We start from the raw sequence: 72,089 nt of genomic DNA, 5'->3' as shown, positions 1-72,089 counted from the left end.
CACTACACCTACGAACAACTGTGTTTAAGCGATTATCTTTTAATGAAGTACAACCATGTTCCTGATTTGGGTCTCTTCCTCATTTATCACTAAGGTCCGGTGTCCCATTTCCAAAGATTCTAAGTAAGTAAAATCAACCAAGTGTCCTTGCATTAACATACAAACAAGCATTAAGAACCAGGAAGCATTCATAAATGAAACCCCAATATATGGTTGTTTTCGTGTCCGTCCACTATGATATATGCCAAATAGCTATTTGTATTACGTCGGAGCACCGTCGTGACATCTTCAGTAACTAGAATATAGATTGGATCCTAATCTATACTTTAAAGCATGCTAATGACAATCATTCATGGATGGAAATACTTCATTAATCAACAAAAGTTACTTAGAGTCGCCGTTTAATGGCTGACTAGGCCTGCAAAAGGAATTACTCACTCATTGACATGAGCGAATAGCTTGTTCTTCCCAAAATCATTCCTCCGACAATAAGCATAAAAACAACGAATAAAACTGATGGTGGCAGAAAACGAGGCGCCCTTACATTAAGACTACTACTCTATTTATATCCTCTAAAAATAAACCCTAAACACAAGGGTAAAGAGTGCTAAAAGTAAATACAAAAAGGACAAATGAACAATCTTCCTACACTTGGCGCAAGATGGAAGCTGTCTTGCTTTCCACGTTTTTCTCTCTTTCTCTCTCTTATAGCTTGCTCGACCCGCGCGTTTATCCATTTCCTTCCGAATGACCCGTTAATGATGTTGTTTATGATGTTCTGTTCTACTGAAATCCTGTTCATGAGGATTCCTTCTTGAACTGTTATTTCTACATGTTTCTTCCATTTTTGGTTGAAAACTATAACTTTGAAGCTATTTTCCATGAATGTTCAGCCTCTAAAACTTGCTCATTTCACTCGTATCAGTAAGGGAAGTCGTTAGGACAAACCCTTTGTTATTTAACATTTGCATTGAGTTTTTTTTCCAGATAATACAGGTTAAAAATACACATATGAATAGAGAGAACAATGTATTGATTTGAGTCATTGAAGAATGAAAAATCAAGTTTTGAAGTGTCCTGTTCATGACAAACAAGAAGAGAAAATTTTGAAGATTATTAAGTTGCAAAACAAAGGACCGTAGGAAAAAGCCCTATCGCGATCGTGACAAAGAGTTTCATGGGAGGCACTATTTTAGAGATGTAGCCATCATGAACGTGACCATATGTCACGAATGTGACAACCAATTTTCGAACAAAAACCCTAATTTTCCAAGTTGGGTTATGACTACACCTATTCCTATTCCTAGTCAACTTTCATCTATCATAACTCTTCCCTATAAACCTTTTACCTTCCCAATACACCTTTTACTCTTCCCAAACATCACAACCTTTCACTTAACCAATAAAAAACCCTTACATTATGACCATTCATTACACCTCTACCCACACCTAACCACCCTAAATCCTTCTATATAAGGAACACATCTTTTCACCATTCACCACACCAAACAAACCATTCTACCAAAAAACCCTTCATACTCCATTATCATCTTCTCCAAGTTTTCTTCACTAACTCCATATCCTTCCAAGCAACCATGCGAAGAGTTAAAAAGACTACTGATAGAAGACATGGTGATTCATCACGTACAAATTTGGCCGAAAGGTATGATGCTTTGTTTCCTATCTACTCTGCTGATGAAGGTAAACATTATCTTCACTTTAAAGAAGTAGATATTCAGAGTATGTATTTTATAGATGATGGGTTGTTGGAGTTTTTGGAAATGAAAGATACAGTCCATGGGTTTCTTAAAACCCTACGATGGGAGAAGTTTGCCAAACTTCATTTTCCTCAGATTGGTGCTTGGGCTGTTGAGTTCTTCTTTACTCTACAATATGAGGATGAGAAGAAGAGTCATCTTTTGTTTAGGAATCGAGGGGATGAGTATAAGATTGGGTATAATGAGATGAATGCTTGGTTTGGTTTTCCAAAGCCTGGTTTTGTTCAGAAACCTACTGATTTTAATGTTGTTTCAGTTTTGAATAAATTGACTAGCTTGAATACTTTTAGGCCTAAGAACTCTCCAAATAAACTGATTAAGGATGAAGCAATATTTTTTTTCACAAGTATCTCACCTACTCACTTTTTGGACAGGTTGAGGGTTCGAAAGTACAGGCTAAGGATTTGTTTGTGATTGACTGTGTTTTGAGGAAGAAGTTTATGGTTTCTACTGATATTTTCTTCGATGCGCTATATAAGGCATCACGATCTAGAACTCTGAAAATTGGGATGGGTAACACTATCACTACTATTGTATTGGCTGTAAAGAATGATTTGCAGGCTCCTATTCCACAGAATGCTCATCTTCCATTCCTTGATCTTGCCTTTTTGAAGAAAGTCGGGTTGGCTAAAGACCCTTGTTTGTTTATTTCTCACAAAGCATGGGCTACCAAAGCATTGGTTTCCTATAGTTCTGCAGTAAGTAGTTCAGGCAAAGGTAAGAATGTTGTGGAAGAAGATGACGAGGAAGAGGAGGAGACAAAAGAAGAAGAAGAGGAAGCAGCTGATGAGGATGAGAACGAGAATGTCCACTCGGATGTTTCGGGTCGGAGACAAGTCTTGACACGGTTGGACCGTGTTGAAGAAGATAATGAAAAATTCATGACTAAGGTCGACAAGATCAACCAAGATGTTGAGACATTGAAGAAGGATCATGCTTCAACTCGTCGGAAATTGTTTTACTTTTTTGACGTAAAAATATTGAGTTCATACCATCTCCACCGACTTCACCACATGCAGAATAAGTTCCATCTTTCCAATTTTCTTTTATTTTCTTTACTTTTTAGTTTTTCGTTTTCTAGTTTTTAGTTTTTAGCATGTTTACTTTTCTATTTTCCCCGCTCAATGAGGACATTGTCCAATTTAAGTGTAGGGGAGTCGTCTATCGAGTCTATGTATGAAAAAAAGAGAAAAATTATTATCAATGAAAAAGAAAAAAAATTAGAAAAATCAAGAAAGATGTATCTCTTTACTGACTTGAATCAGGGAAAGCGATCGAAAAAATAAATCAAAAAAGTCGATCCCAGTACCCTTCCTCTTTGTCATTTTACGTTATTCTTGTATATGTTTATCTTTATTTTAAAATTGAACATTTATATGCAATTTTTAAACTTATGATTTCTTAAAACATGTTTTACAAAACTGTTTTTGACTTGATTCTTCTCAAAAATATTTCAAAAATACAGATGAGGAACTAAGGAAACTACAACCATAATATATATAAGGTCATTAAGTCAATAAAGGATGAGGGTATATGCATTTGAGAGAAAGAACGAGTTGAGAGAAATATCCAATGTGATATAAAAAAGGTGAGCATAAGATGCAACCACTTAAGTGAGCCAAAAGAATATATATATATATATATATGCGCAGATTGCAACTCAAAAAACGAGTAAAAAACAAAAGCAAATGCAAAAAAGATAAGAAAAGAGCGGAAAAAGGTGAGTATGGTACGGAGCATAAAATGCAACCATATGAGCGAAAATAGAAGTTAGGATACCTAAAAATGCCTTGATGCTTTTTTTTTAATCATAAGTGTGTGCTTTAAAAACGTCCTGAAAGCTTCATCTTGTTACCAAAAGTGCAAACGAGATAGTTGATAATCATCTTCTTTTTACATACTTTAGATTTTGCATATAAATTGTCTTCAAGAAATTTTTTAGAAAATTTTCAATTTTTTAGATAAAGATGGATTTATATAATCCTAATTTAAAACGATTGAAGAAGAAGCAAACGTCTTTGCTTGAGGACAAGCAAAAGATTAAGTGTAGGGGAATTGATAAGTCCTAAATTTACGTATTTACGCATGCATATTCATGTTTATATTAATGCATTTATCTTAGTTTAGGATAGGTTTTGTAAAGATTTCACTTGTTTGTTCATGATTTGTACGGAGATAGGTCTGAAACAGATAAAAACTCAATATGAAGGAATATTAGCAAGAAACGAGCCAAAGACAGAAGAAATGAGCCAGAATTAGGGCAAAATCATCTGTCATGTTCGTGACCCACCTGTCCCGAACATGACATGCCCAAAATCAACCATTGAAAGAAAAACATCTGCCGCGATCGTGACCCATGTCGCGATCGTGACAGACAATCTTGCCAACTTTACATGGCAAACCAAAGTCACGAACGTGACACTCCTGTCTCGTTCGTGATCGAAGTCTTTACTGTAAAAAGATATGATTCTTCAGTACAAAGGCATCTCTTTCAATCTGAATCATCATTCTTCTTCACCACTAGCTATGAGTCTGCATAACAACACTTGAAGAGTTATCAACTTGAAGAGACCCAATCCTTCATCCTCTATAAAAAGGATGCTCATTTCTCCATACAAAAAACACAAAACAATATATATATATATATATATATATATATATATATATATATAGGGGTGAGATCCAGCGTGACAAAGGCTTAAGTTGTGACAAGGAGCTTATTGTGTGACATAACAAAACTACGTAGTTTTGATGATAATTAAAAATGGCAAGGTAGCAAATTGGTAAATAAAATGAAAGAGATGATAGAGAAAATTGTTTTATTTCTTTTCTTTAAAATACATTTTCCCGACATCTCTAATATCGTTTTTCGAAAATTTTTATACTATTAGACTCGTCTAAATTAGACGGTCACTTTAAGATCCCTGAAGCTCAAGTAAAAAAAATTCCGGTGAACGGAATCCGGATGAGCGTTTTCCGGCGAGAAAAAAAGTACCCAGAAAATTCTCAAAAAATTCCAGACAATGGAAAACATTATTCTAAGAAACTTTAATTCTTGGGTCGAAATAGGATTTCTTACGGTTTAGTCCCAATAAAACGTTTTCCTTAATTTTATCCATTTTACATGCTTCAACAATTTGTTGGGACTATACCGTAAGAAATCCCGCTTCGACCCAAGAATTAAAGTTTCTTAGAATAATGTTTTATATTTTTTGGAATGTTTTGAGAATTTTCTGGGCACTTTGTTTCTCGCCAGAAAACGCCCACCCGGATTCCGTTCACCGGAATTTTTTTTACTTGAGCTTCAGGGATCTTAAAATGACCGTCTAATTTAGACGAGTCTAATAGTATAAAAATTTTCGAAAAACAAGGTTAGAAATATCGGGAAAATGTATTTTAAAGAAAAGTAATAAAACATTTTTCTGTTGGAACAATACAAGTATTATGTTGGAACAAATGGTACACTGATTTGGAACAAATGGTACACTGATTTGGAACAATGTAAGTAGGATAAAAAATGTGCCAAGAAAATTATCAAAAAATTCGAAAACATGTAAAACATCATTTTAAGAAACTTTAATTCTTGGCTCAAAGCGAAATTTCTTACAGTTTTGACCCAATAAATTGTTGAAGCATGTAAAATGGATAAAATTAAGAAACAAGTTTTAGTGGGATTAAACCGTAAGAAATCCCGCTTCGACCCAAGAATTAAAGTTTCTTAGAATAATGTTTTACATTTTTTGGAATTTTTTTAGAATTTTCTGGGTACTTTGTTTCTTGCCAGAAAACGCTCACTCGGATTCCGTTCACCGGAATTTTTTTTACTTGAGCTTCAGGGATCTTAAAATGACTTTCTAATTTAGAGAAGTCTAATAGTATAAAATTTTTTGAAAAACGAGGTTAGAAATGTTAGAAAAATGTATTTTAAAGAAAATAAATAAAACAATTTTCTGTTGGAACAATATAAGTATTATGTTGGAACAAATGGTACATTGATTTGGAACAACGTAAGTAGGACAAAAAAACGTGTCCAGAAAATTACTAAAAAATTCCAAAACATGTAAAACATTATTTTAAGAAACTTTAATTCTTGGCTCAAAGCGAGATTCCTTACAGTTTTTACCCAACAAATTGTTGAAGCATGTAAAATGGATAAAATTAAGGAAACAATTTTATTGGGACTAAACCGTAATAAATCTCGCTTCGACCCAAGAATTAAAGTTTCTTAGAATAATGTTTTACATTTTCTGAAATTTTTGAGAATTTTCTGGACACTTTTTTTCTTGCCGAAAAACGTCCACCCGGATTCCGTTCACCGTAATTTTTTTTACTTGAGTTCATGGATTTTAAAATGACCGTTTAATTAAGACGAGTCCAACGGTATAAAATTTTTTGAAAAACGAGGTTGGAAAAGTTGGGAAAATGCATTTTAAAGAAAAAAAATAAAACAATTTTCTCTTTCCTTTTATTTACAAATTTGCCACCTCCTTTTGGTTAATTACAAAATTGGTCATTGTCACACAATAAGGCTTGTCGCACCATAAGCAATGTGTCACACCTGATCTCTCCTATATATATATATATATATATATATATATATATATATATATATATATATATATATATTATTGAGAGAAAAAGATAATATTCAGACACATATAGAGATACTCACAAGAGATATACTTCTATTCCAGCATTGAAGGAAGCAAGATCGAGGGATACACTTCCTCGAGATACAAGATACAAGATACAAAAGAAGAAGACGCCCATAGGCTTGATATCCTTACAGAGACAGTAAAAGGATCCACAACCCATATACTCTCATCTGTTACAGTCTTTATTCTCTGTATTCATTACTTTTGACATATGATTAACTCTGTCAAACACTTGTTTACTTCTATATTCATCATCTGATTCTGTTATTGATTTTATGAATATTCTAAGGAAATCCATTTAAGCAAGACATTTGAATAATTATCATTTTATGAAGTTAGAAGAGATTCAATTCATAAAAGGATAATTGTATCGTATAATCTACTTGTTTCGTTTTAATTCTTAAGTCTAATTCACTACGATAGGTCGAGGAATTAGGATTATCTCTAAAAACATCTAAGTTATTTAATCCTGGATCGAGAGATTGAATTAAATATTCTTATCTAATACAACTGCAGTACGGTTGAAAACTATTTACATGTTTATATTTACAAAAAGCTATTTGTATCTCGAGCTATGCATGGAATAGAAACTTAGAAATCTAACTTAAGTAGGACTGGTTTCTTCAGCCCTTTTATTATTATTATCTTTTAAACAAAACTATTTTACAAACTTAATTATTTATTTTCTATAACCAATAGAAAACGAATTTATAAATTAATCCGTTATAGTAGTTAACCAGTGTTCTTTGTGGGAATGATATCTTATTATTACTACAAGCGGAACCGTACACTTGCGGAATTCGCCTAGCAGGAAGCACTATGCCATTTTCCCTTTCACATGACACAAGATACATGACAGACATTTGTTTTCGTGTCGTCTGAATATTTTTCGTGACAGTTGTAAACACCGAGTCGGAGGACCTGTGACGAAAACCTGAAACAAGACGGTCGAAGCGATTGATTCCGGAAGTTTTGAAAAATATATAAAGAATAATAAGCTGAGGAAAATTAACGGCACGGCGCGGGCACGCAACGGCATCCCGCACGCGGACGACGATGGTCGAACGCCCGCTTAACGGCTCGAGACGTGCGCACGGCGTCCGTCGGACGCACCGCAAGTGGCACGCTCTCGACGCCCGAGCAATGCCTGGGACCGCTGGCGGTGCGCGCCCTCGTGGGCCGTTGAGCACACGCGCCTGGCAGCGCGAGGCGCGTGTTCGGCGGCCGCGACGTGCGAGCGTCTAGCTGCGCGGAACGCGCGCTCGGCGGCCACGGAGTGTACGCGTCCGACGGCACGGGGCACGCCCCGAGGGTCGCCGGGCGAGCACCCAACCACGTCGGGCGAACGCCCAACGCGTCGGGCGGACGCCCGACGAGGGTCGGGCGCGGGCGCCCAACCTCGCGTTGGGCGATCGCCCAACATTGTTGGGCGGCCGCCCAACAAGGTTGGGCGGTAGCCCAACACTAGGTTGGGCGGCCGCCCAACCACAATGGGCGACGCCCAATTTTTTTGGGCGTCGCCCATTGTTCCGGGATCCGTTTCCCTATAAGGGCACGGATCCCAAGGTGAAGAGGAGGCCTTTTTGGGGGGGAAAAACTTTCTCACTCTAAACATTTTTAGAGAGAGAGAGAGTGGATTTTTTTTGAGAAAAATATTTTTTTTCTCAAAAATTCCAAATTTCCTAAGTTCAATTTTTACAAAATTTTTATTAAAATCGGGAGCTCGCGGTTCGTGGAATCAATCGGCTTCGACTGTCAGATACCGAATCAAAGGTATTATCCGAGGACTAGACTCTTTATTTTATTTAATTTATTTCTCTCCTTCTATTTATTTTTATGCTATAGTTTTTATTCCTTTAGTCATTTATTTATTTTGTCACGTTTTATTTAGTTAGCGTATTTATTTAATTTTCGTTTCGCGTTAAATAAAATTCGGTTTTGTTTTAAAATAAAAACCTCGTTTTGGATATCCCAATACGAACCGTGATCCGATAAAAAGGTAGTTCGGGTATCGAAAATGTTGTAATTATAAGTTTTTTTAATTTAAAAGAGGTTTCCAAATAACGTTTTAAAATAAAAACATCGTTTTAGGAACTTCCGTTTTCGACTATGATCCATCTTTGGTAGTTCGGAAGTCCAAAACGATTGAATTAGATTTAATTTAAAGCTTTTGAACAAATCTGGAAAATATGGGAGTGCTGTTGTAATTCACCAATTCTGTCAGTAAAGGCTGTTTACCAACGGATTTTCCGTCGGTAAATCTGCCAAAATGTAAAAAATGCCATTTCAGTCCCTTTTTCTTAACTTTTAGACTTTTAATCCTTAGTATATATATATATAATTATGTAATATATTCTTTTCAAATTGTTTTAAAACTTTAACATATATAATTATTTTAGGAGATTGGTATTCCATTTTTATTCTAATTTTTTGTATATGTACATATTACTTTCTTTTTATTATTATTCATTTAAATTACATTAAATTCTATTTTAAATGTTATTTATTTGGGCATTTTGGGAGATAATTAGTAGATATTGGGGGATGAACATATAGTCTTTTTGACATTAGGATTATATTAGTTATGTATATATATAGTTTTGGGGTATATTTGGGTTATCTTAATTATTGTTAAATAAAATTGTTTTGAGTGATAAATGCTATTTTCTTATTTATGAATTTCATTCACTATTTTCTTATGTTTAAAGTATAAATATATTATTTTCATTATTCTTTCTTATATATGTATTAGATAGTATATTTTCTTTTACTCTTATTTTATGTCTTTTGGGCTAAAATGTGTAAATATATATCTATATTATTTTCTTTATTTCTTTTGGTCATTTATAAGTCCATGTTTCAAATGGGCTTCACTTGGAAAAATTAATTTTTGGGCCTAAATGTGTTTATTGATGTAATTATAATAGTTAGAGAGTCCATTAAATAAGTGGGGAAAATAAGTCACAAAAAGAGAATTTTCAATTAAATTATTTAAGCTAATGAGCTTTCTTAGATCTCTAATGTAGATAAATAGAGTCAATTTGGTTGATATTTCAAATCGTCTTCAAAACACCACGTTTTAAAACCTTAGTCCGTTCCAACGACGGATTAAGCGAACATTGTAATCAAAATCGCTTTCTTTGTTAATAATGGAGATTTTGAATCGCTTTCTTAATGAATTTGTACAAAATAAAATTGACTTGTATGTTTAACCACGTTTTCTTATTAAAAGGCTTTTACTTTAACGTTTTCAATTACTCGAGTCGTTCCAACAGCGATTCGGGTAAGCTTCATCAAACGGGGTTTTAAAACGCACCCTAATCGTTCCAACGGCGATTAAGGTGCGAACCATGTAAATAAATCCGTTTTGGGGAAATAAGTTAATGTAGAATAAGCACACGACATAATATTTAACACGGTTGTAAATAAACCACTTCTTTCTTCCCCCTCTCTGTGTATGTATAAACATAAATGGGTGATTCTTTACTGGTGTGGCTTTTCAATATCATATGCTCAAAACGGTTTCTAAAAAGAGAAAGAAAAGGGTTTCAAATGAATTTTAAACTTAAAGGAGTATACGATTAGTCCGTTATCGCCTAACATGCTGAGTAGGAGGCCGGTGGTTCATAACCGGGCGATGTCGGGGTGCCTAGTAGCCTTTCTCCGGAAAGGAGCTAGCCTTCTCGGCTCGTACCTAAGTTTCCCGAACCCACACCGGTCTCCCGCAAGGGATCGGTGTTCATTTTCCCATTCGTGGGTGGCGACTCTTCCATATCTCCGAGCTCCGGTCCTGCCGAGCAGCTTGATTCCACGATTGGTTGCTTTCGGCGCCAATCACCGCTTACGTCGCCATGAGGTTGTCCACCCCCCGATCCGCCCGGGAGATTAGGCCGCGGCACCTCGTCTAACAAGTGCCGACTCTGCTGGGGAAGCGAGAAATTTGATTCCGGAAGGCATGCACTAAGCCCTTAATGGGGACGGATCGTTTTACTTCTTTTCGTATGCATTCACGAGCATTATTGCAAACCCTTTGGGTAATTTCCACGAAACCTCTAGCGAGAGTCCATTCGTCGCTCGAAAGAGGATAGCGTAAGTTCCCCCTTACAGTAAGGCGCCAGAGGGTCCCCATCCATTCGTTAGGGGTGAATCTGTGCGGTCCCGCGGTCAGCCGTGTCAGCATATAGTAGCCTTAGAAGTTTCCATAGGATTACCCGTTACTATTTTTGATGTGATAAATGAATCAGTTCGTGTTTTCAAACCGCCATGATACGTGTCTAATCCTAAATTATGTAAAGAAAATGAGACGATGCGTTAATATATACTCATGAATCGACATACTAATTACCCTAAAACATCGAAACGATTTGAACTAAAGACGACTTAGTCATCTCATATGAATGAACATGTGCGACCCGCCTTGTCCCTTTCGGTGTCCCGACGAAGGCACGTGTTCAGGAAATACGTTATGACGTAAGCACGTATTAGTATGAATCAGTTCGGTATTAAGGATAGTTATATTTCGATACAAAAGACTATATTAACGGTAGCCGTTATTCACATTCTTTAAATAAATTGGGATAAAACGAGATCACGACGAAACGAAAACGAAGAACATTTCTGTTTCGAACGACCTTGCTGTAACGTGAAAAGTTTCGCACAAGTAGCCCGTCCCTTCCGAATAAAAGACGAGCTTTTACGTTATGCCTTGTGTCATTCTTAAGAGAAATGGACGTGTCCGCAAAAGGTGACTAAGAAAAGAAAAGCGAAAAATAAACTAAACGACCAAAATCATTCCGAATCTACGATATATGTCAATCCCGAGAGTAGTTAAAGAAAATAAACCAATACCGTTGAATACGTGCCTCGAACGAGTGTATACCCCGTTTAAAATCTCGAAGCCGAATTAAGCCAAACTATATAATTGCGCTATATGGACGAGACTGCGGGTTTTGACTAACGACTCGATCATTTCGACCGTTACCAAAACTGCAAGAAATATGGCCCGATATACGTGTTTGCTTAAATCGTGCCTAAAGGAAGGAAAACGGTGATATCCTCACTTCGAATAAACACGCGATTCAACGAAACGTTGATTTTCTATAACCACACTGAGATGATATATCCCGTGGAGTGGGAGGAACAAAGAGTTGTAATTAGCCGAAAGATTATCGTGCGCTCAAAATAAGACTCGCCGTCTTTTCACATAGCAAAATGAGCAAACGGATCCTCGACGCTAAGAACAAACGCGTTACGCGATGAGTCTGTTCCCTAAAATAAAATCCAAAAGTGATTCCATCACTAAATAAACACGTGGTTACGTCTCTCGATAGATCCAAAAGGTCCCGTTGTAATCCAAAAATCGAGACATGAACCCACGCGAACAAAAGGGAACGAGTCATTGACAATAACGAACGATTGGACTAGAAGAATAACTCGAATCACGTCTAAAAACTGAGATGCGCTCAAAGGGAGTCAAAACCCGAATTAATGCGTCTCACGAAAGGACGAAAGACGAGTTATTCCGAAAGGACAATCCAACTTGGTCGATTTCTTAGTCACTGAACGTTGATACGTCAAAACGAACTGTATTGTCTGATGAATGATTTATTTTTCCGCAATAATCGACGGCATCACGCGTCCCCTGGACCGCAATGTGAGCCCCAAACCAAAATCCTAGGAAAGAGACCTGGACCAACGAGTGTGTGGAGGAATAAGGGTGGAAGAGAGATGTTGTGATACGTGTAATTAGAACTAACGTTTGTTCTTCTTATCTTATAATCGTAAATAAATAAACGCACACACCACGAATCATGCATATGAAATCATGCATACATACTAATGGATACCGTTCGCGCAGACGTCATCATTAAGCGGTTGTGGTTTCGCGAGAGTAATCGGCTTGTCAGACAGTTTGATCAGCTGCGAGTAGACAGTTCCGAATCAGTAGTTGTGGCTCCTGAATCATCTTCATCCGAGTATACTCAGTCTTCCGTCAGTATGTCTGCAACCGACGAGAAGGTGGCTGAATTAGAGAATTCTGTGAACAATATCAACGACCAGCTGGCCGCAATCTTGGCCCAGCTAGCTGAGTTAGCACTGAAGGACAACAAGAGTGGTAGTAAGCGTGCTGAGAATGAGGTGAACGATGGCCCTCGCTTTGGGAATGAGGAGGATTATCAGGATTATGTCCGAAAACAGTTAGAGAAGGAGAAAGCTAAGGAAGAGGAGTGGAGGCAACACATCACACAGGAAGTGCAGGACTTGCGCGGAGGAAGCTCCGGAAGTCAGGATTTCTATAACTTGAAGAATTGCTTGACGGCAACAGCTTTGCCTCTGAAATTTTGTCTCCCCGACATGAAAAAGTTCGATGGAACTGGAGATCCCACCACTCACATGAATCAGTACGTTGCGGTAATGAAGCACACGATCCTGACCGAGGATCAAGTCTTGGGGCTGTTTAACACTTACCTGGAGGGGGCTGCCCTCACATGGTTCCATACGTTACCAATGGTGACAAAGAAGGATTGGAAGGAGTTGGCGAAGTCATTCATCGCTCAGTATAGCTTTAACACCATGCTGGAAGTCACTTTGAAAGAGTTAGAGAGCACTAAGCAGCAGACTGGGGAATCCCTTTCAGACTTCGTGAAGAGATGGAGGGCTAAGGCCGCGGTCATGAAACAGAAGCCGCTTGAGCAAGATCAGATCCGAATGGTGATTGGAAATACGTTGCCGTATATTAAGAATGAGTTGAGATATATGTCGTTCATAGATTTCAATTAGATGTATAGTTGTGCCTTGACTGTCGAAGGCGATGGGGAGCCGAAGAAAGCTTATACCAAGTGGACGAAGTCTGGATATAGTGCCGGAGGGCCTAGCGCGAGTACGGAATCTGCGGCAGTGAAAGTGGTTGATCTTAATGCTATTGAAAAGAGGCGGTTCGCCAAGTTCGATCAGACCTATGCTAAAGTTTTCGAGCGTCTGCAGAAAAAGGGATTGTTGAAAGCCCTTACCCCGTATAACAAAGCTCAACCTACTCCGCAGATTCAGGCTAGAGGGTACTGTGAGTTCCACAGCAGTTATGGACATACGATTGAGAATTGCGAGAGGCTGAAGCACGAAATCCAAGATTTGATTGAGGAGAAGAAGATAGCTGATCCTTCGTCAGCAAACCCTTCCGTTAGGCGCAATCCATTGCCTAATCATAGGGTGAGCGTGATTGGAGTTGGTTTGACGGAAACTGTAGTGATGGAATCTTTTGAGGAAGATGTAGAGGAGTTGTTGGACTCCGTCGAAAGAAGCAATGTGGGAAATGGTTTGTATGTGTCCTTCTTGGGTGAGGAACAAGAGGAAGAACCAATGGAAGAGGGATCAGATGGTGGAGCACCATATGACGAGGATAGTGCCGAAGAGACCGGTGAAGGGGCATCTCGGACTATCGTGCCAAATTTGGGTTTGTTCAGTGGAGGAAGGGATCCCGAAGTGCACTTGCGTGAGTATATGCACGACATGTTTATTGAATCCTTCGGGGTAGATGAAATTGCTCAGTGGTTCCACCATTCGCTGGGAGGTGAGCCTTTGCAATGGTTCCATTCATTGCCCGACTCTTGCAAGCACGATTGGGATCGGTTGTCGGATTTGTTTCTTGAAAAGTATCAGGGAGCTGAGGATAGAACCGCGGAGCACTTTGCAATGCAGATTGGACCCATCAAGCGTCCATTGCCAAGGGTGAGCAAGTATAACGGCAATAAGGACCCTATGGAGCACCTTCACTTCTATGTGTCGGCTATGACAGCCTTGGGTTTCAAAGAGGAAGAGATCACTAGCTTGTTTTGTAATTCATTGATGGGTGAACCGCTGATGTGGTACATGTCGCTGCCGATGTATGTTAAGATCGATTGGGCAGATATGACAAAGAGATTTATCAAGGAGTATACAGTATGGATGCTAGCAGAGCAAACCCCTGATTCCCCGTCTTACCAAACACCCGATGCGGTGTTAGCGATGCCTAAGTATGGTGGATACCGGGATCCTGTGGAGCATGCAAGGATATTCCGCGATCATATGTATAACGCTGGATTTCCACAGTGTGAGTTGCATGAACATTTTTCGGAAACCTTGATGGGTGAAGCCTTATTATGGCATCAGGGTCTGTCAGAGGAAGAGATGTGTCATTGGATACCACTCCGAAATGCCTTTGTGGCGAGATATGAAATGTACATTCCATGGACGGGATCCCTGGATGATCTGGACAGGATTAGGCAATTCCCCGAGGAACATTTTGTGGATTATGCTAGAAGGTGGAGGCACCATTATGAGCAGTGTAATGAGACAATGATCGATAAGGTGTAGCTTATGTGCATACAACGAGGCGCTATTCCGTTGGCCGCAAGGAGGATGAGCCGGGTGTCCCTCCGTGACTATGATGAGTTGATAGGTTGGGCCTTGTATGGATCAGCGGATCCCTTTTTCCTGAATCCGAGTGTTCCTCACGTCATGGATTTGATGGTCGTGGACATTTGGGCAAGTTCCTCGGACGAGGAGGATGCCAATCGGAAGATCCCTATCAACATTTGGGACGAGTCGGATGATGAGCCGGAAATTGCGGTAATGACGAGATCAGGTCGTGTGGCCGAGGGAAAGGCACCAATGGTAGAGACTGAGATTGGAGAAGGGTCGGCTCCTAAGCCCGACGACCAAGTGCTTGAACAGTTAAAGAAGACGCAAGCTAAGTCTACGGTCTGGGAAGTTTTATGCCATTCTAGGTACCATCGTGAAAATCTGATGAAAGAGTTGCAGAATTTGGTTATTTCCACCGATACCGGGCCGACAGCGCTAGTAGGGGCAATTATGGCCCGAAAGAGGACTGAGATCACATTTACCGACGAGGATCTCCCAGAAGAGGGGAAGGCTCACAATAAGCCATTGTATATCCGAGCGGAAATTAACGGGAAGAAGACTAGCTGTGTGATGGTCGATGATGGATCGGCCATTAATGTTTGTCCGTTGAAACTCTTGTCGAGGTTGGGAGTAGAGAGAGGAGACTTGACAGCTTCTGAAACAGTGATCAGAGCATACGATGACAGCCGTAGGCATATTGAAGGAGTCTTCAAGGCCAAATTGAAAGTAGGGCCGCATGAGGAAGAGACTGAATTCACAGTGTTGGACATCCCGGTAACTTTTGCTGTGTTGTTGGGACGCCCTTGGTTCCACAAGATGGGAGGTGTGCCCTCCACGCTCCACCAAATGATCAAGTTCCCTTTCGGGGAGGAGATAGTAACAATTAGAGCTGAGAAATTGAGCTCGGTGGCAGCATTGGGAATTGAGCCTCAACTCTTCTCCGGATTCCAAGTCTCTGGGATTTACGAGTCGAGCATGACCACCGATGTGGTGAGGATGATGAAAGGAGGTTTCATCCCGGGAATGGGATTAGGAGCACACCATCAAGGGTTGTCGGAGTTTCCGGATTTTAAAAGTCAGAAAACCCGGAGGGGTTTGGGATATGAGCAGGGGAGTCCATCCAACATGAGTGCAGAAGGAAAAATAGGCTTGAGGAAGCATTTTGTAAGCGAGGGGCATGGAAAGCCATATTCGGGAACCTCCGAGTCGTGGACTAGCACGGAAGGAAAGATTCTGCCAGGGTTTGAAATCTTCAATGATGTCGCCGACTGGGGCAAAGGAAAGGCAAGCTGCTTTGTCGAGGAGATCATGATGCTGGATTCAAATGCCGAGGAGCAGGTCATTACCATTGAAGCGGCTACAGGAGCTGAAATTGAGCCTAGTACCTCGAGAGTATATGAGAAGTCCGAAGATATTGAGGATGAAAATTGTATTACTGCTTCGTTTGAGTCCGATGATGTAATCACCCACGCTATCAATGAAATGAATTCTGATTTTGCTTACTTGCTTGATGTTGATCATGATCATTCCATGCATTCTCATTCATATAACATGCCTACATTTGAAATCAATACAATAGAAATGTCAACTTTCAATCTTGGTACGGATGAAAATCCTAAACTTATACAAATTGCTCAAGAATTAACTATTGAAGAGAGAAAAGAATTTGAGAGAATAATTAAAAAATACGAAATTGTATTCGCTTGGACATACGAAGACATGCCTGGAATCGATCAATCAATCGTAACTCACCGTATTCCAACATATCCCGAGGCGAGGCCCGTAAAGCAGAAGCTCCGACGTATGAGACCCGAATGGGCAGATAAGATCAGAGAGGAGGTGAAGAAGCAGTTAGAAGCAGGATTCATCGAAGTGATCGACTATCCCCCTTGGGTCGCAAATGTAGTGCCCATCGCGAAAAAGGATGGCAAAGTGAGGATGTGCGTGGATTACAGAGATCTTAACAAGGCATGCCCCAAGGATGAGTTCGCCTTGCCTCATATCGATGTATTGATCGACAGTGCAGCATCAAGCGTCTTACACACAAATGTGGATGGTTTCATGGGCTACATGCAAGTTCAGATGGCCGAAAAGCACAAAGCGAAAACCTCGTTCACAACAGAGTGGGGAACATACTGTTACAGAGTGATGCCATTTGGTTTGAAAAATGCCGGGGCAACCTACCAGCGAATGGCCACAGCCCTGTTCCATGACATGATACACAAGGAGGTAGAAGTCTACGTGGATGACATGATGGTCAAATCAGAGACAAGAGAAGGGCATTTTGCCGCCCTCGAGAAGTTTTTGGCCCGAATTGCAGAATTCAAGCTAAGGTTAAACCCGAAGAAGTGCTTTTTCGGCGTTTCGTCAGGGAAAATCTTAGGCTATGTAATCGGAAATAAGGGAATCGAGGTGGATCCCGATAAAGTGAAGGCTATAAAGGAAATGCCAGCGCCGAGAAATGAGAAGGAAGTGAGGGGGTTTCTGGGGCAAGTTCAGTATATCAGTCGGTTCATAGCGAGACTCACCGCAATCTGCGAGCCAATCTTTAAGTTGCTAAGGAAAGACCAACCCGTCGTTTGGAATGATAAGTGTCAACAAGCGTTGGAGAGCGTCAGGAACTATTTGTCTAATCCACCAGTACTGAGACCGCCTAAACTGGGAAAGCCGCTTCTCCTCTATGTAGCGATTGAAGAGCGATCTATTGGAGCAATGTTGGCCCAAGAGGGAGACACTGGTGTGGAGCACGCGGTGTATTATTTGAGTAAGAAGTTCCTAGAGTATGAGCTCAAATACAACATGATCGAAAAGACATGTGTGGCAGTAGTGTGGTTGACGAAGAAACTGCGGCACTATTTCCAATCGTATAAAGTGATCATTATTTCTCGGATGGACCCCGTGAAGTATCTGTACCGAACTCCATCCTTAACGGGGAAGTTAGCCAGATGGTTGTTGCTTTTGTCCGAGTTTGACATTGAATATGTGACGAAGAAGGTTATCAAAGGAAGGGCCGTGGCAGAGTTTCTGGCTAACCAACCCTTGAATGCAGAAGAGGAAGAAGTAAGCTATGATTTCCCCGATGAACATTTGAACGCAATCGAAGTCATACCGTGGAAAATGTTCTTCGACGGAGCAGTTAATTCGAGTGGAGCCGGAGTAGGAGTACTACTTATCTCACCGGAAGGAGAAAGAATCCCGATGGCGAAGAAGTTATCCTTCCCTCTTACTAATAATATGGCCGAATATGAAGCGTGCATTTATGGTTTGGAGTCATTAGCAGCACTGGGAGCATCATATGTCGAAATTTAGGGTGACTCCAAGTTGATCATCGAACAGGCACAAGGAAACTGGGAAGTGAGAGAAGAAAGGCTACGTCCATATCTAGATCAGCTAGAAGGGTTGGCACAAAGATTCAAGGAATGTCGTTTCTATCATATTCCTCGAGCACAGAACCAGGCGGCGGATGCCTTGGCTACTTTGGTGTCAGTTTGGGACAACCCCCGGAACCTTGCTTCGAAACCGTTGGTATTGAGAAGATCTCACAAACCGTGCTACGAAGACGTAATGCTGTTAGGGGCCGATGAAAAACCGTGGTATTTCGATATCGTGAACTTCATGAAAGATGGAACATATCCGGCAGAGTCAGAACCTAGGAATCAAGCTGTGATTAGAAGGCTAGCTCGTCAGTTCGTCATCCACAACGACTTGCTTTACAAAAGGCACGTTGATGGATTACAACTCAGATGCTTGGATGCGGGAGAAGCCCGCGAGGCAATGGAATCAGTACATTCGGGAATTTGTGGAGCCCATATGGGAGGAGCAGTACTAGCTAAGAAAATTATCAGACAAGGCTTCTATTGGCTCACCATGGAAAAAGATTGTAACGAGTATGCGAAGAAATGTCACGATTGTCAAATCCACGGCGATTGCAGTCATCTTCCGGCCATGGAACTACATGTGCTAGCACCTATTTGGCCATTCGCTGCCTGGGGAATTGACATCATCGGTGAAGTAAGGCCTAATGCTTCAAATGGACATAAGTTTATTGCAGTCGCCATCGATTATTTCACCAAATGGGTAGAAGCAGAGTCGTTTAGCAAACTGGGATCCAAGCAGATGAGAAAGTTCATTGAAAAACACTTGATCACCAGGTTCGGAGTGCCTCATCACATGATCACGGATAACGGGGTCCAGTTTCAGGGGGAAGTAAGGAATCTTTTTCGAGAATATGGCATTGAACATCACAGGTCTTCTCCATACCGTCCACAGGCTAATGGGGCAGTAGAAGCAGCTAATAAGAACCTTAAAAGGATCCTCGTAAAGACGGTGGAATCACATCGGAATTGGCATGAGCACCTCCCACTCGCGTTGTGGGCTTATCGCACGACAGTCAGAACCTCGACTGGGGCAACACCATTCTCTTTGGTATATGGCACAGAAGCAGTTTTACCGATTGAGATTGAAAAGCGATCGTTGAGAATTGTGGAAGCAGAAATTCCCGAGGCGGAATGGGTAAAGAGGCGATGCGAGCAGTTGGCTTTAGTTGATGTGAAAAGGATTGAAGCCCTTTACCATGTACAGTTGTATCAAAGAAGGATGGCTCGGACTTTCAATAAAAAAGTCAAGACCAGCCCTATCAAAGAAGGAGATTTGGTGCTGAAACAGATCCGTGTGACGCACACCGACCCGAGGGGGAAGTTCAGGCCTAACTGGGAAGGACCATTCGTCGTGAAGAAGATACTAAGCAAAGGAGCGGTGAAGTTAACCACAATGGACGGCATGGAATTCTCCGAACCTATCAATCTGGATAGGCTTAAGAAATACTTTTCGTAAAAAAAAAAAAGAAAAAAAAAAGAGAAAATTCCCGATAGGTTGAAAACCCGCAAAGGGCGACCTATGCAACAATAAGGGAAATCCCAATGGGTGAAAACCCGAAAGGGCACTCATTTAAAAATTCCGGGATAGTAAAAGGAGAGGAGAAAATCGCCGGGATCCGAAAACCGAAAGGCGGGTCCTGGTAACAATAGTTATAACTTGAGCAATTACAAAAACAATGTATAAGAGACTAAGTATTTCTGTTGCTTGTAAATAAATAAAGGCATGAATATATTTGACGAGAATGATTGGAATCATTATAATCTATCGAATGCATGGTAATATGAATCACGAGTTATACATTTCCTATCCTACTTTTCACAAAAAGCCTACCTACTATCCACCCCACTCCCTATACATCAGCTGTACATCGGAGAAACCCTAATAAAAGCTACAAAGCAACAATGAAAGCTACGAGCCTAATACGGAGGGAAGTCCCAATAGTTCTCAAAATCTCTCAGGTGAGATGCCCGCTCCGCAGATAGTGTCTCCTCGGCAGCACGCGCTCTCTCATCAGAAGCTCGCGCTCTCTCATCAGAAACCCGTGCTCTCTCATCAGCAGCTAGTGCTCTCTCCTCTGCAGCAAGGCATCTGATCGACTCATCACGCGCCCTCTCCTCGACGGCAAGGCGACCCTCAGTCTCCCGTCGTATCACCCCCGACCAGTGGTCGTTCCTCTCTTGATACACACGACCAACTCGGGCATCAGCTTCCCGCACTAGCTCACTCTGTCTCCGCTCATGGGCATGAAGATCACTCTACAAAAAAAAAAAAAAACAAAAAACAGATAATAGGCAGCATAGGCAAAAACATAAATCATACATACATGCATACATTTCACTACACTAAAGTACAATAATGATACATACCAGGTGGTCGGTGCAGCGCAAGTTGAGGCAATCTCGTAGGAAGCCGGATAGATCCACGTAGTCTGTACAGGTCTCCCTAGTGGTCAGTGAAGCGTCCGAGGGATCAAACGGGACCCTCGAGGAGAAGATAGGAGGGGCCGCCTCGAATCCCGCATAAGGTGTCCGAGACTCGTCATAGCGGATCGTAGCATAATCCCTCCCATAGCCTGGTATAGGCACGCCTATGGACGATCTCTCCGGTCGGGCTGCGTTGGAGGACTCGCCGACGAAGTAGGGCTGCTCGCGCGCTGGTGTCTGAGTCTGAGTGCCATCAAAAAAATCAGATAAGTGGGCACTCCTCCAAGATCCCTCCTGCAAAAAAAAACACACAATAAAACCTCCGAGCATATCATGAATAAAATGAAAAGAGGGCGGAATCACTTACCGGAACCTCCGCCTGACCAAAGACGGCCTCGACCGCCTCTCTCGAAAACATGTCCGCCATTGGATCTACCTCCATCGCTGCCGCCGGGGCATCCCTCGCGCTCAGTAAAGTAGACAAATAAGGCTCGCGGCCCCCGGCATGAATCCAGACCACTCTACCGACAAAACGACGGGTCAGATCTCGACGAATGGTCGATAAGGGCAGAGTCCGCACAGCAAACATGGAAATGGGAATCTCCCCCGGCGTCCAGTGAACATCACTCACTCCGGTGATGCCTCGATCTCCCAAATACCACGCCCGCACACAAGGGCCGGTGAGCACGCACTGCTGCTCCTGGATCATCTATGCGTATGCATAATCAGGGCCGAAGTCGAGATCATCCCACCTGAACTTAATCTAAAGAAAAATGCACAAAGAGAAAGTCAGAGGGACTCAAACAAAAATCTAGCATGATTAGGCAAAATCTACCTGTCCCAGGGTCAGCGAGTCGATCCAATCCAGAAGCCGCGACACTGTCCGACTCCTCTCGGCGCTCAAGTCAAAATCCCTCCATCGGGTCATGAAGGGCGGCCTCGGTACTCTCGGTCGAGATCGAGACCGGCTGGGAAGGATGTGTCTCTCGTACGCCCACACCTGCGGTAAAAATGAGGACTAGGAGTGTGAAAAATGCGAAAAAGACAAGACGGATAAGTCAAGAAGGCGTCACGTACCAGCAGGGCAAAGGTATAACCGCCGAAGTCCTTGCGCTTCCGGCAAGTCAGATCCAAGAACTTGTAAAGAAAGGCTAAGCCTGCCCCTGCCCAATCATTGAGTTGGAGGACTCGCCGACGAAGTAGGGCTGCTCGCGCGCTGGTGTCTGAGTCTGAGTGCCATCAAAAAAATCAGATAAGTGGGCACTCCTCCAAGATCCCTCCTGCAAAAAAAAACACACAATAAAACCTCCGAGCATATCATGAATAAAATGAAAAGAGGGCGGAATCACTTACCGGAACCTCCGCCTGACCAAAGACGGCCTCGACCGCCTCTCTCGAAAACATGTCCGCCATTGGATCTACCTCCATCGCTGCCGCCGGGGCATCCCTCGCGCTCAGTAAAGTAGACAAATAAGGCTCGCGGCCCCCGGCATGAATCCAGACCACTCTACCGACAAAACGACGGGTCAGATCTCGACGAATGGTCGATAAGGGCAGAGTCCGCACAGCAAACATGGAAATGGGAATCTCCCCCGGCGTCCAGTGAACATCACTCACTCCGGTGATGCCTCGATCTCCCAAATACCACGCCCGCACACAAGGGCCGGTGAGCACGCACTGCTGCTCCTGGATCATCTATGCGTATGCATAATCAGGGCCGAAGTCGAGATCATCCCACCTGAACTTAATCTAAAGAAAAATGCACAAAGAGAAAGTCAGAGGGACTCAAACAAAAATCTAGCATGATTAGGCAAAATCTACCTGTCCCAGGGTCAGCGAGTCGATCCAATCCAGAAGCCGCGACACTGTCCGACTCCTCTCGGCGCTCAAGTCAAAATCCCTCCATCGGGTCATGAAGGGCGGCCTCGGTACTCTCGGTCGAGATCGAGACCGGCTGGGAAGGATGTGTCTCTCGTACGCCCACACCTGCGGTAAAAATGAGGACTAGGAGTGTGAAAAATGCGAAAAAGACAAGACGGATAAGTCAAGAAGGCGTCACGTACCAGCAGGGCAAAGGTATAACCGCCGAAGTCCTTGCGCTTCCGGCAAGTCAGATCCAAGAACTTGTAAAGAAAGGCTAAGCCTGCCTCTGCCCAATCATAAGAAGCCGCTGCATCCAGATCGCTAAGTGCCTGAATGAGACATGCGTGTACCTTCCCGCCCTTCGTGCGGAAAATCGTCTCACTCAGAGCATATACTAAGAAACTACGAACCGCCAGGTCGGTAGCGTCAGTCTCGCAGAAATCACGTCTACTCAAGAGGCTCGCGGTAGAGACAAACTTCGCCGGAGTAGACTTGGCGCATAGACGAACTCCCGGTCCAATCAAGGTAGCAAGCCTAGCAGGGTCGACCCGTGGTCGCATCATACCAAAGTGGAAAGGGACGGGAGTGTTGCTCCCTCGCAATCCTGTCAACAGCAAAAAATCTCGAGGCGAGATGGTCATCTCCCCAAAGGAAAGGTGGAAGGTGTGGGTCGAGTCAACCCACCGCTCGCATAAGGCCCGTAGGCCAAAAGGATCGCATACCCCGTTGGTGCGGGGCAGCGCTGCAATAAAGGGCTCGAAGCCCAACTCGCGCACGCGGGCTCTCGCCGCGGCGCCTAGCCTATCGTACCATGAGTGAATCTCGACGGTGGTCCCCGAAATCTCAATGAACTAAAAAGAACAAGATAAGAAAATTTAAATACGGCTCCTAAAGCATGCATTTGATAAGAACGCGTCAAGAACGGGTATTCTTTCATTATCTAACCTAGAGACATCCGGTCAGTTAGGACCAATTTTCGGTAAAAATCTCTCCTGTAGGGTCATTCACGTAAGGTTTAGTCAATTCTTTAATCCACCCTCGTCTGCGCTAACGAGGAGCGTAGATTAGGTTTTACTATTCACGTGCATTAGCTAAGTTTTTACTATTCACGTTGTCACTATTCACGTGCACTGTTCACGTTTTTACTATTCACGTGCACTATTCACGTCGTTTTCACTATTCACGTGCATTAGCTAAGTTTTTACTATTCACGTGCACTAGCTAAGTTTTTACTATTCATGTTGTCACTATTTCACGTGTGCTATTCACGTTTTCACTATTCACGTGCACTATTCACGCGCATTAGCTAAGTTTTTACTATTCACATTGTCACTATTCACGTTTTTACTATTCGCGTGCATTAGCTAAGTTTTTACTATTCACGTGCACTATTCACGTTTTTACTATTCACGTCGTTTTTTACTGTTAACATGCATAAATTCGTAGTGTACTATTCACATGCATATAGCGCGCATTCTTGCAAAAACAAACAAGTGTTACGTGTAAATAAAGGAATTCACGTTTTCTAGCTAAAGTCCTCTAAGGCAGTCTAAGAGTTAGCATGCAAATCATGTTCGTATAGGAGTGCTAAAGCCTAGAGTTCAAATCAAATAAAAGTGAGAAACCACTTACCTCGTTGCAGCGTGTCCTGCTCAAATGTGTCGTAGGGTCGTGGAAGGTATCCACTCTATCCAGGTTTACATAAACCTCGTCCATGCCTCTGGTGCCATCCCATTCGTCTAAATCCATCCCGAGAATAATCCAAATTGAAGTCTAGTGAGAGAAAGAGGAGAGAGAAGGTGTGAGGTTGAAATGAAACCCCACCACCTTATATAGGAAAAGGGAATGGTATTCCCGTAAATAGTGAAGAAAGTACGATTTGACATAAAGGTAAAAAGTAAATAATTAATTACCAGGTGCACAGACCTCCGATTTGCAGTCCGTTTCAGCCTGCATTTCTCCCAGACAGTGACTAACATTGTCAAAACATCAATTCCAGACAACAGCTAATTTTTACAAAACAGTGACACCAGTCGAAATACAGACGACAGTCAACATAAAAACAATCAGTAGTCTATTTCATTTCGGACTCAGACGTGTGCCCATCGAATCGTCGAGATGATAGCTCTAGTGAGAAAGTACAGACAACCGTGTGGTAAGAAAATCCAGAAACAGAACCCGCTTTTTTGCCATTTGACTCTCGGTCGCAGACCGGAGTTGCTTTTGAGCCATTTGACTCTCGGTCGCAGACCGAAGTTGCTTTTTAGCCATTTGACTCACGGTCGCAGACCGGAGTTGCTTTTGAGCCATCTGACTCACGGTCGCAGACCGGAGTTGCTTTCGAGCCATCTAACTCACGGTCGCAGACCGGAGTTGCTTTTGAGCCATCTGACTCACGGTCGCAGACCGGAGTTGCTTTTGAGCCATCTGACTCACGGTCGCAGACCGGAGTTGCTTTTGAGCCATCTGACTCACGGTCGCAGATCGGAGTTGCTTTTGAGCCATCTGACTCGTGGTCGCAGACCGGAGTTGCTTTTGAGCCATATTTACCTAAGATCGTAGACTAGGGTAGCTGTTTAGCCATTATCCCCGCGATCTTGAAATGGGGTAGCTGTTTAGCCATTATCCCCGCGATCTTGAAATAGGGTAGCTGTTTAGCCATTATCCCCACAGTCGTAAATCAGGGTAGCTGTTTAGCCATTATCCCCGTGATCTTGAAATAGGGTAGCTGTTTAGCCATTATCCCCGCAATCTTGAAATAGGGTAGCTGTTTAGCCAGTATCCCCACAGTCGTAAATTAGGGTAGCTGTTTAGCCATTATCCCCGCAATCTTGAAATAGGGTAGCTGTTTAACCATTATCCCCGCAATCTTGAAATGGGGTAGCTGTTTAGCCATTATCCCCGCAGTCGTAAACCAGGGTAGCTGTTTAGCCATCATCCCCGCAGTCGTAAACCAGGGTAGCTGTTTAGCCATCATCCCCGCAATCTTAAAATAGGGTAGCTATTTAGCCATTATCCCCGCAGTCGTAAATCAGGGTAGCTATTTAGCCATTATCCCCGCAATCTTGAAATAGGGTAGCTGTTTAGCCATTATCCCCGCGATCATAAACTAGGGTAGCTATTTAGCCATTATCCCCGCGGTCGTGAACTAGGGTGCAACCCGAAGCAGAGTCTGATGCAGTCAGAGAGCAACGCCGGAGCGCGCAGCACAAAGGTCAGGTATGTTTCCTCCTACTCGTTACGTGTCTTTTACTTTTATATGTTTTACATTGCATGTGTTACATTAGCAAAAACGTTTTCGAACCACACACATCACTGTCAAAATAGAAAAGTAGGGGCAACTGTAGACACCGAGTCGGAGGACCTGTGACGAAAACCTGAAACAAGACGGTCGAAGCGATTGATTCCGGAAGTTTTGAAAAATATATAAAGAATAATAAGCTGAGGAAAATTAACGGCACGGCGCGGGCACGCAACGGCATCCCGCACGCGGACGACGATGGTCGAACGCCCGCTTAACGGCTCGAGACGTGCGCGCGGTGTCCGTCGGACGCACCGCGAGTGGCACGCTCTCGATGCCCGAGCAATGCCTGGGACCGCTGGCGGTGCGCGCCCTCGTGGGCCGTTGAGCACACGCGCCTGGCAGCGCGAGGCGCGCGTTCGGCGGTCGCGATGTGCGAGCGTCTAGCTGCGCGGAACGCGCGCTCGGCGGCCACGAAGTGCACGCGTCCGACGGCGCGGGGCACGCCCCGAGGGTCGCCGAGCAGGCACCCAACCACGTCGGGCGAACGCCCAACGCGTCGGGCGCGGGCGCCCAACCTCGCGTTGGGCGCTCGCCCAACGCCGTTGGGCGATCGCCCAACGAAAGTTGGGCGATCGCCCAACATTGTTGGGCGGCCGCCCAACCACAATGGGCGACGCCCAATTTTTTTTGGGCGTCGCCCATTGTTCCGGGATCCGTTTCCCTATATAAGGGCACGGATCCCAAGGTGAAGAGGAGGCCTTTTTGGGGGGAAAAACTTTCTCACTCTAAACATTTTTAGAGAGAGAGAGTGGATTTTTTTTGAGAAAAATATTTTTTTTCTCAAAAATTCCAAATTTCCTAAGTTCAATTTTTACTAAATTTTTATTAAAATCGGGAGCTCGCGGTTCGTGGAATCAATCGGCTTCGACTGTCAGATACCGAATCAAAGGTATTATCCGAGGACTAGACTTTTTATTTTATTTAATTTATTTCTCTCCTTCTATTTATTTTTATGCTATAGTTTTTATTCCTTTAGTCATTTATTTATTTTGTCACGTTTTATTTAGTTAGCGTATTTATTTAATTTTCGTTTCGCGTTAAATAAAATTCGGTTTTGTTTTAAAATAAAAACCTCGTTTTGGATATCCCAATACGAACCGTGATCCGATAAAAAGGTAGTTCGGATATCGAAAATGTTGTAATTATAAGTTTTTTAATTTAAAAGAGGTTTCCAAATAACGTTTTAAAATAAAAACATCGTTTTAGGAACTTCCGTTTTCGACTATGATCCATCTTTGGTAGTTCGGAAGTCCAAAATGATTGAATTAGATTTAATTTAAAGCTTTTGAACAAATCTGGAAAATATGGGAGTGCTGTTGTAATTCACCAATTCTGTCACTAAAGGCTGTTTACCAACGGATTTTCCGTCGGTAAATCTGCCAAAATGTAAAAAATGCCATTTCAGTCCCTTTTTCTTAACTTTTAGACTTTTAATCCTTAGTATATATATATATATAATTATGTAATATATTCTTTTCAAATTGTTTTAAAACTTTAACATATATAATTATTTTAGGAGATTAGTATTCCATTTTTATTCTAATTTTTTGTATATGTACATATTACTTTTTTTTATTATTATTCATTTAAATTACATTAAATTCTATTTTAAATGTTATTTACTTGGGCATTTTGGGAGATAATTAGTAGATATTGGGGGATGAACATATAGTCTTTTTGACATTAGGATTATATTAGTTATGTATATATATAGTTTTGGGGTATATTTGGGTTATCTTAATTATTGTTAAATAAAATTGTTTTGAGTGATAAATGCTATTTTCTTATTTATGAATTTCATTCACTATTTTCTTATGTTTAAAGTATAAATATATTATTTTCATTATTCTTTCTTATATATGTATTAGATAGTATATTTTCTTTGACTCTTATTTTATGTCTTTTGGGCTAAAATGTGTAAATATATATCTATATTATTTTCTTTATTTCTTTTGGTCATTTATAAGTCCATGTTTCAAATGGGCTTCACTTGGAAAAATTAATTTTTGGGCCTAAATGTGTTTATTGATGTAATTATAATAGTTAGAGAGTCCATTAAATAAGTGGGGAAAATAAGTCACAAAAAGAGAATTTTCAATTAAATTATTTAAGCTAATGAGCTTTCTTAGATCTCTAATGTAGATAAATAGAGTCATTTTGGTTGATATTTCAAATCGTCTTCAAAACACCACGTTTTAAAACCTTAGTCCGTTCCAACGACGGATTAAGCGAACATTGTAATCAAAATCGCTTTCTTTGTTAATAATGGAGATTTTGAATCACTTTCTTAATGAATTTGTACAAAATAAAATTGACTTGTATGTTTAACCACGTTTTCTTATTAAAAGGCTTTTACTTTAACGTTTTCAATTACTCGAGTCGTTCCAACGGCGATTCGGGTAAGCTTCATCAAACGGGGTTTTAAAACGCACCCTAATCGTTCCAACGGCGATTAAGGTGCGAACCATGTAAATAAATCCGTTTTGGGGAAATAAGTTAATGTAGAATAAGCACACGACATAATATTTAACACGGTTGTAAATAAACCACTTCTTTCTTCCCCCTCTCTGTGTATGTATAAACATAAATGGGTGATTCTTTACTGGTGTGGCTTTTCAATATCATATGCTCAAAACGGTTTCTAAAAAGAGAAAGAAAAGGGTTTCAAATGAATTTTAAACTTAAAGGAGTATACGATTAGTCCGTTATCACCTAACATGCTGAGTAGGAGGCCGGTGGTTCATAACCGGGCGATGTCGGGGTGCCTAGTAGCCTTTCTCCGGAAAGGAGCTAGCCTTCTCGGCTCGTACCTAAGTTTCCCGAACCCACACCGGTCTCCCGCAAGGGATCGGTGTTCATTTTCCCATTCGTGGGTGGCGACTCTTCCATATCTCCGAGCTCCGGTCCTGCCGAGCAGCTTGATTCCACGATTGGTTGCTTTCGGCGCCAATCACCGCTTACGTCGCCATGAGGTTGTCCACCCCCCGGTCCGCCCGGGAGATTAGGCCACGGCACCTCGTCTAACAACAGTATTTTAATTGTATGTCATTTGAAGGCGAAATAAAAAATGCGATCGATTCTCAGATGGCATTACGATTACAGAATCCTGTCATCCAAAGAAAACGCACGTTTTCGTTAAATTTGATGCACTTAACAGATGACACTTCTAATAAATGAATGTCATTGTATGCCGAAAACAAAAAAAGCGGCAAATGAAATTTCACTTACGCGGCCATACCAAATTTTAGGCGCTCTATATCATTTGACTGAAATTTCAGCTGATATATAAACCCTCTCTCAATCCCAAACCCCAGTTTAGGTTACGCAAGCTTTATCCCTCTCATCCCTCTCATCCCTCTCTATCTCCATGGTTGATTTGAACATGCAATCACTGGGTGAGCTCGAAACACTATTGGTAAGCCATATTTTCTTCGTTCCTAGATGTATTAGAGTATCATTGTTCCTTACTCTATCTTTTCCTCATCTGATTTACTTTTGTGTATGTCGATTTCAGCAGCTGGTATAAGGATCTTGTGATTTTTAGACCTATCGTTGAAAGGTTTAGATCTCTCGCTTAGCTACACTGATTTTATTGTATTTAGATTCACTGCTGTAAAGCTTGGATCTTTATCTTTTTTAATCTAGGGCAAGACAATGCCTGATATTTTAGATGGTATGAACTCATCTGATTCCTTTTTATTTGAACACAATATTTGCAGGGATAGTAAGAATGCTTCAGTACATGGGAAGGCTGACTGAAGAGATTGTCAATCGGTTCATGCCTTTAGCATATGGGAAGATTTCTTTAACTTACTGAATGTATATTAATGTTATGTTGGTTTGAACTGATTGGTCATGCCTTTAGAAGTGATTATGTATGTTTGATGTACTGTTTTGGAACCTGGAACTCATTGATTTAGGAAACTAGCCTGATTTAGTATATATATTGTTATGTGGGTTTGAACTGAATGATTACATATATGTATGATGTTGTGGGTGATGATGAAATGATTGGTATGAACTGATTGGTTAGATATAACTGTTTAGGAAGCTAAGACTCATAGAGTTTATGTATGAATGATCATTAAGCATGTGGCTGATTAGGCATACTTTAAAGCTCTGAATGTTCATTTTGATTGGCACTACTCTTACACCTATGAGTTATACTGCTAGAAGTGATTGAGTATGTGTATGAAACATATTTATGTTTGATGTTCTGTTGATGTTCTTTGTGATTGGCAATACTCTTATGCTATGAATGTTCATATGGTCAACCTAAATCTCCATTACTATGTATCATGTCACTTGGCTTGTTATGCTTATGGAAAAGTATTTAACATGGTGATGAAGTTGTATGAGTCTAACAATACAAGTTTATGACTAAGCTTGTGGTGACAGTATCATACACTTCATCACCATGCTAACTTCATCATGAACTGTACAATCCAAGTGGCAGGTACATAGTGGTGGCTTTAGGAAGGTACATAGTGATTCTAACAACACAAGTTTATGACTAAGCTTGTTATAGCATGTTAGGCAAACTCTTAAAGCTGAAAATGTTATGAATAAGTAAGGAATAGACATGCACAAGTAAGTTGTCTAATTGATATTCTGTTTAGGAAGGTAGCTGATCATGCATACTCTTAAAGCTGAAAATGATGAACTTGCCTGATTCCTTTCTAGATTAGCATGAGTTATGCTGATGAGATATGTTTATAATATATCTTCCACTTGGCTTGTTATCTGATTGAAACCATTCAGAATGGTGATGGGTTTTTGATGCTATGTGTTATGTGTTATGTGTCTATGTATGAAGCATGTTGGCTTGTTTTATGTTCTGTTTAGGAAGTAGAACTGATTCAAGAATATACATATGTTTCATATCAATTTAACATGTTATGAGTTACTTGAATATACATATGTTAGGAAGTAGAACTGATTCAATTTAATAGACATAAACGAATAAGATGACAACTTGTTATAGCATGTTATGCGTCACTTGAATATACATATATATGTCTACTTGAATAAGTTGTCTACTTTGTATTGCCTATCAAAAAAGGATAGCGTGCAAGGGGGGCATTATGATGTGACGTGCGAATAACATACAAGGGGGGCGTGATGCGCGAATAGAAAGTAGATTTGGATGCTAAAGAAACACTGGAGCTGGATGGATGGAGTAGAATATTGGAGGGGCATGGAGCCAACATTGAAGATCAGATTGATTACCAAGTACATTTGTAATCAGTAATCTTTCTGTTCTTCAAGAATGACTCTATACCCATCCAATAGTCCACACCATCCAGCTCAGTGTTTCTTTGGCGTCCAAATATCCTTTCTTCAAGAATGTGCAGATGGTAACCAAGGATATGTGGATGATGGGGAACCATTAGAGTTAAATGGTGTCGAATACTGGAGGGGCATGGAGCCAACATTGAAGGTCAGATTGATTACCAAGTACATTTGTAACCAGTAATCATTCTGTTCTGCAAGATTGGCTCTATGCCCATCCAGTAGTCCATACCATCTAACTCAATGGTTGCCCAGCATCCAAATTTCCTTGCTATTCGTACATCACACCCCCCTTGGACGCTATTCGCACGTCACATCATAATTCCCCCCTTGCTTGCTATTTGCACATCATATATCCCATGCATGATCTTCAGTCCCTCTCATGGCAGTTGCTACATAACCTGCCCTGTTGTTGATGTATCGTTCAGCAATTCGCTCTCGGCCAGGAAATGGCCCCTCAATGAAGGGCTCTACCAGCAGTCCATAAATATTTCACAGCAGCTATAAAATGCATAGATAAATTAAATTAGACCCGAACATGAGTAGATAAACTAGACCCCAAACATGAATAGATAAATTAGACCCCAAATGCATAGATTTATAGAATCATCTTACCGTGGCAATACTATGGGCAGGGCGATCAAGTAGCTGGGGCATAGAAACATGTCCCAAGGGACCGATATTAGGATGATAAATTTTACGAACAATAGTAATGTCATGAGTGTATTTACATATATATGAACTGATTTATGTGTGTTAACAAGTTTATGCATGTTCTTACAACTGGAGGTGTGGAGGGGAAATCGACAGGGAAGTCCATTTGGACTATTAATACACCTCCTTTATAAGGGGTGTTTGGAGGGCCCTTCATCACGATAGTCCATTGCCGCCGGTCAGGACCTGCATATATATTTGTTAAGCCCAAAATATACCTAAAATATCATTAATATTTACATCAGTTTTGCCATGAAATCGTCTTGTTTACATCTATTTAGAGTACTTTTACATTCGAATATGTTTCTTTCATGCAAGGTACCTAAATATTTGGTAAAATCCAAATAGGAACGAAAAGAGGTCAACAACAAAGGAAAAACCCTACAAAAGGAGTCAAAGACGACGTAAATCAAACGCACCGAAACGAGGACGAGGACAAAGTCAAGACGGAGAAAATTAATCCCGTGTCGCGACCGAGAATCCTCCATTCTCGGTCGCGACATGTGTCGCCCAGCTCTCCCCCTTATCATTTCAAAGGCTGAAAATCTGTTTCCCCATTCTCGGCCGAGAATTTACATTCTCGGTAAGTTCATATTTTTAGGCATCACTATATACACTTGTTCGTTTTTAAAGAAACGTGTCCGTTCGATTGGATAAGAGCGTCTCTTCACAGCAGACACGTTCCTTAGACTCGACTCTTCAACATCTATAAATAAAGAGTTGATATGAAATATGGAAGAGAAGATTTAGTACAGAATTAATGCAGAAATTCTGAGTCAAGCAATTTCAGAGTTAGAAGTTCGATTTTGTAAAAAGCAATATGATGTACACACATTGTTTATCAAATAATTACAAACACAGTAGCATTTAGATTTATATTAAGATCTGTTTATATTAGTTTACATTCTGGTAGTAGAAGTACCCGTCTCTATTCTGAAGATTCAGCGAGAAGACTAAGTAGAGATTCAACCCTGAGCCTGACAAACTCTAATCGAGGTTCAAGGAAAGGATTGACAGCCCGTTCACTTGAAAGTTGATGAAAGCTTCCATGCTTTTTGTTCTCTGTAAACTTGTATCAAATTCATACTTCATCTAATAAAGTTCATATAATTCAATATATTTTTATGTAGCACTTCTGTAATTGATCCGAAGTGAGTTCTGGTGTTTTCATTAATACGTAGTTGAATTCAATATCTTTACAAGGAAACTTTGTTGAACACTTAGGCAAATTAATTCTTGCATAAGTATTAATTTGGTTAAGGTAGCAATCTAACCCGACCGTAGGAGGATCGTCTGCGGTTCAAAGCCTTTTAATTGAAGGAGTTTACGTTATTACATTTGTATAATTTATACAAAGTTTAAAGTTGTTTTCTTTGCTTAATGCAAACGAATACATTTATTCTCTTTTTCTAAACACTAAACGTTTCTGTTTTGTAAATTCATACTCAAAACAGAATTGATTTCTAACATTCTACATATTCTAACCTAATTCTTATTCTATCAAATTCAAAACCAATTTCAAATAACGATTATCTATTTCTATAAACCTTAAGTCATACTTAAATTACATTTGAATAAGTTTTTGTTGAAAAACGTTCCTTGTGGGATCGATATCTTTTTATTACTACAAGCGAAATCGTGCACTTGCGGAAATCACTCAACAATATTGACAAGCCACCTGGGTGCCTCAGATCGAAGTAGGGCAATCTGAAACTCAACATTACGATAGAGGTTCCTTATAAGTCTATCCATGCTCGATATAACTAGAGTAAGTATAGTGTTAGGTTGCCCTGGGTGACTCTTGAGAATTGTTAAACGCTTCATATTTATAATGTTGGTGGGTAAGTGAAGGGTCTCAAAATGGAGAAAGGATAAAACGAGATTAATTAGGTCTACCTGTATACGGTACGTAATTAATGAGCATCATCAATTGGTTTTGCAGATATCAAGACTTTGGGGATTCTAGGAAATGATGACTTAGATATGCTGCAGTTCAAGTTGGATTTGGCTTTCCAATCAACACCACACCACACCACGCCTCTTTAAAGATTGACTACATATTGATAGATTTGGAGATGTACATTACTTTTTTTTTTACCTTACTACATTCAGAAATTTGTGTAGTTCAAATGTAAACAGATTATGAGCATTAGTCTCCAATACAATTAAAATCATTGATATACAAAACTTCTTGTTCATTTGATTATGTTTCAATAACCAGATTCATTCGAAGAAGAAGGCAAAGATTGACATTTACGGTTAAAAAATATCATCTAAACAACAATAAAAAGACATTAAAATAAAAGAATATGTCATTTAAAATAAATCTATTGATATGATTGATTAAGCCCTATGCCATCTGATACAAATTATTACGACAGAAATTATTATAAAAACTGTCACCGCGAATACCAATATGCCAATTTCCTATATAATTACTTGACATTTTTAGTTATTAGTATGTCATGTGATGACATTAAAGGTGACGTTAATAAATAAAAAGATGCATTGTAACAATATTCATATGACAGTACGAAAGTAGGCTGATGTCATGTATAGTATCTTCAAATGACAGAACCTAACCGTCGTCTGAATGTGCAATAGACGGCAGCGAGCCCTGTGACAGATTTATATCTCGTGGGACGACGATTTCTAACCGTCGTGTGAATGGGGTTTTGGCGTAGTGAAGCACCTACTATGGCGTGTTTGATCTGACTGTCTCCTATCCCATACTGCTTTGAGATGAAGGCATGTGGATGCCAGTACGTAGTAATTGCACGTTCTATGCTCTTGTTGAGTGTGTCACAGCGCGCCTAGCTGGATGCTATCTCTGGTCAGAGATGTCAGTGTCCAATTTTTTAATTTTCCTGCATTTTGGTTATATGTTCTGTGCAATTTTGGTTATATCGATGGCAGCCCCCATTTTATTTAACATGGCTTCTACATAGTTATCCGACACTAGCCTGTGTATAAGAGCAAGCAGGTATGACACGAAAATTAACGAATTCTTTCCATATTATCTGCAACTTTGTATAACAATATGTAACATTTAGATCTCCTAGCTAGCATAGTAGCTAAAACCTCATGTTGTAATTCTTCTATATTGTAAATTCTGCCAAACTTTTTCATGAGTATCGATCCAAATTATGGACTGTGCAATTGATGGTGCAAGTGAGTGTTTTGTCCAAGAAAGCATCATCTCATTGCACCTATGCCAAGCTTCCTAATTAGGATTAGGAATAACAAACAAACGCAAAGATCCATCCACAAAGCAACATTTATTCTTGGCTAACAAAGATCTTTTGATAAGACGACTACAAGAAAAATAATTGCGAAACTTGGATTCTCACCAGCATGGATAAAAAACACAGACTAGAAGAATTATGAGAAATAATATAGCCAAAAACACAATTATCCTTACTTCAATTAAAAGATGTTTCCAAACCTAAATCTGGATTTGTGCGATTGGTGTTATTCCCTTATCATTAGGATTAGTGTTATTCATTGGTTTTCCACCTTGATTGTTGCAAAATTCTCCTATCACAGCTGCAAAATAAGATATGATTGATTTGAATTAAGAGAAAAAGACCACAGAAGAAAAGCTGAAAAGAATCCAGAATACTATAAGAACGCAAAGTAAATCCTAAGGGCTCATTTGGTTCGCGGAATAGAATAGCCATTCCTAAAAAAATAGCTATTTCTCACATTTGGTTCAAGTTTTTTTTGGATGGAATAGCTATTCCATGGAATCTCTATTCCTTAATTTCATGGAATAGTTATTCTTCAATTTATCCAAGGAAAACGCGATAAACATGAAAATACAAAAAATGCAAACAAAACATGAAAACGTGAAAAAATACAAAAAACATGAAAAAACGTGAATAACACGAAAAAGTAACAAAATGCGAAAAATAAAAAACGCCAAAAATGAAAACGTGAAAAAGGGAAAAACCGAAAAACTAAACGTGAAAATTCAAAAAAACACAATAATGTTAATACCACGAAAACGTCACAGAACGTGAAAATATGAATAAATGCGAAAAATAAGAAAACTTGAAAAACACGAAAAACGTAAAAAATGTTTTTTTTTTGTGTTTTTAACATTAATTTTTTTATCATGTCTTTTTTGTTTTTAACGTTTTCGTGTTTTCCACTTTTTTTCCATGTTTTCATGTTTTTAACTTTTGTTTTACTTTTCGTGATTTTCGCATTTTTCTACTTTTTGTGGTTTCACGTTTTCATGTTTTTAACAAATTTTCACGTTTTTTTTGTGTTTTTTTCATATTTTTGTGTTTTCCATATTTTTTTCCGGTTTTCATGTTTTCCACATCTTTTAACGTTTTTTGTGTTTTCGTCTTTTCATGAGTTTTTTCTATATTTTTTTTTCTATTTTGCGTTTTCACAGCTTTCCACATCTCTATATATTTTTTGCGTTATACTGTTTGCACATTTTTTTTTGTATTTTTTCATGTTTTGCGTGTTTTTTTATGTTAATCCGTTTACATGTTTTTCGCGTTTTCACCATTATCCACTTTTATTTCATTTTTTTCTTTTGTTTATGTGTTTTATGTTTTTAGTGTTTTTATTATTTTCCACCTCTTTTTTTCGTGTTTTTACAATTTTTCTGTTTTTCATGTTTTTATTGTTTTTCCGTTTGTAATGTTTTTTCTATTTTTTCGTGTTTTTTTTCCGTCTTTCATGTTCCCATTTGTCTGTTTTTATATATTTTTTAAAATAATATATATTAAATATTTGAATAATTTATAATAATACATTTGAGGGCAATGTTGTGTTTTTAATAAAAAATTATCTACTCCATTCTATTTTATTTCACCAACCAAACATAGGAATAGTTATTTGTAAGGAATTTCTATTCCATTCTTTGTTATTCTATTCATTTGGAATGACCATTCTATTTCATTTCATTCCATTTCCCGAACCAAACGGCGCTTTAATCTCATATGCAGAAGTGCATCGAGTTTTGTTTGAAATTGAATCATCTAGGACCTTTTGTCCTTAATTTAAGTTAAATATGGGTTGTTTTAGTGAATTGCTATACCTAGCCACAAATTCCTACCTCTAGCCTCGGGAATTGACCGAACTACCCTTTGCCCAAAAATTGAAAAAAACCAAAACCTCTCAAATACCCTATACACTCTTCGATCAAATCCGGACTTGTTTGTGAACCAAATCATGGATCGTAAAAGAGGCCGTAAAGGGAAAGAGAAAATGGTAAGATTTACGGTTTTATTTCGTTGATTTTCGCTTTGTTTTGAGATCTGTGGGTTATTTCAAAAAATCGCTGGAATCGCAGTCTGGCGTATGAACATCACGCCCGACCTGTGGTTCCGGCGTAAGAGAATCACGCCCGACCAGTGGTGCGGGCGTGATAGCCACATGCCCGCACCACTGGTCAGGCGTGATGCTCGAACGCCCGCACCACTGGTCGGGCGTGATTCTCTTACGCCCGCACCACTGGTCGGATGTGATATTCATACGCCCGACCAGTGGTGCGGGCGTGATTTGCATACGCCCAAGGTTTTTTTTTTAAATTTTACATTATTTACAATTAAATTAATTTAGTGTAATTTATAATTTATATGTTACCATTTTTTAATAACTAGATGTAATTTTTTGTAGACGGAGCGGCCTACTAGGGGTGGGAAATCCATCCCGTCATCTGCTCGTCGTCTAGATATGGACGACGAGGATGATACACCACGCCATACGAGATTGCATGGTATTGATATATCCGGTCGTAGGCGGAGAGGGGCTGCGACGGACCAGTTGAGGAGGGGGCCGATTGTGGATTAGCCCGATATTGATGGATCAGAGGGGGCGACGGATTTTGGTGACAGAGAGCCTGATAGCGATTCTGTGAAGGACTATCTGGATGTGGTAGCCCAGGTACTGCGACAGTCTGCAGCTGCACGTGATCGCGAGGTTGAGGATAGCGATGAGCAACCGACCCCGGGCAAACAGCCGACCCAGCGTGTAGGAGGTCGCTTTGCGACTACATGTATTTTTACAGCTGAAGGAGATGATCGAGAAGACTGGTTTGTCTCACCTTCCACATATCATGTTTAAGAACCTCGACACTCCGCTGTTGACTGCGTTCGTGGAGCGGTGGCAGCCCGATATGAACTCCTTCCACATGCCGTTCGGGGAGATGACTATCCAGCTGCATGATGTATGGCAGATTCTTCGGATCCCGATCGACGGTCCGATGTTGTCCGAGTCTCCCACTACTGACGGGCTTCATGCCATGTGCATGATCATGTTTGGGGTGGATCGGGAGTAGCTTCTGTTGCCGGGTCGACATTTATGGAGTGGTGGAGGTGTATTTGTTCAGGCTGTACACAGGCTTGTCATCCAGGGTAGGGATGACGCTACTCGGGCCACAGCGTGGATGTGGCTTATGCTTGGATCCACTTTGTTTATTGACAAGAGTGGAGATAGGATTAGGCCGACCCATCTTGCTGAGGTTTACGGCGGTGTCAGTGGGGCAGCTGGATTTGCATGGGGGTCTGCTACACTTGCCACGTTGTACCGACAGCTGGGGATAGCGGGCAGAGGAGACTGTTCTTGTATATGCGGATGTTTGACCCTACTGCAAGCGTGGATATACGAGTATTTTCCGGTGTTCCGGCCGCATAGAGGAGCTCACTTGATCCCAGTTGACCATGCCCGTGCACTGAGATGGGAGGTCGGGGTACCAGGCAAGACGACCGCCCGACTAGATACCATACGCGGGCAGCTGGACCGTATGATGGCAGCAGAGGTATTTTATAAAATTTTAGAATTAATTTAAGTATTATTTATAGTATATTATTATTTTTTTATTAAGTATTATTTTTTTCAAGTGTCGTGGTTGTCTTATGGTCCTATCCCCGATGATGATCGGCTTCGAGTGTCCTACGCCGGTTGGATACGGTGTAGACACATCGTCGAGCCGTATATGCCCGATCGAGCGCTGCGACAGGTCGGATATACTCAGCCTATCCCAGCTGAGCGTATTAGACCTGATAAAGCAGTATGACCATGGAGATCTTTATCGTATAAGCTCACGCATTCCTCTGTCACAGTTGAGGATACCTGGCGGAGATTTCCATCGGCTCGGGGCATTGATCAGAGGAGATGCCGACCAGTTGGATACGATCCCACTGCCTGTGATCCTGCTTATATGGACCGGTATATGCGATATTCGCATCCTCATCTCCGTCATGCACCACAGGCTGGACCGGTACAACATGCTCGCGCCAACAGCGAATTTGTAAGTTTATTATTATTTAATATTATTATTTAGTATTAGTTTATATGTGTTTATTTTTAAATATTTATTTATTAATTTTTTTTTTGCAGTGGGTTAGCTAGTTGTGGCGTGTCACCCAACTAGCGGCTGCCCACCGATCTGACGAGGATGCTCCACACATTAAGAGGGAGATGGATGAGTTTATGGAGGCGTGGTGTCGGGCGAGCTAAATTATTTTTGTAGAACTTCATACATTTTAACACTTTTGATATTATATTTACTCTTTTATGTTTATTAATTTTTATTTTAGTGTTTATGTTTTTAAATTTTACTAGTTTTTGGTCCGTGCGATGCACGGATTCATCTTAATATATAAATATTAATAAAAATACAATCTAATAATTACAATTAATGACATAAATGTGTTATATAAATTAAATATTATTATTTGATTTTCACATTTACTTTAAATAATATTTTTATAGATAAATATAATAATAAAATAAAAACTAATATATTATATATTATATTATATTTTTTATCAGTAAAAAAGGAGGAAGTGACACCTCAGTTCCATCGTTACTGTTTTATATTATATATAGATTTGCTAAAGGTAATACGAGTTAAAATGCCGTAATTTTATTTCTAAACGGATAATTCGAGTTAACTACAATTATCAACAAATTTTTTTTTTGTAATTTATTCATGCGGGCGTGTGGTAATCACGCCTCACCATAGGGTGAGGCGTAATTACCTCACGTCTCACCACAGGGTGAGGCGTGATTACCTCACGCCCGCGTGCCGGGAGAGGTTTTTTCCCCCAATTTCACACCTCAAAGCTTCAAAGGGTACTTTCATCCTTTCACGGGGCTAGAGGTGGGAAATTGGGGCTGGGTTTAACAACACCCTTTTTTTATCATTAGGACAAAATTTACGCTTCACATAAACGTTGGGATCAAATCCCATAAATGAACTAAAATATAAAGAAAAAAAAAAGCATGAAATAAATAGGAATTAAGAATAATTAAATGTATAAAAAGAAGGTAGGAAATATGTAAGCAAAAGGTAGGGGACCATCATCTTGGCCTCGAAGGTGTCGTTGGGCGAGAGTTCATACACTTGTTTTACACCTTCTTCTTCTCCCTATAAATTACCGCTAAAATCCCCAATCTCTCTCTCTCTGCAGCACTCACTTCATCTTCTTCTTCTTCCTTTTATCATTATGTCTGAAGATATAACTGTAGAAAACGAAAACAGCAGCAGCAGCACTAGTATTGAATTAGAAGAAGAGAGTGCAGAAGAACATTTCTCAAAACCCCTCAATTCTAAGAAACTCTCTTCCTCTACGTTGCGCAGAAATGACTCTTTGGAGATCGAATCCCGCAAATACCCGGGCCACCACCTCTCCTCTAAGGTTTTTCTTTTTTCTTTTCTATTTTTCTTACTATAAATCAATTCAAAATATCTGATATATTTCCTTTTCAATTTCCCAATAAAGGCTGTGAGTTGCTCGGTGATATTGCATTTGGCGTTTCAAAGCATCGGAATAGTGTATGGAGATATAGGAACGTCGCGGCTGTATGTATATGCCAGCACCTTCCCCGACGGCATCGGACACAATGATGATATATTGGGAGTTCTTTCTTTAATTATTTATGCCTTTACTCTCATTCCTCTCATCAAATATGTTCTCATAGTCCTCCAAGCCAACAATAATATTTTATTAAAATATTTATTAAAATATTTATTTATGCCTTTACCAAGCTAGACACTTTCAAATTACTTTATTAAAATATTTTTAATATATATATATTATGACTTAACCAATTTTTTCACTCAAATTCTTATCATTTGTCATCCAATTTCGGTTTCATAATCCATAATTTTTTCTATATAGGTAAGTTTTGAGTATTTTAAGTTAGTTTCTACCTTTATCGAACGAATTTGTAGATTTTATCAACCAGATGGGTTCGTAGTTTACTATTAGCAACCACCGGTTGCGTTCATATGGATCCTGATGACCATGTAAATTTGGTCATTTACCGTTAAATCTAGGCAGATTAAAATTTTAAAGTGGAGATTCAAAACATCCTAAGACTTATATTTAATCTGGCTAAATCTAACGGTGTATGACCAAATTTACGTGGTCATCAGGATCGATGTGAACGCAACTATAACAACCACTTTAACATTAGAAAGAAGAAGAAAAAGGACAATCTCATAGACTAGAGATGGACCAGCCAGAGGAGGCAGAGATAGTATTATTATTATTAAAGCGTTTCCAAAATCTGGATTTTGTTCAAATATTTTAGTATATCTTTCCTACGAATTTCCTTCTCACTTGTTGAATTTAGATTGGGGAAAAAAGGGAAGATGGGTAAAAAAATGGAAAATGGATAAGAATGTGAGACCTCACGAAAGAGAAATAGCAGAAGCAGAAGCAGAAGCTTCATTTGTTGGACCTGGAGATGAAACCCACAGACTCCGAGAAAAAGAGGTAGACCAAGAAAGATTAGTATTAAAAAGGAAAACTAGGCAAAGAAGTTATAAAATTCAATCAATAAACAAAGCAAAAGAAGAAGAAAATGCGGAGAAGAACAAAGCAATTGTCGTAGATCATCTCCAATCGAGGTTTATTTTAAAGAGTGTCAAAACTTAACAGATCATATTAAAATATAATATTTTATTAATTTAATCATTCATATCACTTTTAGCAACTTTTGATAAAAAATGCTCAAATAGGAAACAATTTTAAAAGTTACAATAATAACCCTACAAATCGTTACTTTATATATAATTTATTTTAATTATAAATATTATCAACCAATAGTGAAATAAGAAAGACTTATCAAAAAGATGAATCAATAGTAATCACGCAAATCACTTTTTTTTATATTAAAAAAGTTTGGTAACCTTAAAACAAGATTGTCCAAAATTGACAACTTTGTTTGCACACACTATCATTCCAATAGTAGGCACCAGTTGAAAGTTGTCAAATTCAATGTCACACCAGCTGCCACTCTTTTAAGAATTCTCTATTAAAGATGCTCTTAGCAGTTTACAATTTTGCTTAGCAGACGAAGCAAAATCATGAACTACGAACGAGAAGTTGCTTCCATTGTGAAGCAAAATCGTGAATTGTGAACCAACAGTTGTTTCCACCGCGCAGCAAAATCATAAACCACGAATCCATCGTGTTGATAATATATTTTGATTAAGTCATAATATATATATATATATATATATATATATATATATATATATATATATATATATATATATATATAGGAGAGATCAGGTGTGACACATCTCTTATGGTGTGACAAGCCTTATTGTGTGATAATGACCAATTTTGTAATTAACCAAAAGGAGGTGGCAAATTTGTAAATAAAAGGAAAGAGAAAATTGTTTTATTTTTTTTCTTTAAAATGTATTTTCCCGATTTTTCCAACCTCGTTTTTCAAACAATTTTATACCGCTGGACTCGTCTTAATTAAACGGTCATTTTAAGATCCATGAAGCTCAAGTAAAAAAAATTCCGGTGAACGGAATCCGGGTGGACGTTTTCCGGCAAGCAAAAAAGTGTCCAGAAACTTCTCAAAAAATTTTAGAAAATGTAAAACATTATTCTAAGAAACTTTAATTCTTGGGTAGAAGCGAGATTTCTTACGGTTTAGTCTCAATAAAAAATTTTCCTTAATTTTATCAATTTTACATGCTTCAACAATTTATTGCGTCAAAACTGTAAGGAATTTTGCTTTGAGCCAAGAATTAAAGTTTCTTAAAATGATGTTTTACATGTTTTCAATTTTTTTGATAATTTTTTGGGCACATTTTTTGTCCTACTTACATTGTTCCAAATCAGTGTACCATTTGTTCCAAATCAGTGTACCATTTGTTCCAACATAATACTTGTATTGTTCCAACAGAAAAATGTTTTATTTCTTTTCTTTAAAATACATTTTCCCGACATTTCTAACCTTGTTTTTCGAAAAATTTTATACTATTAGACTCGTCTAAATTAGACGGTCATTTTAAGATCCCTGAAGCTCAAGTAAAAAAAATTCCGATGAACGGAATCCGGGTAGGCGTTTTCTGGCGAGAAACAAAGTGCTCAGAAAATTCTCAAAAACTTCCAGAAAATATAAAACATTATTCTAAGAAACTTTAATTCTTGGGTCGAAGCGGAATTTCTTACGGTATAGTCCCAAAAAATTGTTGAAGCATTTAAAATGGATAAAATTAAGGAAAAAGTTTTATTGGGACTAAACCGTAAGAAATCATGTTTCGAGTTTCTTAAAATAATGTTTTACATTTTCTGGAATTTTTTAAAAATTTTCTGGGCACTTTTTTCTCGTCGGAAAACGCTCACCCGGATTCTGTTCACCGGAAATTTTTTTACTTGAGCTTCAGGGATCTTAAAATGACCGTCTAATTTAGACGAGTCTAATAGTATAAAATTTTTCGAAAAACGATGTTAGAAATGTCAGGAAAATGTATTTTAAATAAAAGAAATAAAACAATTTTCTCTATCATCTCTTTCATTTTATTTACCAATTTGCCACCTTGCCCTTTTTTAATTGTCATCAAAACTACGTAGTTTTGTTATGTCACACAATAAGCTCATTGTCACAACTTAAGTCATTGTCATGCTAGATCTCACCCATATATATATATATATATATATATATATATATATATATACTAAGAGTATTTTGGAAAAGTCACAAATAAATAGTCCAGATATATAATATGTTAGTTAATTAGTCTAAATATGTAAATGAGCTTCTAATTTGATCAAGTTTTATTATTTTTCATTTTTTTATGTGGGTTGCTAAATACCACCCATTTTTACTAGTTACCGTACCATTTGAACTTTTTTGTCATTCTCATAATTTTAATAAAAAACTGAAAATTCGCTCTCTAAAATCACAAACCCTAACAACAATAATTGAAATTATGAAAATAATTGATGTGTGACAACTCGAACTCCAGAAATGGATGACTACGAGTCGGAAACATTAAAATTTACGTTTTTTTTTTATCAAAGAACTCATGAAAATAATGCATATTTTTTATGATGATTTTGCATTTTTTGTCACAAAAAATTATAGAATTTTACATTTTTCGTCACTAAATTTTTTATGATTTTGCCTCGGCCAAAATTTGGCCTAGACGGATGCTGGATCCGCCCTTCCAATGGTTGGGGTGGATGCCGCATCCGTCCGACCAAATTTTGGCAGATTCTCTAAAAAAAATTCAGTTTTGAATTTTTTTTATGAAAAGGGTAAAAATTGTCCAATGGAAGCAGTGATAAGTAATCTGAGAACGGTAAATAGCAACACCTTTTTTTATTTATCCAACACAGACTATCTAAAGTCTAGCTAGATCTATTCTCAAATATCTCTTCTATCACTATCTAAAGTCTAGCTAGATCTATTCCCAAATATCTCTTCTATCCTTTAATTACTTTTTTCACACAAAAAATTTCAAAGTAAGGTTGTTTTAGAAAGAGATTTTGTACCTTTTCCAAAACAAACAAGTAAAAGGATTTTTGATAGAATAAGAATTAGGATAAATAATTTATTTGTTTTTATATTTTATTTTAAATAATACATATATTCAATAGTTTAGTATCCATTTAAATTACTAATTTTTTCTTCACTGATTAAGTGTGAATTATATTTCTTTTATACCATGTTTATATTTTGATATCTGAAATTTCATTTAAAAAAGTATTATTTTAAATATTAAAAATACAATTTTACATATTTAATTTTTATTTTTCTTCTTTTTTTTGGTAGAAAAGGAAAGGAAAGCAAAGCAAAACAAGCAACTACACCGGGATTAGCCTAGGAAAGCTAACCCCAATCCTATCATCTAAAAGAAGAGGAGAAAGAGCGATAGGGGGAACGGTAAGGGTAGAAACAGCTAACACCCCCTCATGGCCTGCCGCCGCCAAGTGATCTGCAACATGGTTCTGCTCCCGGAAAATGTGGCTGAACTCAATGATATCAAATGAGGGGCTAAGCCTCTTAATAGCTTTAATAAGGTTGCGGCTATGAAGACCCATGGCATGACTACCCAAAATCATATTGATGGCCTCCAAGTTATCTGACTCCACAGAAAGCCTCTTAACACCCAGCCTAATCGCCAGCTGGATCCCAGAGAGAATGCCCTAGAGCTCCACAGAGAAGGAAGAACCCAAACCCAAATTCTGGGTAAACCCAGAAAGCCAGGCGCCTCCCGCATCCCTAAGAACACCTCCGGCAGCAATCTTACCATTACTGAGGTAGGAACCATCAGTATTCAGCTTCACAACCCCCTCTCTCGGCCTGCTCCAGCTCACGAGGTGGACATCACTACTCGGGGAAGATCTGGCAAGGGACTCACCTTTGAAACTATCAATAATAGAGGAGAGTTTCTTCAAGAAGAACTCAGCTAAGTTAGGCAAAAGCACAGCTTTATTATCAAAAATCTCCTCGTTCCTCAATTTCCACACTTGATGATAGATAATGGCAAAGAAAATGTCCCCATGCTCCATATAAGACAATAACTTTTCCCTAATACCATCTGAGAACCAGTCGTTCACAAAATGGGACATGAAGGAAGAGAAAGTATGATGAGGGAGAATTTTCTTCCAAACCTCTTCACTCATAGGGCAATCTGTAACCCCCTCATTTGGATCACATGATATCTCACACAATATCAGTCATAGACATGTTTTCAATTCTCAATCATATAAACTTCAATCTCATATAAATTTTACATATTATACATAAGAGAAAGCATTTATAATTTACAATACACGTTTAAGTCATTATCCTACACAGAGGATTTACAAAACAAAAGTACATTCACAAGACTCCAAAATGCCTAGATGAGAATGGACTGACACTGCTGGTGCGACCTTAAGCAAGAAGAACTCCACCTAACCTGTAAAATCTGTTGGCAAGGGGTGAGCTGCCTACTCAATAACCATATTACACATATATGTATATACAAGTAATGTAAAGAGCACAAACCAAAATAGGTCATCAGTACCAAGTTAGAATTTATTCATTTAGAATAGTAATACTGATTTTAGAAAGGCCTTGCTATACTTAGACAATATATATAAAATGGTCATTGGGCCCAATCTGTATTCCGGCTCACTAAATTAGGAATACAATCATCTGTGCTACGGAGGAGTTACACTCAACTCACGTACTCATATATCTCAACACATGTGCTTCCGGCTCACAATATTCGGATAGCACTCTCAACTTAGACCATTTCACATATCCATCTAAGCAAGCTCATATTCATTTATAATCCAACCATTATTCAGTTCCATTATGTGCACAAGGCTCAACATGCCGTATTTACTCATACCACTGCAACATACTCAATCATATCACTTTCTTATCAATCATGACGTATCACAAACACTCAAACATTATCCACATCATTCACATCAGATTCAACCACATCTCACACTCAACAAGTCACAAGGCACAATACAGTCATACACATATATAAAGCAATATGCTTACCGTCGCACTTGGTTCGATCTATTCAACATGATCGGGTGTGCGTTCAATTGCACCTTGCCCTCCTAATGTCACATAACATTGATCCAATTAGCCTTAACATAAACTTAATGAAAATATAAACTAAGGAATGCTATATGATTTACAAGACACTAATGCCACAAAGTTCATGCAATCTAATCCTTTTGTCTTAGATCATCATATGGCCTACTTGCACACATTCTGCCATAACTCTCTCTATATAAATCCAAATGCCCTGATTCTTGAACCTCCTGAAACTAGACATATATGGGTATAACATATCCAAAATTCATGTGAAGATCACTTCTACACAATATATGGCATGAAAAATGATTCTGTCCTGTTTCCTGCCAAGAAACAGACTATCCAGATTTGCATCTACCATAATTCACTCAACCTAGCTCACACTAAAAACAATGGATTGCCAAATCCTTTTACATACATATACTTCAAGTAGTTAGGACCACTTTTGTATAAAGAAACGTTCTCAAATTATGACTCTAAGGTCCTCAAAATGCTACATCAACATGGCTGCCTCACATGACATTCAATTTCGAGGCAGTCATGTTCCATCTAGGTTTTCTTCATCTATATATGGAATTAAAGTCCCATATTTTACAGAGGGTTTCATAACACATATAGAAACACATGTTATTCATTATGTATCTTCAAATTAGAAGAATATCAATATGAAAAACATGCTCCAAAATGACTGAAAGCAGTACCCTAGATTTCTGTTTAGGGCACTTGATACATATCTTTCATTTGGACAACCTATAACCACTTTAAACAACACCAAAACTCAACAAACTCCATCACAACTCATCCACAACAAATCCTATGATCATACCTAGGTATTTCAGAATCTCAAACTCATAGAAAACAAGCTAAAACAACATACTAACCTTCAACTCGTGTCTATCACCTAGTATGCTTCCTAACTTGACTTGTTTGACTCGAAAATGGAAGAAATTGGAAGAGTTTTCTTTGGAGAGGTTTAGGGTATGAACAAGGAAGGTTTTGCTGAAGCTTTGGTCGAAATTGTGGCTGGAATAGATAAAGAATGAGTTGTGCACATCATTTGGCAAATGAAGAGGTGTATTTTGTCTTAATATTGGGGTGACACCTCGTGCTTGCTCACAAACCTCAAATTCAGCCCTCCTAAAGTGTAACTTAATCAATTTAGGACATATGAATTCATTCATTCATTCATTTAAGTCCTAACTCAATTAACCAATCGTTACATCTTAACGATACACTAATCGTCTACTAATCGCACGGTAATCGCATTATGCATATGAAACTTCTAATGACAATGCGATAAATCTAAAATGTATGTATTCAATCATGAAAACATATATGAATGTGGGAAGATGTATATGTTAGGGTTTTAGGGATGTTACAGTTCTTCCCCCCTTAAAGAATTTCGTCCCCGAAATTCACTTACCAGAAGCTTCAAATACGTAAGGATATTGTGTCCTCATATTTTCTTCCACCTCCCAAGTTGCCTCATCAAGTGTTTGATTATGACTCCATCTCACCTTAACCATTGGAATTTCACGGTTTCTGAGTCGTTTCATTTCTCGTCCCAAAATCTCTAAAGGTTGCTCACGAATAGTTAAGTCTGTATTCACTATTGCAATCTCAGGTTCAGGAATCATATGACTTGGGTCTGATCTATATCTTCTCAATACTGACACATGAAATACATCATGTATTAAAGACAATTCTGGTGGTAGAGCTAACCTATAAGCCAATGGTCCAACTCTCTCAATGATCTCATAAGGCCCGATGTATCTTGGATTCAACTTCCCTCTTCTGCCAAAACGAACTATTCCTTTCCATGGGATATTTTTAAAAACACTTTATCTCCAACTTTATATTCCATCTCCCTTCGGTGCTGATCCACATAAGCTTTCTGACGTTCTTGTGCAGCTTTTAAATACTTCTTTATGACATTGATCTTCTCAACCGTTTCCTGGACTAACTCAGGTCCTTCCAATTGTCTCATTCCTTCAACATCCCAACATATAGGGCTTCTACACGGTCTTCCATATAGTGCCTCATAAGGTTCCATGCCTATACTTGAATGATAACCATTATTATAAGCAAACTCCATAAGAGGTAAATGTATATCCCACTCACCTTGGAAATTAAGAACACAAGCTCTCATCATATCCTCTAAGGTCTGAATAGTTCTTTCCGATTGTCCATCTGTCTGTGGATGAAAGGTTGTACTGAAATGCAATTTTGTTCCCAATGAGTGTTGTAAACTGCCCCAAAATCTAGATGTAAATCTAGGATCACGATCTAAAACAATAGATATAGGTACTCCATGCAACCTCACTATTTGTTCCACATAAAGGCTAGCCAATTTATCCATCGAGTCTGTCTGTTGAACCGGTAGAAAGTGAGCAGATTTCGTAAGTCTATCCACTATCACCCATATACTATCGTGTCTACGCCTTGTTCTTGGTAATCCCATCACAAAATCCATAGTGATCCTCTCCCATTTCCACTCTGGTATGGTTAAAGGTTTTAGTTTTCCCACGGGAGCTTGATGCTCAGCTTTAACCTGTTGACATGTCAAACATTTGGAAACAAAATCAGATACATCTTTCTTCATTGTAGGCCACCAGTAAAAAGGTCTCAAATTTCTGTACATCTTTGTCATTCTTGGGTGCATAGCATAAGGAGAATTATGTGCTTCCTGTAGAATTTCTGATCTTAAATTTGCTACATCTGGAACACATAATCGACTACCTATCATCATAGTTCCATCATCTTCCACAGAAATATCAGGTCTTTTACCTTGTTGTACATGATCTCGCATTTTCTGTAAATAAGGATCATGCCATTGTGCTTCTTGGATCCTTTCTTTCAAATCTGGTTTTACCCGTAGTGTAGCCATCAAACCTGTTACTTCATTTACTTCTAACTGCACATCCATGGCTCGCATCTCCACTAGTGAATTTAAACTATAACTCTTCATACTAGCCACAATATCAACACTCTTTCTACTCAAAGCATCTGCAACCACATTAGCTTTTCCTGGATGGTAATCTATTGTACAATCATAATCTTTTAATAGCTCAATCCATCTCCTTTGTCTTAGGTTCAACTCCTTTTGTGTAAAGATGTACTTCAAACTCTTGTGATCAGTGAGAATCTGAAATGTCTCCCCATATAGGTAATGTCTCCATACCTTCAATGCATGGATGACTGCTGCCAACTCTAAGTCGTGTGTGGGGTAATTCATCTCATGAGGTCTCAGTTGCCTAGAATCATATGCAATGACTTTCCCATTTTGCATTAGAACACATCCCAAACCTTGTCCCGAGGCATCTGTATAAACAACAAAGCCACCACCTTCAGAAGGTAACACTAACACTGGTGCGGAAGTCAATCTCTTCTTTAGTTCCTCAAAGCTTTGGTGACATTTATCATTCCACTGGAATACAACGCCCTTTCTCAGCAATTTAGTTAATGGACCTGCAATCAGAGAAAAACCCTCTACAAATCTCCTATAATAACCAGCTAACCCAAGAAAACTCCTAAGCTCTGTAACGTTCTTTGGTGGTTCTCATTCATCAATAGCTTTAATTTTGGAAGGGTCGGGTTGAACCCCTTCACCTGACACCACATGACCAAGGAATACAACTTCATCCATCCAAAATTCACATTTGCTCAGCTTTGCATACATCTGATTATCTCTCAAAATTTTCAAAACAATTCTCAAATGTTGTTCATGCTCACCCACAGTTCTTGAATACACTAGGATATCATCAATGAATACCATAACAAACTTATCTAGATATGGCTGAAAAGTCTTGTTCATTAATGCCATGAAAGCTGCAGGAGCATTAGTCAAGCCAAAAGGCATCACAAGAAACTCAAAATGACCATACCTTGTACGAAAAGCAGTTTTAGGTATGTCAGCTTCTGCAACTCTCAACTGCCAATAGCCCGATCTTAGATCAATCTTTGAAAAATGACGAGCTCCTCTAAGCTGATCTAGCAAATCATCAATCCGAGGCAATGGATACTTGTTTTTCACTGTCATTCTGTTCAATTGTCTGTAATCAATACACAATCGCATACTTCCATCTTTCTTCTTCACAAATAATACAGGTGCTCCCCACGGTGAAGTACTGGGTCGTATAAACCCCTTCTCAAGTAGTTCTTCTATTTGTTTCTTCAATTCTTGTAATTCCATTGGAGCCATTCTATATGGAGCAATTGATATAGGAGATACTCCTGGCATGGTCTCAATAGGAAAATCAATCTCCCTATGAGGTGGTAATCCTGGTAGTTCATCTACGAATACATCTGCAAAATCTCTCACCACTGGAATATTCTCCAATTTACCTCCATCCTTCCTAGTGTCCACAACATGAGCTAAATATGCCTCACATCCATTTCTAATCCATCTGATTGCTTGAATTGCAGATATTAAACAAGATGGCACAACCTTTCTCTCCCCAACAAATAACACAGTTGACTCTGAAGTAAAATGTAACACAACTTCCTTTGAACAACAATCAACTTTAGCTTCATATTTACACAGCCAATCCATTCCTAAAATAATATCAAATTCTCTAAACCCCATAACTACTAAATCTATAGGGAACTCACTTCCCCTCACTTTTATAGGACAATCTCTCAGAACCTGATTTACAATCACATTATTCCCAACTGGCAGGATAACTCCCACATCATATCCTAATGGTTCTACCTTCCCATTTATTTTCAATATAAACTCAGGTGTTATGTATGAATGAGTGGATCCAGGGTCAATCAAAACAAAAGCTATGGTATCAAGGATAGAAATTGTACCAGATATAACTTCTGGTGCTGTTTGAGCTTCACCCCTCGTCATATTGAAGGCTCTGTTTCGTGGTAAATTTTGTGTCTGTCCACCCATAGGAGCATCATGTCTACCCCCTCTACCTCCTCCTCGACCTCTGCCTCTGCCTCTATCCACTCCAGCTGCACCACCTCCTATATTAGACTGAGGTTGAACTCTCTCTCCTCTATCAACTAGTAAGGGACAATCATTACGATAATGGCCTGTTTCTCCACACTTAAAACATGTACCCTTCTTAAATGAACCATAACACTCTCCTGTGTGAGATCGGCCACATCTACCACAAACCAGGGAAGGTCCCCAACACTCACCTCTGTGTACCCGTCCACATGTCTGACAAGCTGGAAAAGATGTTGTCCTCGCTCCTCTTCTATACCCACTATTAAACCGACCACCTGAAAATCTGTTACTACCAATGGATGGAGCACTACTCAAAACATCTCCAAATCCGCCCCGTGATCTAGTCCCACCACGATGGATACTACTACTACCACCTCTAAATTGTTGAGAATAGCCTCTAGAAGAAACTGAGAATCCACCTCTCTTTGTTGGCCTGCTAGACTGGCCCTCTGTATCAAATCTAGCCCTTTTGGTTACAAAAAGTTGTTCTCTATCTTTCACAATTTCCTCAGCTCTGAGTGCAGATTCTACTAACAATCTAAAGCTAGTTTCATGTGCATGAATCCCCATTCTAACATCTGGGTGTAGACCATGTTCAAACCTGCGACATTTTGCTTCTTCTGTAGCCATATTTGCAGGTGCATATTTGGCTAAAGTGTTAAACTTAAGCTCGTATTCAGCCACAGACATATCCTCATGCATAAGGGTCAAAAACTCTGTTTGTTTCCTATCTTTGTATATCATTGGCATGTACTTATTAGTGAACAACTTCTTGAAAATATCCCATGTTATTTCAGTTCTAATTCTTGTCCTTTTTATAGATCTCCACCATTCTAAAGCTTCACCAGTGAAAAGATTAGAAACATATTTGACCATTGAGTCCAGACGACACTCTGTGTTCTCAAGTACATCTTCAATCTTGGCCCACCATTTATCAGCTATATCAGGATCTGTACTACCCTCAAACTCTGTTGCGCCCATCTTTTTAAGCCTTTCAAAATTTTTATCAAAGACTGGCGCATCTCGACGAGCTTGAACACGTGGCTGAGGCTGACCTTGAGCCAAATAGATTCCCATCATTTCTTCAAACTGGTTGTAACCCTGTGGATAACCTGCATGTCCTGAAGCTCCTATATGTTCTGAGCCCCCAGACTCATGAACATGACCAACTGAACCATGACTAGACACATTACCGGATTGTCCATTCTCACCATCAGACTCCATAACCGTACATGAAACATGACCATGTTAACATGCTTTAGAATAAGAAAACATGATTATGTGGTCTTAACCTAGGAATCCAAAACAAGTCATACACAACCTAATCCCTAGGAAAGTAGACCCGCTCTGATACCACTAAATGTAACCCCCTCATTTGGATCACATGATATCTCACACAATATCAGTCATAGACATGTTTTCAATTCTCAATCATATAAACTTCAATCTCATATAAATTTTACATATTATACATAAGAGAAAGCATTTATAATTTACAATACACGTTTAAGTCATTATCCTACACAGAGGATTTACAAAACAAAAGTACATTCACAAGACTCCAAAATGCCTAGATGAGAATGGACTGACACTGCTGGTGCGACCTTAAGCAAGAAGAACTCCACCTAACCTGTAAAATCTGTTGGCAAGGGGTGAGCTGCCTACTCAATAAACATATTACACATATATGTATATACAAGTAATGTAAAGAGCACAAACCAAAATAGGTCATCAGTACCAAGTTAGAATTTATTCATTTAGAATAGTAATACTGATTTTAGAAAGGCCTTGCTATACTTAGACAATATATATAAAATGGTCATTGGGCCCAATCTGTATTCCGGCTCACTAAATTAGGAATACAATCATCTGTGCTACGGAGGAGTTACACTCAACTCACGTACTCATATATCTCAACACATGTGCTTCCGGCTCACAATATTCGGATAGCACTCTCAACTTAGACCATTTCACATATCCATCTAAGCAAGCTCATATTCATTTATAATCCAACCATTATTCAGTTCCAGTATGTGCACAAGGCTCAACATGCCGTATTTACTCATACCACTGCAACATACTCAATCATATCACTTTCTTATCAATCATGACGTATCACAAATACTCAAACATTATCCACATCAGATTCAATCACATCTCACACTCAACAAGTCACAAGGCACAATACAGTCATACACATATATAAGCAATATGCTTACCGTCGCACTTGGTTCGATCTATTCAACATGATCGGGTGTGCGTTCAATTGCACCTTGCCCTCCTAATGTCACATAACATTGATCCAATTAGCCTTAACATAAACTTAATGAAAATATAAACTAAGGAATGCTATATGATTTACAAGACACTAATGCCACAAAGTTCATGCAATCTAATCCTTTTGTCTTAGATCATCATATGACCTACTTGCACACATTCTGCCATAACTCTCTCTATATAAATCCAAATTCCCTGATTCTTGAACCTCCTGAAACTAGACATATATGGGTATAACATATCCAAAATTCATGTGAAGATCACTTCTACACAATATATGGCATGCAAAATGATTCTGTCCTGTTTCCTGCCAAGAAACAGACTATCCAGATTTGCATCTACCATAATTCACTCAACCTAGCTCACACTAAAAACAATGGATTGCCAAATCCTTTTACATACATATACTTCAAGTAGTTAGGAACACTTTTGTATAAAGAAACTTTCTCAAATTATGACTCTAAGGTCCTCAAAATGCTACATCAACATGGCTGCCTCACATGACATTCAATTTCGAGGCAGTCATGTTCCATCTAGGTTTTCTTCATCTATATATGGAATTAAAGTCTCATATTTTACAGAGGGTTTCATAACACATATAGAAACACATGTTATTCATTATGTATCTTCAAATTAGAAGAATATCAATATGAAAAACATGCTCCAAAATGACTGAAAGCAGTACCCTAGATTTCTGTTTAGGGCACTTGATACATATCTTTCATTTGGACAACCTATAACCACTTTAAACAACACCAAAACTCAACAAAATCCATCACAACTCATCCACAACAAATCCTATGATCATACCTAGGTATTTCAGAATCTCAAACTCATAGAAAACAAGCTAAAACAACATACTAACCTTCAACTCGTGTCTATCACCTAGTATGCTTCCTAACTTGACTTGTTTGACTCAAAAATGGAAGAAATTGGAAGAGTTTTCTTTGGAGAGGTTTAGGGTATGAACAAGGAAGGTTTTGCTGAAGCTTTGGTCGAAATTGTGGCTGGAATAGATAAAGAATGAGTTGTGCACATCATTTGGCAAATGAAGAGGTGTATTTTGTCTTAATATTGGGGTGACACCTCGTGCTTGCTCACAAACCTCAAATTCAGCCCTCCTAAAGTGTAACTTAATCAATTTAGGACATATGAATTCATTCATTCATTCATTTAAGTCCTAACTCAATTAACCAATCGTTACATCTTAACGATACACTAATCGTCTACTAATCGCACGGTAATCGCATTATGCATATGAAACTTCTAATGACAATGCGATAAATCTAAAATGTATGTATTCAATCATGAAAACATATATGAATGTGGGAAGATGTATATGTTAGGGTTTTAGGGATGTTACACAATCCCTAAGAGCGTGGCACAACGATTCAACATGGCCTCTACATCTACCGCAAGCTCCAAAGGTCGCCAAATGCCTTCTGTATCTATCTGAGTTAGTAAGTAATCTGTCTTTAACGCCCAGCCACAGGAAGCTCCTCATGCGGTAGAGGATTTTAAGGGACCAAATGGTCTTCCAAATATCCGAGGGATTATCAGTCCTGTTAAGGGAAAAAGCTTCAAAGGCATATTTGCAAGAATAGACTCCATTGTTAGTCAGCGCCCAACAATGCTTATCCATGTCTTCCTCTTGATTACTCACCTTCACTCCTCTAATTCTAAGGAGAGTCTCAAGGCTAAAGAAAGAATCAAATTTAGGCCAAACCCAGTCCCCTTCAGAGTCCACCACATCTTCTAACCTCCAGTTATGGATATCACTAGGCGGGGGGGAAGTGCACACATCCACTAAAGGTTTATCCCCAATCCAGGTATCAAACCAGAAGCTTATGGACTTACCATTACCCACATCCAGACCAACCCCCGAGCAAAACTCAGTAAAAATGGCGCTAAGCCCTTTCCAGAGGAAGGAACAATTGATAACTCTCTCTTTCGGGCCCCCAAAGATCTTATCTTTTCGATACTTACCACAAAGAAGGCGAACCCAGAGAGAGGATGGGCATTGCCACATACGCCAAAGGAGTTTCATTAATAAAACTTTATTATTATCCTTAGCTCTCCTAATGCCCAAACCCCCTGAATCTTTGGGCTAACAAACCTCACTCCAAGGCACCAGGTGGATCTTTCTTCCCTCCGCAGCTTCCCCCCACAGGAACCTTCGGTTAATCTTATCAAGATCATTAAGCACAGGATTCGGAAGCTGACAAGCCTGCATGATGTGGTTGGGAGCAGCGGAATTCACAGATTGAATTAAAGTCAGACGGCCAGCGAGGGAGAGAGTCTTGGCTTTCCACGTGGCACACCTCGTATTGGCTTTGTCCAGAGTATCTTTAAAAGAAACTTTAGACACTCTCTCACTATGGAGAGGAATCCCCAGATACTTCCCAAGAGAATTAGTAAGAGGAATACCAGACAAATCACTTAATCTTTTACAAATTCTCGGATTCATATTCTTAGAGCACATCATCCTAGATTTCTGGATATTAAGTCTCTGACCAGAGGCCGAACAAAAACAATCCAGAATATCCATAATAACACTCAACTGCTCCTCATTACCTTCAAGAAAGATAAGGACATCGTCCGCAAAGAATAAGCGGGTCACCTGGGGACAGAAACTATTGATGGCCACCGGGTGGAAACTCCCAATATCAATGGCATCTTGAATAAGGTGGGACAACCTCTCCATAGCAATAACGAAAAGGAAGAGACTCATAGGATCACCCTGACGGATGCCCCGACCCGGAGAGAACTCCTCCGACATATCCCCATTCACCATAACCTGAAACACATGAGAAGTAATACAAACCTTAATAAGATTTCTCCAACTGTCCGGGATCCTAGCTCTCTCCAGACTCTCCATCAGGAAGTTCCAGTTGATGCGATCATAGGCCTTCTCCAAATCCAGCTTAAGAGCCATAATGCCTTTCTTCCCTTTCCTAATCTTCGTAGTGTGCACCATTTCTTGGGCAATCACCACATTATCCATCATTTGTCTACCGGGTACAAAACTACCCTGATTCTGACAAATGATCTCCGGAAGAATGCAACGAATTCTATTAGCCACAATTTTTGTAATCGTCTTGTAAAGAACATTACAAAGACTGATGGGTCTCATATGCAAAAAGGAAGAAGGCTTATCAATTTTAGGAATAAGGACCAGGAGAGTTCTATTAACCAGCTCAATATCCTTAGACCCATTGAACACACCTATAATTTTTATTTTTCTTCTATATATATATATATATATTCGGCATATCTTTCTCTATCGTCTTCTCTAATTTCTCTCCTATAATAGGTCCCGGTCTTACAACATTACTCCTACCTAATTCTATATCAAATAATTCAAATATTTTAATTATAGAAATAAAAATATTTTTTGAAAAAATATAAAAATAAAATATTAAATATATAAAAGTGTATTTTTTATATTTAAAATAAAATTATTATTAAGTGTTTTTTTCTTATTTTCCTTTCTTCTTATTTTTTTCCTTTCGTTTCATTTTTTCTGTTTTCTTGTTTTCATTTTTTTCATTTTTTTATTTTATAGTTTTCATAGTATAATTTTTAAAATATGCTTTCATTCATTTTTTTTTTAGTGAAACAAGTTCTACATTGTGATAGAATAGGATTATGTGAGAAAGAAAAGAAAAAAAAATGGAAAATCTAAAATAAAACAAGATTTATTACTATAAAAATAACTAACTGAGTTGATAAAAAAACTTAAAACTTATATATATTATTATAAAAGATATATGAACCGATTAGTGTAATATATAAAAATATAGGAATGTTAAATTTATTTTTTCGTTGACATGTATCTACGTAGAGTGATTGTATGGCTTGGTTTGAAAGTAGGATTTAAATCATCCATACAAATCTCCACCTTGATTTGAAATTTGACCAAAAGTCTTCCTTTCACCGTAATACTCTTTTGGGCTAGTTCACTTATTGCTAATACCGATCAAGTTCAAACAATGCTTGAACTTAGTTGTTGGAAGTGGCTTCATCATTATATTGGCTGGATTTTCTGTGGTACCAATTTTATTGATAGTAATATTTCCTTCAGAAATAATATCTCGAATAAAATGGTACTTCACATTAATGTGTTTCATTCTTTCATGAAACACATGATTCTTCGTCATATATATAGCACTATGGCTATCACAATGAACGACAATCTTCTGCAAATTTGAACTGAGCTCACCAACCAAGCCTCATAGCCAAATAGCTTCTTTATAGACGGATTCTGGATTTTTAAATAGTGGAGGCAAACTAAATATATAGTGTAAAATTAATAAATTTATAAAAAAAAATCAATAACAAAATAACTCGAATGATCTTTAGGCTTTGGGCTTTGAGTTTGAGTTTTCCATTCTTTGTCAGAAATAATTTATACTTCTATAATAAAACAACAATCAAATCATTAGAAGGCACATTGAGGTAACAAAAGCACATCAAATTTTTCCTACAAGAGACTTCCATTTAGACTATGAGAGATCATACATTAATTAAAAAAATTCAATATAATTCTCAAAATATGCTTACATTAGCTTGAAGAAGTACATTCCTATTTAAAGTAGCTCTCAGTAACATTAAATAGTTATTATAAAACAAACCCACTAAATATGGAGAATGCAGCACAAGTAATCCTGTTCTATTCTAGTCATTAGAGCGAGTGCTAAGTCTTTCCAGATAGGAGGCATCATACAAAGTTAATATCTTTGCAATTTCAGGTTATTTGATAATGATGATTACAATTAAACTCTTAAAAATTAAAACCAATTTCCTATACACAATTCATTAGAAAGATAAAAAAAAAGCATTGCTAGTTAAGACAAAAAAAAAAGATAACATTGCTAGATAGGGAAGACATGCTTATATATAAATTTGAGCAATCCCATGACTGTCATAGAACCTAAATTTAAAGCTTGATTATGCAACCCATAAATGAAAGGGGGACATCAATAGCAACAGCAGTAAGTAGTGTTGAAGAGAAGCCTCAATAGGATTACAAATGCTAAATAGGTAAATTTAAAACTTCAAAGTTGATATATTTGTTTTAGAATACTCAAATTCAATAAGTGCTTTCACATTTTCATTAAAACAAACATCAAAATTGGATTAGAAATGCTAAATAACTAAATTACAATTGGACTACAAATGCTAACTACCTAAATTACAATTGGATTAGAAATTAGCAACCAAAATTGAACATTAGAACAGAAGAATATAATTAACAACAAACAAAAAAAATTAACATCACAAAACCAGAAGGAACCAAAATTAATAGCAAACAAACAGAACATTAATTAACTAAACATTAGAATAAAAAAACGAACCAAAATTAACAGTAAACAAACATCCACATGAATTCATAATAAGTAAGAAAATAAAAAAAAAGCAACGAGACCAACAACGAGAGTCAAGACGAACGAGAGATGAGTAAGAGAGAGTAGTAGACTGAGACTTCAATCAATCTTCGTTCATTTATAGTTCGAAAGTGAGAGAGAAGAAGATGTATGTTCTGGTTCGAAGGAGGGATGGCGGTGAGTGAGAGTGAAGAGAAGAAGGAAATTAGGTTTAGGGGTTTTGAAATTGAGGGAGAGGGAAAGGGATTTAGGATTTGGTGAGAGTGAGCGAGCGAGAGAGATCGGTTCATTCCCTTGTTCGCTACTGGAGTGGGATTATCACAAAACGACGTCGTGCCACTTAAGTGGAACGACGTTTTTTGTAACAACAATAAAAAGAAAATTAGAACCAGCTTCTTCTTCCTTGTACAAACCTGCACACTTTGACACCGTCAATGGAGTTTTCTAGGGGGCAAACTCAAAGATGAATTTTCTATATAGGGGTTTTATCTCTTTCTAGATCTCAGTGGGGGCAAGTGCCCCCATTGCCCCCACTGTAGATCCATCCCTGGCTACAATCATATATTCTGCTTATGTATTGGACAATGCAACTATAGGCTGTAAAGTAGCTTTCCAACTGATGGCACTAGTACAAAGAGTAAACACATAACTTATGATAGATCTTCTTCTATTAAGATCACCTACATAGTTTGAATCAACATAACCAGCCACCATGTTCTTATGCCTTCCAAATTTTAAACAAGCATTAGTAGTACCCTTAAATATCTCAAAATCCATTTCACAACATTCCAATAATCTTTACCGGGATTAGACATATAGCTACTGACTACACTAACTGCATGTGAAATGTCAGGACGAGTAAAAACCATCACGTACATGATACTACCAAAAACACTCGAGTAAGGTACATATGACATATATTCATATCCATTTCAGACTGTGGACATATATCAGCAGAAAGTCTGAAATGAGCAGCAAGTGGAGTACTTACATGTTTAGCATTTTTCATGCCAAATCGCTCCAACACTTTTTCAACAAAACTTCTCTAAGTTAAACAAAATGTTAATGCAGATCTATCTCTATGGATCTCCATACCAAGAATCTTCTTGCCAACTCCCAAATCTTTCATCTCAAATTCACTACTCAGCTTTGCTTTCAATCTGTTGATATCAGACATATCCTTAGCAAAAATAAGCATATAATTAATATAGAGTAACAAATAAACAAATGAGCCATTTACAAGTTTTGTGAAATAAACACAACTATCATATTGGCTCTTAGCTTAACCATGCCCAATCATAAAGGAATCAAACCGCTTATACGACTATCGAGGAGACTGCTTTAACCTATAAAATGATTTATGCAACAAGCAATATGGTCTTCTTTGCCTCCGATTTCAAACCTTCAGGTTGTTGCATATAAAATTTCTCCTTAAGTTCTCCATATAAGAATGAGGTTTTGACATCGAGTTGTTCCAACTTGAGGTCATTTATAGTAACCAATGCAAGCAAAACACGAATAGAGCTATGTTTAACAACATGAGAGAAAACATCATTAAAATCAACTCCTTGTACCTAACTATATCCCTTAGCTACCAACTGTGCTTTGTATTGAGCATCCTCAATGCCTAGAATGTCATCTTTTTGTTTGAAGACCCATTTACAACCGACAATCTTTTTGTTCTTTGGGGGTTGCACCCATTCCCATGTTTTATTTTTGTGAAGAGAATCCATCTCCTCTTGTATGGCTATCAACCATTTTCCAGAATCATCACCGGACATGGCTTCTAAATATATTGAAGGATCGCCAACTCCTTCAGTCTCCTACGTAGCAACATAGGCAAAAGTGACATAATCTGCTAACCTCAAAGGCTGCTTTCTTTCTCTTTCTAGCCTGCTTCTAGCAACTGAATGATCCTCTTTGATATCTGTAGATTCTTCTAATTTGATAGACTCTATCAATTGGTCACTCAATGGAGAGAATGAATTCTCCACCTCAACTTGAACCTCCACATGCTTATCAAAATTCTGTATCTTGGTGTTAGAAGCGATTGAAGACTCCTTTGGATGAAGCATGATAGATTCATTGAATACAATATTTCTACTGATTATAGATTTTAGTGACTTGGGATCAAGATGCCAAACTTTATATCCCTTTACATCAAGAGTATAGCCGAAAAAAAAATTCCCTTTTTAGATCCGGGCTCCAACTTTCCATCATTCACATGCACATAAATCGGACATCCAAAAATCCTCAAATCAGAATAATAAGCATGTTTTCCAGACCATACCTCTTCAACAGTTTTACTATTAATTGAAGCAGACGGAGAACGATTCACCAAATAACAAGTTGTTAAAGGTGCTTCAGCTCAAAAGTCTTGAGATAAGCTAGAATTTGATAACATACAACGAACCTTTTCCAATAGAGTTCTGTTCATCCACTCAACTACACCATTTTGTTGTGGTGTTCTTGGAACTGTGAGATGCCTGGAGATGCACATATCTTCACAAAATATGTTTAATTCATCATTGCAAAATGTCAGACCATTATTAGTGCATAGACGCTTAATCTTCTTACCAGTCTGGTTTTCCAGTAAGGCCTTTCATTGCTTGAAAGTGGCTAATGCATCATTTTTCCTCTTCAAGAAATAAGCCCAAACCTTCCTAGAGTAATCATCAATGAAGGTAAGCATATATCGAGCGCCACCTTTCGAATGAACACATGTAAGTCCCCATAGATCTGAATGGATATAATCCAAACTGCATTTTGTTTGGTGAACGCTAGTGTTGAAACTGACTCGTTTGTGTTTGCCAAAAATACAATGCTTACAAAACTCCAACTTGGACGTATGTTGACCACAAAGGACACCATATTGACTTAACATGGACAAACCTTTCTCCCTCATGTGGCCGAGCCTCATGTGCCATAATTTGGTAGTGTCTGACTCTAGCATGGAAGAGGAAATTGCAGTAATGCATGTGGCTATTGAACCTTGTAACACATACAATCTTCCAACTTTTCTGGCTTTGATTACAACTAAAGCACCTTTCAAAACCTTCAAGACTCCACCTCCACTAGAAAATCTGCAACTGTTATCATCTAAAACAGATGAGGAGATAATGTTTTTCTTCATGTCAGGAACATGCCGCGCATCTGTCAAGGTTCTGACAACACCATCATGCATTTTGATTTTGACAGTACCAATACCAACAACTTTACAAAGAGAATCGTTGCCCATCAACACAACTCCTCTGTTTACCGATTCATAAGAGGAGAACCAATTTGTGTGGAGACAAATGTGAAATGAGCAAACAGAGTCAGGGATCCACCATTGTCCAGATCTAACACCATCATCGGGCACATCATAGACTTTGTAATCTACTTCATCTTCAGTAACACTGGCTTCGGCTGGTTGTCTTCTTTATGAACCTTTTCTTTATTTTTCCTTTGTAGCTTGAAACATTCAGCTTTTATGTGCCCTTTCTTTTTACAGTAATTGCATATCAAATTACTGTGTCTACATTTTGATTTTGATCTGGATCTGGATCGATTATTGTTGTTGCTGCTGCTCCTGGGATCTCTTGTAGCATATCTCCCTCAAACGATTAGACTTTCTTCAGGGCCATTTCTATCACCAGAAAGCTCGTTGTCTATTAAATCTTTTGAAAATAGACACCCTTTAATCTCATCCATAGTTAAAGTGCTTTTACTGTAGATCATTGTCTCTCAGAAATTTTTAAAAGACGGAGGTAGAGATCGTAACAACATAAAAGCTTTGTCTTCTTCTTCATACTTAATATCTAAATTTTCCAGATCCAGCAAAATTGAACTGAAATTATCAAGGTATGACTTTAGGGATGTACCTTCCGCCATATTGAGCATATGAAGACGATGTTTCACAACAAGCTTGTTGGTGAGGTTTTTGGACATGTAGAGAGACTCAAGTTTCTCCCATAAGCCTTTAGGAGTCTTCTCATGGATGACTTCATGCTGGACCTCGTTCAACAAACATAACTGAGCTAAAGCTTTCTCCTCCAATTCTTGTTTCTTCTCCTTTGTTACCGTAGTAACTCGTCTACTAACACCTTGTGCAATATGTTCTGTGTAAAAATAACTTTCATCTTGACTTGCCATAGAGCGAAGCTGATATTACGATCACACTTCTCGATATCAAATTTTATTGTCGCCATAGTAGATCCCAAAATAAATATTAATTGGCTCTGATACCAATTTGGCAGGGAAACCCCCGTAGCGGAACAAAATATTTAGTTTGGGCAAATAAGTCAAATATTATAGCTGGTATTTGTGCATCCAAGCAATTGACACTAAATTGCTAATTTGATAGATATTTTCTAAGAGAGAATTGTGAGGTTTTGACTGTATTGGGGTGAATGGTTTTTTAGTGCTATTTTCTTCAATCTTTTGTACCTATAGTGGAATAATTTCAAGTCTCCTTGGCTCATGAAGTAGACACATGGCCGAACTACGTAAATCAATGTGTCATTTACTTTATTATTCTCTTTTTATTTTGTTATCAATTTATTTATTCAAATTAAATATTTCATTCAATTGTGGGTTTCCCAAACAGTAATAATAAGAAAAAGAAAAAGAAAATGAAAAAGGAGATGAATATTGTTAATTTTGGAAAACAAAAACAGGAGGGACATTCGCATTGTACTCGTTGATATGCCGATATGCAAAAGTAGGGCTAATACCAAGTGAGCAAGTAGAGGATAAAGATGTATCAAATTTCCAACTAGAGTTACCCAGGAAGCGTGTGGTGAGAGCTACTCACTTAAAATCAAAGCTGGAGAAGTCTCAATCTGCTAAGTATTTTCTGCTCTTTGCGACCATGCTTGGTACTTCCATGGTCATTGGAGATGGCGTCCTCACTCCTTGCATTTCAGGTTCATCTCTTTTTCTTACCAACTAATTCAGAAAAAGACCATTACATTACTTATTAAAAAATGTTTATGTCATTGTAGTTTTATCGGCTGTTGGAGGTATCAAGCAAGCCACCCACAAACTGACCGATGGTAATTTAAACCCTCTAATTCTTCTCAATCCATACCTGAATATTATTGTGTTTGGATTTGCAGATATGATCGTATGGATGTCAGTGGCGATTCTGATATGCCTATTTATGGTGCAAAGACTTGGACTGATAAAGTAGGATACTCTTTTGCTCCAATTATATGCGTTTGGTTTGCATTCATTGCTGGAATTGGGGTTTACAATTTCTTCAAATACGATCCATCTGTTATAAAAGCATTAAATCCAAAGTATATACTAGATTATTTCATCAGGAACAAACGTGATGCTTGGATTTCTCTTGGCGGCATTGTCCTTGCCATTACCGGTTAGTATATGCTTGGATTTATTCGATTAATCTCTAATACTACTTAACTTAATTTGGTAATTATATATATGTGCAGGAACTGAAGCACTATTTGCAGATGTGGGGCATTTCACTGTTCGATCAATTCAAATAAGTATGTGCACTGTGACTTACCCATCTTTGCTCTGTGCATATGTTGGACAAGCTGCTTTTCTGAGAAAGCACAATAATCTTGTATCAGAGACATTCTACAAATCAATACCAGACTCCCTCTACTGGCCCATGTTTGTGGTGGCTGTAATGGCATCCATAATTGCAAGTCAAGCTATGATTTCTGGAACCTTCTCTATCATCCAGCAATCTCTCTCGCTTGGTTGCTTTCCTCGTGTCAAAATCGTGCATACTTCTTCTACGTATGAAGGACAAGTTTATATTCCTGAAATCAACTACCTTCTTATGGTTGCTTGTATAGGAGTTACTCTTGGTTTCAGAACTACTACAAATATTGGCAATGCATACGGTAATTATTTCATTCATTTTAATTCTGTTTTACTATAATAAGAAAAACTAACATATTAAATACAGGGATCGCGGTGGTGTTTGTGATGACTCTTACTTCAGGTTTTCTAGTACTGATAATGTTGATGATATGGAAAACCAACATCGTTTATGTAATTGCCTATGTTTTAACCATTGGAATAGTAGAGCTTGTCTACTTAAGTTCAGTTCTTTACAAATTCGACCGAGGAGGATATCTACCTCTAGCTTTTGCTGCAGTTTTAATGAGTATAATGTTCATTTGGAATACAATTACGAGCTGGAAAACAAGATTTCTCCTGACAAACTAATAGAGATTGCTGCAGAGACTAAGTTTAGTAGGCTTCCGGGGCTTGCTTTGTTCTACTCGGAGCTTGTACAGGGAATTCCGCCCATATTCAAGCACTATGTAGAAAATGTGCCAGCTCTCCATTCTGTACTTGTTTTTGTGTCCATAAAATCTCTGCCCATCGGAAAGGTTCCCGCAGAAGAACGTTTCCTATTTCGTAGAGTAGAACCAAAGGAGCTGAATGTGTTCAGATGTGTTGCAAGATATGGATACACAGATGCGCGGAACGAGCAAGAACCATTTGATGTAATGTTGATGGAAAAATTGAAGCAATTTATCCAAGATGAGAAGCAAAGCCTTGACAAGGATGATGATGCAAAAGAAGAAATAGAGATAGTGGAAAAAGCATGGAGAGCAGGAGTTGTTCACTTAATAGGTGAAAATGAGGTGGTTGCAGCGAAAGGGGCAAATATAGGAAAGTGGATATTGATAGATTATGCTTTTTCTTTTCTTAAGAGAAATTTGAGACAGAGTGAGAAACTGTTTGATATTCCTCAAAAACGGATGCTCTAAGTGGGTATGACTTATCAACTTTAGTATGCATGCTGGGATCTCTCTTTTGTATAGAATAAAATATGTAATGTATCCAGGACCATTGACAGATAATTGGTTTGCCTCCTAAACCGTTTTATTCTGCAAAAAAATATCAAAAATAGCAAAAGAAAAAAAAAAAAAAATTCGGACCATCTCGGCGAGAACTGTACAGGTCTCGGCGAGACGGGCTCTTGGAACAATTTATTTTTTCCACGAAAAACATCACTTCTCGACGAGACCTGTCCTGGTCTCGGCGAGACGGTGTCCTGAATGCCATTTTTTCACGTCAAATTGTCCACTATCCATGCTTTTTGACCCTCAAACTCTACATTATCAATAATGGCAATTAATGGAGCAAAAATAGGAGTTCATGGGTGTGAGGCTTGGATTATTTGACTATAAATAAGACCTCAATCCATCATTCCAAAGCCCACCCAACCAAAATCCAATCAATGTCTAGAACAAAAAAATCAGTTCTTTCTCTTAAATTGTTCTTCCAAAATACATTTTTTCCAAGCATTCAAGCTTCATTCTAAAGTTCTAATCTTTGTTTTTCAAGCCTTTAATTCGTTTCCCCAATCCTTCAAATTGTTTGAAAATAATTTTCCATCAAGCCAACACCAACCAACATTCAATCAATCTCTACAACAAAAATTTCATCTCTTCCTTTGAAATTTTATTTCCAAAATATTTTCTTCCCAACCAATTAAGCTCTGCTCTAAAGCTCCAATTTTCATCCTCAAGCCCTCAATTTCCTTTTTCAAGCCTTCAATTTACTCAACTCCAAGTTACCCATCAAGTTACCATTGTCATCTTTCCCAAAACTCAGAAATACCTTTCAAACTAAATTCCAGCTTTTAGTTTGCATCTCATACAAATTCTCCAGTCAATCAATCACAAAAGTTGTCATTCATATCACACGAGGAATCTTTAGTTCCAATTACCGATGAATCATCAATCCAAGTCAATTCAATTCCAAGTTTGTTATTTCCAATTTCAGCTTTTGTCAATATTTCATTTTTACAATTAATTGCTTTGTCAAACGTAATTTCTTCACGAAATTAACGTACTCTTTTCAGTTGCAATTATTGCTTGCATTTCCAATTTTTATCACTGTAATCACAATAATATTTGCAAAAATCAATAAAAAAAGGAAAAATTTCCAAATCATTGTGTTGATTTTAATTTTTCGTAATGCCATTAGCTGAGCTAGTGAAGCTTTTTATAGTGTAACTAGGAACCCAATATGGTTTTTATTTTTCAATCCTTGAATCCTTGAATCTTTCGTTCAATCGTTTCATTTTCAAAAAGTCAAGTTTAACGCGCATTTCATAACCCACAACCATTAAAATCAATTGGGAATTAGCTTCTCTGACACGCCCGCATCAATTCCACACGAGTCAAGGTTGAAATAGGCATGTTCACAAAATATAGCCAATAATTTTTGGCACGTCCAGTTGGACCTTTTGTTTTTTAGGCTACCAAAAATTGCATTTAGGACCTAAAACCATTTTTTACACCATTTTTTTTATTTTTCAGACCTCGTATCGCATTTTTCTCGCCCCACTTTATCTTACCAAAATTTATTAGCTATAGCCAACAATTTTTGGCACGCCCAGTGGGACCATCACAAATCGGCCTACGATTTCCATAAATTCTTTCTTCTTACACTTTTCATTTTTTGCTAAAATCAGTTCTAAACCTGCAGCAGTAACATTCAATTCCAACAAGTTTTGTGTGTCTTTGTTCTTAAAATGGCACCAAGGAAAAATGTTGGCAAAGATCTCGTTCCTTCCGAGTCTGAAGAAAATCAGAGCCAAAACCAAGCGTTAGAAGTGCCAGAAGGTTTTGTGGCTGAAACTGTAATGGAAGGAGCAAGTCGACCACCACAACAGCCACCATCATTGGATGAAGCAATACGACAAAACAATGCATTTATGCATGATTTGGAGAAGTGTCTAGCTGAAATGGCCCAAGTCATAAAGACTAACACAAAGGCTATGCAAAACACGTATATGGTGCAGCCATAGAGAACCGCATTGTTGTTCTAATCGATGAGATCAATAAAATACCGGAGAAATGTGCTGAGATTTTTTCACAAAAATCTACTCCAACAAACACAATAGAGAACGGGAGAGAAGGTCCAACCTCGGGTGAAAGATACATACCTCCTCAAGCCCGTGAGGAAAATTTGAGGTTTAACGAACGTGGAGATCGCATTTCAATTCCTTCACCATCACACCATATCAGGTCCCACACCGGACTTAATAACCACACCGAATATTATGAGGAAAATAATACTTGTAATTGTTGAAACACCTTTCCACATGATTTTGATTTGACAAAATTATTTAAGTTAATCCCATTATTAAACAATTAAATTTAAGTGCTTTGATTTAATTGTACTAATAAGTTTGTTCAATGTTGAGTAATTTAAGTAACAAGAACAGGAACTAAGAATCTATAAGAGAAAGACAAGACAAAGTCAGCGAAAGCAAGTCACACAGCAGAAGCTGAGTAGAATGCAACTCAGCCTTTCGAAAGAAATGTCTTCTTCAGAAAAGCTTGAAGGCGAAGCCGCTGAGTCAAGCTGAGTAGTCGTCAGGTCAGCATCAATGATCCATCAACTTGGAAGACAAGATCTGACAAATGTCTGAAACAAATCAGAAGCCTCGGAAATCCATCTTAAGGACCTTTTCGAGACGCATGGACCATCTGACCTCTACTAGAAAACAAACCTGGCATAAGAAGACAAATCTGGCACCTGTCCAAAACAGAAGACATGATTGGCCTGCAGCTCTGGAAGCTGACCACGTGATGATGAAGAAGACCGTTTTCCCACAACGGCTATGTCGGAATTCAAATCATTGAAGCCACAAGATTGCTATAAAAAGGACAAATCATCACCTGGATCATATACATATACAATACAACATACAGACAGAAAAAGCAAATCTTCATTGAGTCAAAATCCAAAATAGAAGATGTTTGAAAAGAAAAAGCAAGCTCTTACACCAAACTCCAATCATTGTGTAAAAGTCTAGATTGATTTAGTCATCTAAAGTGCTCTTTGTTGTATTAAAAACAATTTCTTATCATTTGTAAAAGGTTAGAAGAGTGAAGCTGAGTACTCGGTTATAGTACTCAGTGGTAGAGAGAAGCTGAGTACTCGGTTATAGTATTCAGTGGTAGATAGGATTGAGTAGACGGATAGAGGACAATACTCTTGCATAATCAGTTGCTATTGTAAAAGGTTTGGGCTCTACCTTTAAAGAGCTCAGTCGAGGATTGAAAAAGCTCGGAAGGATTCTGGGGACTGGACGTAGGCGGAGAGGCCGAACCATGATAAGTCTGCTGAGTAACTTCTAACCCCTTCTCTTGATATATATATATATATATATATATATATATATATATATATGTATGTATGTGTTGTTTGCTTAAAATTACTCAGTAAATAATCTGTACAAGCTGAAGCTGAGTAATCTGAGTGTTGAGTTGGAAACTAACTTAAGTGTTACTTCCCAACTCACAACTGAAATAGCTCTAGTCAGTATCTGATTAAAGCTGTCTCACACCAAACTCAGTCTTGCTGACCCGAAACTGAGTTAAACTATCAACCATTCAATTAAGTCAACATTATTAAGCGAAAAAGTTATATTAGTTGCTAACCCCCCCTTGGAACTAATCCTATTACGTTACACGGGACCAACAAGTGGTATCAGAGCCTAATAGCTCACTAATCAAGATAAAACTATCTTGAGCTGATCCCTGTAATGGCTGAGAACAGCACGTGTTTCCTTCCAGGAAATCAAACAACCCAGATACTCCCCGATGGATTGTCTATTAGTTGGCCTCTTCTGTTCTTTGGATCTAATTATACATTTTGGAAGGACAGGATGAAAAACTTCATTCAGGCAACAAATATGAATGTATGGCTAGCCATAGTCCAAGGCCCTTTTATTCCCTATGAAATCATTGATGGTGTAAAAACTGTCAAAAGCGAGGCTAAGTGGTCAGAGGATGACCTTAAGAAATGGCAAAATAATGTTTCGGCTATCAATATGCTTCACTGTGCGTTAGATGCTGCAGAATAAAATAAGATTTCAGGTTGTGAGTCAGCACAAGAAATCTGGAAGAAGCTGGAGGTGACCTATGAAGGAACCACCAAAGTCAAAGAGTCCAAAGTGAATCAACATATGCGGCTGTACGAGCTGTTTGAGATGAATGATAATGAAGACATCTCTGAGATGAATGCAAGATTCACTAATATAATAAATAAGCTGAAAAGACTCGGCAAGAACTTCACTGAAGAAGAACAAGTGAAGAAGATTCTAAGAAGTCTCCCTAAAAGCTGGCAAGCAAAGAAAACAGTTGTTGAAGAAGCTCAGGACCTGACCATATATAAATATGATTAGCTCATTGGATCTCTGCTGACCCACGAGATTTTTAAAACACCTTTCCACATGATTTTGATTTGACAAAATTATTTAAGTTAATCCCATGATTAAAACAATTAAATTTAAGTGCTTTGATTTAATTGTACTAATGTGTTTGTTCAATGTTGAGTATATTAACTAACGAGCACAGGAACTTAAAGTCTCTAAAAGAAAGACAGAACAAAGTTAGCATGAGCAAGTCACATTGCAGAGCTGAGTAGAATGCAACTCAGCTTTACGAAAGAAATGTCTTCTTCAGGAAAGCTTGAAGGCGAAGCTGCGAAGTCAAGCTGAGCAATATTCAAGACGCCGCTAAGTCAAGCTGAGTGATAATCAAGTCAGTGTCCAATTATCCGTCAACTTGTGAGACAAAGTCTGACACATTTCACAAGCCTCGGAAATCCATTTTAAGGACCTTTTCGAGACGCATGGACCATCTGACGTTTGGCAAGAAGAAAAACCTGGCGCTAGAAGATGAACCTAGCGCAAGAAGACAAAACTGGCAAGCCTGCCTCCTGCGCAGATTCAGAAGACAGGATTGGCCTGCGGTTCTGGAAGCTGGTCAATGAATGACGAAAGAAGACCGTTTACTCTCAACGGATATGTCTGATTTCAAATCATTGAAGCTTCAGAATTCACTATAAATGGACAAGTTCATCTCTTGGTTCATTGCCGAATACTAACAAGAGAGATACAAACAAGCAAAATCTTCACTAAGTCAAAAATCCAAAAGAGAAGCTTTCTGAACAGAAAAATAAAGTTCTTACACCAAATTCCAATCATTGTGTAAAAGTCTAGAGTGAATCTTATTCATCTAAAGTGTTCTTCGTTTTGTGAGAACAATCGTGTATCAATTGTAAAGGTTAGAAGAGTGAAGCTGAGTACTTGGTTATAGTACTCAGTGGTAGAGAAAATCTGAATACTCGGTTATAGTGTTCAGTGGTAGATAGGATTGAGTAGAAGAATAGAGGACGGTACTCTTGCATACTCAGTTGCTATTGTAAATGGTTTGTGCTCTACCTTCAAAGAGCTCAGTAGTGGATTGAAAAAACCCGGAGGGATTCTAGGGACTGGACGTAGGCGGTGAGGCCAAACTAGGATAAGTCTGCTGAGTAATCTCTAACCCTTTCTCTTGATATATATGTTTATGTATGTGTTGCTTGCTTAAATTGCTCAGTAAATAATTTGTACAAGCCAACGCTGAGTAATTAGAGTGTTGAGTTGGAAGCTGACCTAAAGTGTTACTTCCCCAACTCATAATTGAAACAGCTCTAGTCAGTATCTGATTAAAGCTGTCTCACACCTCACTCAGCCTTGCTGACCTAAAGCTAAGTTAAATTGTCAAACATTTAATTAAGTCAGCATTATTAAGCGAAAAAGTTACATTAGTTCCTGTTGTCCTCAGATTAGACTCTAGCAAGTGCACTAGATACAAGTAATAAAGTGATAAGTGAGTATCGTCTCCACAGGGATTGTGATTCAAATCAATATTAGAAATCGTTGCTAAACAGTGTGTGTCATAACAGTGTCTTCTTTTATCGTTGATTGTTTGATGTTGGTTATTTAACAATTCAGGCAGACTGATGAAACACGAAAATGAAATAACTTTTGCAAAGATTTTAAAGAATAGAA

The 72,089-nt window shown here is 38.5% G+C and overlaps 1 pseudogene; it reads left to right on the top strand.

The window, feature by feature from the left end:
* Positions 1 to 40,181: 40,181 nt before the first annotated feature.
* Positions 40,182 to 66,021, top strand: LOC136220620 (potassium transporter 5-like; annotated as a pseudogene).
* The last annotated feature ends 6,068 nt before the right edge of the window (positions 66,022 to 72,089 follow it).

Source organism: Euphorbia lathyris, chromosome 2 (assembly GCF_963576675.1).
Source record: "Euphorbia lathyris chromosome 2, ddEupLath1.1, whole genome shotgun sequence".
In the NCBI taxonomy this organism is placed as follows: Eukaryota; Viridiplantae; Streptophyta; class Magnoliopsida; order Malpighiales; family Euphorbiaceae; genus Euphorbia; species Euphorbia lathyris.
Note: the sequence above shows the minus strand (reverse complement) of the source record. Positions and strands in the feature narration are given on the sequence as shown.